Source organism: Perna viridis, chromosome 9 (assembly GCF_037379345.1).
Source record: "Perna viridis isolate PV_CMFRI_1.1 ecotype Kerala chromosome 9, ASM3737934v1, whole genome shotgun sequence".
NCBI classification, from domain to species: domain Eukaryota; kingdom Metazoa; phylum Mollusca; class Bivalvia; order Mytilida; family Mytilidae; genus Perna; species Perna viridis.
Window position 1 is genome coordinate 16,379,001 of NC_142453.1, and position 62,151 is coordinate 16,441,151.

Sequence of the window (62,151 nt, forward strand, 5' to 3'; positions counted from 1 at the left end):
CGTAGGAAAGTCAACTTAAGGGGTACCCTGCACTACACTTTTTGTCAACTTTGACACATGAAAGGTTCTCCGAAACGCGCAATGTAAAGTTCATATGTATTAGTACCTAATTTTCCAAAAAGTAATTTGAAATGCATTAGAAGTACGTGCATAAACACAATACTGTCAAAACTTTTATCACATAAATTATATGTAGTAAAATGGTATAGTTCATTTTGGGCTTGTTATGTTTTATGGTTTTTAGGTATTTGGGATTTTTCCGGGCTTTCTTATTGTTCGCTAGCTTGATCGGGCTTATTGTTCGCTGGCCTATTATTGGCTAGCTTGATCTTGGTACATACATGTATACATGTCTTATTGTAATCATGTCTGCTTTTTCTCCATTTTAGGTGTATATATTTTTCTTTCAATTCCGCCCTACTTTCTTACTATATAAGTATATCAGAAGCATTGGCTGGTAATGACTGCTAGATACAAGGTTTCCATTATTTGGATTCCCAGGTTATACATGTATGTGGAAGAAGACAATTAGTTCAAACAAGGGCGAATACAGGATTTTAGATTTTTTTTTTTGGGGGGGGGGCGCACTGTTAATTTTTTAGGTTAAATTTCTTAAATATTCTTCTAGAGTGGGTGCAATATAGATTTCTTTTGTGTTAGCGAGAAATTAAAGTTTCAACCTAAAACCGCCTAAATCCTATCGTGACAACCCATGCTTTGCAAATTTAGGGGGCGCACACCCGCCACGCACCCGCCTGAATCCGCCTCTGTGAAACATATATTGTAGTTTTAAAACGTGTCATATAACATGATTGGCGTGAATTATGAAGTGTTCTGAAACGATGTCAATTTCCGGAACTCGATGAAGTACTATCTCTATATGGTGTAAATATGAATTACGTTTTTTTTTTTGGACAGAGTTGTGACCTGCTGTTAAATGTAGGTTGATTAATGAATTGTAGTTAGATTTCCTGTGGCAGATGGTATTAACATGTATAATGCTTTTCAATACGAGAACGATTGACCAATCGAAAAGACACTTTTTTTTGTCCTAGTCCGACACGCTGAACTGAATCGCTATTTTGCCAGCTAATAGTAGCAACAGCCCATGGTGCACATGAACCCCACTAGGACACATTATTCTGACTCCAAGCCAACCATGCTGCAGTCGTTACTATATCCTCTAAATACTGTGTATTTACAAAGAAGCAGTGACTTCCAATTTCAGGTCATTGGTGTTACTCGACAGACACGGCCTCCCACACTTGAGTTGATTATTCTGCTCCAAATCTATCGTGTCGGTGTTTCGTGTGAAAACACGTACATGTGTACATGTAACTTACATGTATGTACATTTTCCATTATGTATCATTATTCAACTTACGTCTACCATTGAATTTTAAAATCATCAACAAAAGTAGCCTTGAAAAGGTTATATATAATAAACTAGAGGCTCTCAGGGGGTTTAAATGGCTCACATTTCTTGATAAAGCAACATTCTATTGAATTATTTTTTTTGTAAAAGCGGCCAGGTTTTTTTTTTCTTCGATAAAATTTCCTAACGCTCATACCTAAGGAAAATTCATGTTTATTTAACTTTCATTTAATTATGTCCTGTTGTTTCTGAGGAGAACATTTTATAGCAGCAACAACACTGCAAATAGCGAAAAAACGTTGAAAAAGCTTAAGGACAATAACACCAACATGGCTTAAGAGATTTACGCAAGAAGACTAACCACATATATCTCAAAAACTGTTACCCAAATGTTGACTAGGTTAAAGTGTTCAGCATGATGAGATCTATCCGTGGTCAAATATTCATGTAAATGTTAAGCCACGATGGAGTCATTGCCAGACAGAATTTAATGAAAATAATTGCTTGCTCAATAGATATTAAGAATTACTATCCTACTTGAAGGAAAAAAGACATGGCCGCTTTTACATATAAAATAATGTTGATTATCGAGCCAGTTGAGCGACTTATTCTCTTTAGAGAAAACGGCAAATGTTTTTCAACGGATCAAAAATCCCTACAGCTGTTTAGGCAGAATACCTTAAGAATCATTTATACCGAGTTTGTTTCTAATTGGACCAGTAGTGTTTTGAAAAATTGTTAACGACGCCAACCCATGACTATAAGGGCCAGGTGAAGCAAAAAGCAGGCGCGGATCCAAGGACTGGTGTACCGGGCGTACGCCCCCTTCAATGAGTAAGAAAAAAAATTTCCGACCACAAGTTTCACCCCATAATATTTTTTGCCTTGCTTTGCACGGCATTTAATTCAATTTACGCCCCCTAAACTCAAATTCTGGATCCGCCCCTGAAAAGGACGATTAAAAATGTCAATCGTAGTTAAAAGAGGGAATATTCCTTTATAAGCAGGTTTTATAAAAGAAGGTTAATTTTTATTTTCATCGCATATGACTAATAAATTGCAGGTTAATTTAAAAGATTGTATTTACATTCGAAATAATGACAATGTTTTAAAAAATACATAAATGTTTACATTTCAACTAATAGTTCAAACTTTCAAAGTTTTATAGGATAAAAACTCGATAACCTATACGGGAGTTACCCTCATCCCACGATTTGTTTCAAACATGTTTATTTTAAGAAGTGTCCTCATCGAATTATCTGCGCAAATTCTTGTTTCTTGAGATTGTAAAAGAAATTCCTTTGATATTTTCTATGGACTACTATTTTTGTATTCTTGACAATCCGGAAACTAAAAGTTTACATGTTTCAGAAATGTGTATTTCGGTACACGTGACTTACAAAATATCGATGCGTCAGTAATGAGATTATTCGAACACGTAAAAATTCAAGAGCGTTTATTCAGAACTTCACATTTTTTATTTCATTTCATTTGAAGTGACTACTTAAAGTTTACATACATGTATTGTATTTATCAAATACAAAACGTGTGTGCTAATATTAAGTAGTCTAATTTAAGTTTAAAAATTTAATTTTTGACACCACTTACATTTACAAAGCCGATCTAAGATAACAACTATCAACAATCTGTTCAAATTTGTCTTACTTAAAATTGATCTAGATCTATTCAGCATTTGGGGTTTTTACGGTCTTGACTATCCTTACGTATCTCGCACGACCGCCTCTTACGGTGATTCTGTTAGTAATGCCAGTTAGTAGTAGAAGGTAGCGATGCTCAGCCTTCGGGATACCTGACCGAAGAGCTCAGTCAGCATATGTCTTACTAGTGGCTGCGCTGCTGTGTTGACGCTCTGGCCTACTCCCAGACCCCACGTGGGTTCGAGAGCGTTTCCCGACTCTAACTGTTTGGGAGTATGTCAGCGTGAAGAGTGTTTTTTACTCTTTGACCTTAAGGACGCTTTTCTATGGAATCTGCTTCTTGATTGGCAAAACATTGATAACTTAGTGGCGTTCAAAAAAACGGTATCGAAACTTGAAATAGCATTCAAAAACCGTATCAATAATTTGAATTGAATGCCATGTGTTATTTTCTTGAAAGAAATGTAGAAATTTAGAAGTAAAATTTTACTGTGTCGGCTATCTGTTTTTTTTTTTAATAGTACCTGTTTTTGTTTTTGTTTATGCTTATCATATGCCTTTAGCACGTACAGTCTGTTTCAATCATTCCTGTATGAATTTGGCGGATGAAAGGCTATCATTATAATTCATTGTGAAATTATTTCGACCGTGTTTTTGACGATTTTCAAGCCCCACTGACAGGATGTGTTTGTCTTAACTTGCGAGGTGATTCTTGTGCATGACAAGTTATTTCACATGCGGTTCATCAATTTTATAAACACAGGGAATATTCGATATGATTAATTTGAAATAGATAGCACTATTATCATAATTAAATAATTGGAAATATGATAAATGAAGATGAATCAAATTAATGTTCATAGATTTATTAACAATAAAAGAATAATGCATAAAAGCTAAAAAAAATATCAAGACACACATGCACTTATCAATAAACACAAAGTTATTCTAAAAATACAACTATTTTAATATCATGAATTTGCAAAAAAAACAATAAAGAGACAGTACAAAAACATTAAAACATTACATAACAATATGATAGAATTTGTATCTATTAGTTTATCACAGCTGCATGATTTTACCAGCACTAATAGGGAATCCACATTTGATTTAAATAAAAAAAACATTTAAATTTGTAAAACTTTGGCGAGGTTAATGCACATTTGTCATACATGTGACTTCAATGTGAACAAAAATCACATGCATGCAGGCAGCATTCAGGTTTAAATCTAAATATATTTCATATAACGAGTTGATGATAATTTATTGATTCACAAGGACGACTAGATTTTAATATGGAGTTGAATAAGTTATGATTTCGATGAATATTGCACATTTCCCATATGAGTATTAATTACAAAAAAGAAAAAAAAAAAAAAAAAAAAAAAAAAAAAAAACCTGAAGCAAAACATACGTTCAATATAACTCCTCTACCATTAGATATTCTTTAAAACGTTTTACCTCCATAAAGTATACTACCCACTCAAAATTTAGTTCAGGTCAGAATTTTACACTGATTTTAAACATCATCAAGCAATTATAAGCCGATGATGTCATTGCAAAACAAAAGCAACAAAAATGTTAGTAAAATAAAACAATAAAAACGACAAAAGCATTATCAAAATCCTTGCTAGTTTTGTTTGTTTGTATTTTTTTTCATTTTTCACAACCATCACGGTGAATGTGTCCATAGGACAATACACACTTGGGTTCCAGTGACTCCGGAACGTTGCTTAGGATAATTGGTCACTTACATCGTTGGGGGTCCATCGTCTGCTGGGGGGGATACCGGATTACCATTCACAACTTCCCGCTGCTGAGCACACACAAAAGCAATTGTTACGTAAGTGTCTGTTTCCTCGTACTCGTATTTTCCATTCTGACATCCAGTTCTCTTTAACGTTTTGATTTTGTGTTGCACTCGTTCACAGTTTTGGTCACCATTTGACCCGATGCACTTTTGACATTTTGAGTTTGCTGTGTACAATTCTCGTGGATATACCTCAGCATTGTATGGAGTTTTCTGTAAGTACCATGGGCATGAATTACGCACCATTAAGGGAAAGTCTCCTTTTAAAAATGTTGAAGGGCAACTACTTTGGGTTTTATCAACACCATGGAATACCAAAGTTTGAAAATCAATTTCTAATGTGACTTTATTCCAGCCTTCTGTGAAAAATAATGTTCTATAGTCGTTGCCACCATTTATACTTAAAAACTTTGAGTGCAAATCTGAAGGTTCTTGGCAGGTTGGGGCGCCAGCAACTTCAGCTATGAAGCATGTCATCAGCAGTACAAAAGATTTAATCATCTGTAAATTAAAAATGAAACACAAAATAAGACAAATGATACATGTACTACGCCATTTACTATTTATATAATTAATATATTTTTGTTTACTTGAATAACTCTAATGAAATTTAACCAAATCAACTGAACTGACAAAGTCAAAAACATCCCCATAACTGAATTAATGATAAAAAAAACAATTTGCATAATCAAATGAGGGAATAGTCATATATTTCTAACATAAAACATAAAAAGCAGAAATTAAAAATTGGTATAAAAATAATATAATTTGCATATGTTGAACATGTATCAATCTAAGTTACATGCAGGATTAATCTATGAATTAAACTGCTGTAAGATTATAAATGATCACTAAATATCAATGCTAGAACGCTATACCCATAATAGTAGCTAAAATTCATTTTAAAGATATTTAATATTTTCTGTGGCTTTGTGTACACGGACATAGTGAACCACTAATAGTCATATATGATATGATATGACTGCAGGCGATTTTGTATCTTACTTTTTGGAGTTGCATTTTTTCGCTAGTTGAATTTCAATTCTTTCTTGCAAGTATCTGTCTGTTTCTTCAGTAGTTAAACTTGTTAATGATGCTACTGACGAAGATTATGCTCGCTTTTATTTACATGTATTTGAATAAGGATATCTATTTTTAGAAAATGTACAATAAACGGAAGCTGAAGTAGGTTGGTTAATATAAGAACGTATATGTGGAAACAATGTGTTATCGTCTTTAACACAACACGGAAGAAAGGAAGTTACTGGTTTTATCAAAGTTTTAAAATACCCGTTGTATATATTTCGGTACTTTTAGAGGGGAAATAAATTTATTGATTTTTTCTGATAAATTACGTGTAATCGTCTCTACGTCACTTGTTTATTGATAAATTTGATAAATAATTTTTTAAACTTTAATATTAAGTAATGTGTTTATGTATGAAATACGATGTTTAAATTTCAACTTATTATAAGTAATTTTTGTGTGTCATAACATTTTGAGTTTTGTGTATGTGGTGACTTTAATGATAAGTTATATACGAATTGAATATAGGTAATATTTGAGTATTCAGAATCAGACTAGCAAATTAATGTCAGCGCAAATTTTGGTGTGGGGTCCACTTAAAGTTCATAATGTAGTTTTTTTAATTTTGTATAAAAAATCTGTAAGTTTATATTAGAGAAATATTTAAATATGACTATATCACACATTTTCTTTCATTCTAAACTTTCATTGATTCATAGATTATCTTAAGTAGCAGCAAATATTTATAAACACCCTCGTTTGTTCCTTGTAAAAAATTCCAAATATCTGAAAGGATTTTAGTGTAAACATTTTGTTTCTTGATAATGAAATAAAATGAATCACTACTAATAGGGTAAAATTATATATTATATGTAATGTTTATGTTGAACACGACTATGTTGTGTTAGCAAAACGTACAGTATTTTGTAAAAGATACATGTACATGAAAGTAGGTTGTAGTATAAATATATAATAAGGTTATTGTCTGATGGAAAAAGAGTTCTGTATATTGAAAAAAAAACAAAAAAAAACACACACACACACACAGTATGAAGAAAAAATAGGCACAGAAAAAAATTGGTGAGTATTATATATAATCACCTATTTATTAACTTAATGTCAGAAAAAGCGTACAAACAAGAACAGATATAGAAATCAAATATACATTAAAACACTGAATTACCGCTAGTGATACAGCTCTTGGATAGTATAAACTTCTCACTTACACAATATACCATATACCCCCTTTCCCATTCCCCGTTGTCCCCATCCCCATTCCCCTTAGAAAAATCCCCACCCCCATTGAATCCCCATTGCATATTTCTTATCAAATATTTACATTATCAAATTAAAGTTTATATTAACAAAGTCTTCAACATTTAAACTGATATCTTGAATTTAATTAAATATAGTTTTCATGTCAATAAATACTTTAAAAACTAATTTCCCCATCCTCCCCACTCAAAATCCCCATCCCTCCATACAATATCCCCACCCACTATCCCCATTCCCCCATATACCATAGAATGGGAAGTTTTACTATATTGGCAATCGTGTTAATTTCTTTATATTTCGACTAAAGCAACATGATAAATAATGATGGTGCTAATTTACTTGGTTTGTAAATTTGTCTGTACTTGTATGAATTTGTGTATTTGAGAACTTGTAATACCTATAATTTTACAACGAGATTTTTTACATTTCGATTGAAAATTGATAGAGAGTATACCTTGAATAATAACACTAACAGTATAGAATTGAAACGTGCAATTTCCACATTACATGTGATACTTTTACATATGGATCCATATCAGAGTTAGGCCGTCCGTTATGGTCATTAGCAATTAGTGCGGAACTTCTAATGATGAAATACATACAATGTACAATGCAGCTCAGAAGTTATATTTATGGCAAAACAAAAATATATATATATCTGAAATGCAGTTCCAAATTTGCATTATTTTCATTTTTCGAAATAGTTAATCTAATCTAAGGTAAACAATATCTATAAAGTTTTAGTTTTTCTTGCAATGATATATAGAACAATTTGTCCGTGTGTCTGTAAATGCTGTGTGTCAGTTGCAATCTTCTTAGAGTGAAAAAACAGTTACTTTGTTTTCTTTTGTCTTCACTTCTTTTGAACTCTGTAAAGGCATAGTTAAGATGAACATCCTATTGTGTTTTGCTCTATCCATTACAGTGAATCCTGTCTAAACAATACCCTTACTAAATGATTAGCCTATCCAAACCAAACCCTGGCTAAATCATTAGCCTGTCTAAATTAAACACTGGCTAAATAATTAGTCTGTCTAGACCAAACCCTGACTAAATCAATAACCTGTCTAAACCAACAATATGTCTAAACCAAACCTTGGCTAAATCATAAGTCTGTCTATACCAAACCCTGGCTAAATCATTAGCCTGTCTATACCAAGCCCTGGCTAAATCGTTAGCCTGTCTAAACCAAACCTTGACTAAATCTTTAGCCAGTCTCAAGCAATCCCAGACTAAATCATTAGCCTGTCTCAACCAATCCCAGACTAAATCATTAGCCTATCTAAACCGAACCCTAACTAAATCATGGCACGCAACTTCGAAACAGTTTTTTTTTTGTCGAACGTCACTATGCTATCATTATTTGGCTAATCGGGAAACAAAATTGCAATCAGGTGACTTGCGTTTCCATGGAAGAGCGTCTTTAAGGTCAAAGGGTAAAAAGCAAAAATATACCGACTGCGTCGGAAAAACAAATACATCAAAGTATGAAGCAAAATCTAACACTTATAAGTTCCACTAGTGTATCCCATAGGGTTTTATTAGTATCATGTATCAGACACCGTAGAGGAAAGTGTAAATATGAATTGCTACATTTATGTTTGTTTAATAACTTATTTTTAATTCATATTTAAGTCTTTGAAGCTGTTTCAACCGATATTCTTGTTCATAATGATTAAAACGCCCTTCAAATTCCATTTTTATTCACCATCTAAGTCGAAATTACATTGCATACAATGCTAAAATCAGTCATTATCTTTATATTCTAATATGACAGCATGTGAGCGTATATAATTGGTTACAAAGTTGTTTGTGCTAGGAAGTGTCTTCATACCCACCTTTAATATATTTTGATTAAAAATAAATGATAAGAAATACGGATTTTACAAACAAAAAACTTAAAATAGTTTGATTTCTTCACATAAAACCGTCTGCAGAATATCTAATTTTGGAATGTCTTTAACCAATTATATGATACTATTATTTGTAATCATCCTGTGGTTACGTAGTAATTGTTTAATTACACGAGTGTATTAGACAACATCCAATCAGGTCATACACCGCACAGAGAAGTATTACCAAATTAAATAATTTGTGGCGAAGGATGATTTATCGTAAGTAGTTATGAGTACTACGTTATCGGTTGAATTATGTGTTCACAGTAGTTTGTTTATATATTTTATGTCAAAAGGAACGACGAGTCGATTTATCAGGGTTTAACAGACGTGGATCTTTCTTTTTGTGGCTTTGTGTTTTAAATTTGCGGCTTTAATAGTGTCGGCTTTTTTTTCCTTAAAATAACGCTTAAGCTTTTTGCCAACGTTTCTAAATTTCCTTCAGTTTATCGGCTTGACCTTTGAACCCTCCAGATAATCCAATCATAGTATGATGTCTATGCCCATTTACACTGTTCACAGACAACCTGACAAGACGTACAGTAACTGATGCAGTTGTTCCCAGGATGTAATTCTTAAAATCAATCCTTTCCATGTTAAGGGTGGCTTTGAGCTGAAAAGTATCATCCCATTGGTGTCGTTGTCTCTTCAACACATTCATCATATCCATTCTCGTTATATGCTCTGAATTTTTCGATATGCTATGTTCATTTTTCAGGTTTGGACGATAATATTTGACCAATCAGACCATTGCATTGAGCCGCATGTTTTACTCTGCCAGATCACAGACACAACGACAAAAATAGTGAGACATGACACTCCACTTAGACACATTAAAGCGACTCTCATTCTTTTTGTGGTCACTTAATATTTCTTATATGGCCCACGCGTGGTGTAGTCAGTACTGGTTTGAAAGATTTTAACATTACTTGGTCGTGAATCGCATGCGTCCCTTACTCTGGGCGAGCGTGCTACCGAAAGACGGCCTAGGTGGTTGATAGCATTGTACTTATGACTTATACACAGGAATGTTGTAATTTGTGTTTTCATAATGTTAGAATCACCTTGAAAAATATATGAAATCATGTAGATATCATATGAAAATAACAGGTTTTCTTAGTATTTCTTAAGAGTGTGATGTTGTGTGATTTGGAAAACATATTTGTTTGTTGTACAAATGTAATATTTAATGTATATCATATTTTATATTTCTCCTTTAAAGATATTTTTTCAGTAAATGTTTCGGAGGAACTACTTTAAATATTCAATGTTAAAAGTATTCATTTTTTGTTCATATCTATTTTACCGATATTTTCGTTTTCTCTCCTCAATGGAATAAATGGAATATTTTGATGATGTTATAAATTCAAGCATTACTTTTGGCTGATAAAATAACATATGAATTGTCATTAATGGATTATGACAATCATGAAGGGATCCTGCTTATCACAAATAATTCGGAAAGGTTAAAAAAATGATGGTTTTACTACAAATCCAAATCTGTTTGCGTGAGAAGTGATAGTAACATTTTAAAAACCTAGGCATTTAATCGTTTAAGGATTGCTTGATTATTTCCCCGGAAGAAATCCTTCACAAATAAAACTATATCAAAGGTTTGTCCGTTGTAATACGAATGTAGATCCTGTTAGATATGAGAGATGAAAGTTTTTTAAAGCTCTTGAAAAGTTTCCCATTTACACCATATACCATACCCCAATCCCAATTCCCGATTGTCCCACCCCCATTCCCCATTGAAAATCCCTAATTCCATATAATACCTATTGCATATTTTGTATCAAATATGTATATTATCATTTTTTTTAATTCTTTAACATTGACACATTTTTTAGTGAAATTCAATACATTGTTGATATCAATAAATACTAAAAATTCTAATTTTTCTATCCTATCTATTCACAATTCCCATTTTCCCATATACAATCCCTATTAACCCACCCCATTCACCATCCCCATTCACCATAGAATGGAAAGTTTTTCCCATAAAGTATTGAGTTGGATACCTCTAAAAGGGAAACCAAGAGAACACTATGTTTAGAACGTTTAAACAAGAATCAATCCAGGGATATGGACCAGACAACGAAAGCAAACACACAAAACCAAAAACGTGAAATAAGTAAATAACATTGACCATAAAATTGCATTGACCACATATTCATATTATTTAATCATTCGAAAAAGATTTTTCACTGGTACAGTTTAGATGCAGATATTTTTATACATGTAACACATGTATGCTACAGAAGAAAATAGTTCTGTCATAAAACTCTTTTATATATTTTCCTTTATATAACGGTTGTGATTTATCATTCGGAATGCATAATTGCTCTTTGATAGAAAATGTATATGTGAATAGTAGGTTTTAGTCAAGCTTCACAGAATCAGACATCTGTTTTTCCAGAATTTATCGATGTGTAAAATCGACCAATTCACTCACAAAACAAATAAAAATCCGAACAATGAATGAAATAAAGCAGATAATACAGTGTTTAAGCATTTGAACGGCTCGAAGCGATGTCGTTTACGATTTGTATATAGAAATTACATTGTTGTAGAAATGTTCATCGCTGAGGTCGTAAAAGGTAAAACAAAACAAATAATAATGAACAAAAAGGCATATGCAAATTACATTGGAATTATATCTTTTTAACAAAATGAGTGTTTAACAATGTTTAATATGTGTTATGTTAATGAACATCACACTATTTATGTCTCTTATATTGTAGCATGTGAGTTATATAAAAGTGGCAAGATGTATTGTCCTTTCTGTATTTTTTTTTGTTTTGTTTTGCTGTCCTTATTATATAATATTATTTATCTGTCTTAACAAATATTTTGCTTATGAGGAAACACTTCGATTATGTATCTATTCGTCAATCACTTAAAAATATTCGATTTATTCGCCAACTTGCTCCAAACTCCATCTTTCTTTATCATTACAGTTGTTAGTCATTCAGTGAATTCATTAAAATTTCCTTGGATTAGGATTCACTAGAATTTGTACTAATAAGCATTTTCCATTTTAGATTTAATTTATTCCAATGTACACTTACATCACAAATAAAAGTCATTGTAACGAACCGATGTGGAAGTTTTCGCATTCTGAAATACTAGATGAAAGTTTATATCACTTGGTGATATATGACACATACATGTATCTATCCAATGTAAGTGCTTCATATCATCTTAAAGTTATTCAAACTAAACTAGAAAAAATGTGATAAGCTCATTTCTTAATACCCTCGCTTTCTTTCTTGGAAACGATATAGAAAACTTCGAAAGTCATTAGTTTGAATTAACAAAAGAGAAGGTACACAAAACATCATGCTATAAAGAATGTGTGATGGTTTCATTGAGTTCTGTCAAATGGCTTAGATTGAAAAGATGTCCCCTCCCTGGTAGATCAATAGCAAAGTCCATGTTAAGCACCAGGAAATCCAATAATATTATTCAGATAAGACAGCAAAACACTAGGAGACAATTGCATTTTGTTTAAATGTCTGTGTGAAATTTCAATTGCATTCCATTCAGCGCATCGAGAGGAGTTAAGTATTAGATTTAAGGACCAACGGATAGACTATCAGACGAACGGACGGGTGGAAGCATGATCACTATATACCTTCCGCTTTTCAAGAGGGGCATACCAATATTTAATAGGTAAAACTATACGAAAAGATTGTTCGTAGATACAAAGTAAAATATACTTGTAATCATGAAGCATTAAATTGTATCTAAATAATGTACATTGCAAGAAAATATAGTTTCATTTCATTTTCCTTAATAAATATTTTCAAATATGATGCTACGTATCTACTTTTTACGAATTTGTCAATAGGTATATAAAAATTCATATATTGGCGACTTTACTACTAACAACACTATCGTAAAAGGTGACCAATGAATAGACACAACGGAAATACACGCATTTTCCATAAGACCAACGGATCGTTTTATATAAATCAAATTACAAGTTTAAAAAGTCATGGTGCAGATGGATACACCATAACAATCCACGAGTTCATGATGACGACATTAAAACCTCTGTAGTAACATATATAAATATAAGAATGTTTCATTTAATAAACAAAATATTTAGATAATTGCGTTTATATTTATCTTGAGAATTTCCATAAAAGGAGAACGTGATTGAAATCTCATTCAGATGAGAATAATGAATTATTTCTTGTGATTCATCAAACCTAAAAGAAGCTTTCCAAATCATTTTTTAAATGTTACTATTGACGAGTACATGGAACAAATTCGGGTTTCTGGAAATGGACTTCATTCGTTCGATTTTTCACAGTTTTTGATTTTGTTGTTGTTGTTGTTTTGTTTTATTTTGTTTACTTTTTGTTCAACATTGCATGTGATTGATTGCTTATTTAAGTAAAATGTATAGGTTGTCTCCCGGTCCATATATACTGTATGTTAATGCTTTCTTTCTATCGAGTTTAACTATCGAATTTTCATTAGAAAGTTGCTATCTCTTTACTGATGAAAGCAAAGTGAAGATTGCTTGTGTAAGTAAACACTTCAAATCTGACAAGCATTTATTTAGCATTGTCATAAAGGTATGATATTAAAATTGTCTTGCAGCAAATTTAAATTGACTTATACATAGTCACATAAATGTGAAATTGGAATTTTCCTGCAAACTTTAAGAAAGATTTAGCACTGACCTGATAAAGAAAAGTGGAAATTACCCAGCAAGCAATTGAAAAGTGATTTTTAAGATTGATCATAGAACGATTCGTAATAGTTCTAGATTTGAATTATTCTTTTAAAATTGTGGCCCTTGTTCAATTAGTTACTGTAATTCTATCAAAGAACAATTTTCACAAGTCTTGCTCAAGACATATATTTTAATATTTCAACTCTGACAAATCCCGACAATTATCATTCCCCATATATCAGTAGGAAAAATTAAATTAAATTTGTCTCATAAATATGCTCAAATGCAAACAACATCAATAAAATACACATCAACTTGAATCATTCTAATCTGCTGTCTAAAGTGGTACGTATGGCACTGAATTAAAATTAAATTGAATATTTTCATAAAAGGGCCAATGCTGCGATCTTTAAATTATCTCACAGTGTCAATAGATAAAGTTTACTTCCGTGAGGCTTGTTTGTCGTGAGATATCTCCTTACACATATAAAACTACCGAACATAGAATGACCTATATTTTGTTATATGATAATTGATTTTGTCCGGAAACTGAAACTTTGTTTTAATTGTCAGCTAATAATACAAACACTTATAGTTTTGAATGTTTGCTTTCGTGCTATGTTGGTTTGCTGAATTGTGTAGGAAAATATAAGCCTATGCTTTGAAAGTTAAAACGTTTATTTGTTTTAACTACATCTATCTGCATCTTTAAGAAATTTGAAATAGTCAGCGTTTTTCCTCTTTATTTGTAAATAACTATATATATTAATAATAAGTAACATTTTAATAAGAAGAGTTTTTTTTATCTATTTACAGATATTTTCATGTAAAATCCATGTAAGACCTTTGTTTTCATTCGTAAAATGATGAAGACTTTTACTCAGTTTGCTAAAGACTCATGATTGACATTGAAAAGTACTTATAACCCCAGAATTTCCCCCTTTCCGTGTAATAGGAAGGTCATACATAATTCAAGATTTAATAATACAAATGGATATCGAGGCCGTCAACTGGTATTTAGCCATATCAATGCTTCATCCCTTAATACATATACATATACTATAAATAGATTTCAGTCATGGCTGCTGATATATCTATGGGGTGATGTGTCGCAAACTTGGTTTTTTATTGAAATACGGTGGCGAATAGTTTATTTTAGATTGTATTGTCATGCGCCTGAAACTTTTCAAGTAAAAATGACATTAGACAGCATAAGTATAATAACTGTATAATAACTGTGGTTATTTCTTAAGATTTATAATGGGTTTTTCCATTATTCTTTAGAATTATGGTACATTTTAACGTTAAAAAATTACAGTTCCAAGTCTTGATATAAACTTAAGGTGAATGATGCAAATTTAACAGTTGATGAAAATATCCGCCATACCATACATAAACAATAAACTTCTTTAAAAATTGTATATGCCTTTATCACAAAGCAAATCTTACGTTGAATTTAATTCGGATTTTCAGACTAATTTCTACTGCATTCATCGAATCCTGAAATCACAAATTACTTTTTGTGGTGGTTGATCAATACAGGCATGGAAAATTTAAATAACACACTTGTTAACTAATAAAACGGAAACACTTCCGCATTCTTACGGGTATAATCTTATCCACCTGTATATAACTTACTTGTAACCTTGAACTACTTATGTGACAATAAAGATTACTTAACTTTAAATGTACCTTACTTGAGAACATTTATCAATTTAACATGCGATTGGGTTACTCAATTCAACCATTTTTACAGTAACATAAATATGAATTCAAGTACATGATAAACAGGCCAAGTTGATATTATCCTATAGAAATTACGTCGTAAAATAGGATTATGTGTCTCTATAGAAGTGTATCGCAGATTAAGAGCTTATACAATTTATAATTTGATAAAAAAAAATTAAAAAAAAACAGAATTAAAAATTAAAAAATATATAGTACGAAAGATTACATAATCGTTAAAATGAAATAAAGAAAACACATATTACTAAATAAATGAGTTTTTTGTTATAAAAATGTTTGTATGGCAGTTTGTTGTTTTTGTTTTTGTTTTTCTTTCTTTTCTACGAGATATGAGTATCCTTTATCTTTGGTATTCCGTCTACCTGTTATCGAAAACGGAACTTCCTAGAGGTGGATATTTTGAAATCAAAGTTGAAAATTAAACCGCATGATGTAATTACGAACAAATGAATCTATCATAAAAAACATGCATATGCTTATTTTTTATGTTAGTATATTTGCGTAAAATCAGTTAAAGGTATTTAGGCTTAAAATCATTTGCATAAAGCCTTTTTTTTTATTGTAGTTCCTTTACTGTGAAGAATGGCTCTCTTGGTGTTTTTTTCAGCGAAACATTACCAGACACACATTCTATAAGATATTCATCAAAAATAATGTTCCGAAATGGAAAAATGAAAGTTTTAAAAGGCGAGGAAAATGTCCTTCTTGATTATTTTTACATCTAAAAATTTACGCTTTTTAATAATTAAAAAAAACCTGGAAGTGCAAATGCTTGAACGGTCAAAATTTTGACCTTTACATGTTTTTAGTAACATAATTAAGAAACTCGCCATAGAGTAATAATAAAACTAGGTGTTTGTGTTGCAGGTATTATTAGGCAGATATATAATTGGAAATGAATTTTCATGAGGACTTATATTCCTGGATTTGTTCTACACACGAAAAAAACGAAATTAAATCCGAAATGAAAATTTCTGCTTTTACAATATTTTTAAAGAGTTTATTCACGTACGATAATTAATTCAATTATATACATTCTATAATATATAATTACAAACATATAAGTTAGAAAAGAGAGTATACAGTAAACAAAGATAGCTACTTCTTGATGTAATGTACATTTCAACTAAATATGATAGTACAATATTAATACGATAATTATAATTGGAAAGAGTGAATAACCAATTGATTATACTATTTATTATATTGATTTACTCCGTTATTCATTACTATTTTCAACATGAAATTTAAATTTTGTGAACGGCGGATTTATATTCATGTTGTGACGTTTTGGCGGGAGAAATTCCGAATGTGAAATTACCGAATTCGTTCCACAGTATTAATATTCGAAATTTGTTCGGTAAATTACTGATATCTATATAATAAACAGTGTCACTTTGTGCCTCTCATATATAAGATAACGTCTGCACAAACCGTACATAGTTTTGTGTAGGGAAAGAAAGGAACGAAGGTTAACCAATCGAATTAAAGACAAAAACATTAATATTTTGACATACTCTGTGCAAAAGGTTTAACGACGACGTATATGCGTGTTGCTTGTCCAATTAAAACTTTGCTTTGATAACAACAGTTTCAACTTACCATCGACTTGGGTGTTTCCTTTTTCCCTTCAACTGCATTTTTTTTTTTTTTGTGGTTCCATTCTAACTCCTGCACAACTTTTCTTATCAAACCTCTGAATTTGTGGGTCATTATTGGACCAAAATCGTTTAATCATATTCAAAAGATCCATTTGAAAACTTATTGTCGGATCTACGATCTCACATCAAGTGTTAATTGACTACAAATGATTGCTTTATCGTACACGTGCGAGGTCCCGTACTGCCATACTAATTTATACTCAATTGTCTCTGGTGTAATCGTAATGTTAATCGTATAGGTTTGACTCTCTTTGATTATCTAGAACACAAATAGACATGTATGAAAGGTAGATAATGAATTGCTGATGCACATCGTTACCTATCATTCATTAATTAAGGGTAAGTCCTATACAAAGGCTAATGAGGAGTGACCATCTGGTTTCATTAGAAAGTGCACCAAAACGTGCACTGAATGATCTTTCACATATTTGTAATGCAAGGATTCATTTTTGTATTTGTCGTTTTCATTATCATTGGTTCTTATTACAAAAAGAGTCCATAGTTTTTATCAACTGATTTATGACCTTGTGTAGGAGAGTTTGGAGTTAGAAAAAAAATTGATTTTTTAAAAGAGTAATCAAATGAATGTAATCCAGGGACAAAGACCAGACATGGCAAAAAGACATACACAACAAAAACATAAAGTAACTAAAATCATATATACAAAATAACAAAAGCAAATGAGCAACTCGGACACCAAAAACTTGTAGTATGAACCAGGGGCACCGGTAGGGTAAGCGTCCTCTGCTTTTCTAGAAACACCCGCCGAACTGTTCATAAATAGTCAAGTTCGAGGTAGACAAACGAGGAAAGGAAAACCATGACCCATTGAATAAATCAGTTTTCATGGTGTAGATGGATACACCATAACGATCCACGAGTTCATGATTACGACCACAAAACTTCTGTAGTGATGACTTCAATCTTGTAGCAACATAACCTTTATAAAGGATATAAAACGTCTTGAAAATGCCACGCATTAAAAGGGATACAATGGGTTTTTTTTTCTAGACTCGGATAAATGGTACCGGTGTATCCTTCACCTTACAGACCAATGTTAGAAAACGTACTATGGTAATTTGTCATGTGAGTTCTCCTTCAGCTTGTTATTGATCTTAACCATAACTCCATTAATCTATGATATGATTAAGATTTTAAAATGTTTGCTTAAGGAGGTAGACCTAGGGTAAGGGACATAACTCTTGAAATGAGTTATGGTTGCGATCAAGAATAGGCTGAAGGAGAATTGGTTGCCATGGACTTTGTAAAAAACTTGCTAAATGTTAATATAACGCAGAAATTTAATCACCAACCGCGCTAAAACAAAAAAAGCCTTCAAAAATTTATTTATCCTTTAATACTACAAAATGTATTGTCATGAAATTGTTAAATAATGTTATTTTAGAACGATATGACGACAATTATTATAACAACTGATTTGAACATGTCATGGGAAAAGACTATTTAGTCCTCGTTCCAAAATTCAGAAAAAAATACAAAACAAGTTCACATAGAAAAAGTGGAACATAAAAGATGCTGAATTAGAACAGTGTATCCAAATACTAAATAAGATAGGTGTAATTAAACACTAACCCATTTTATCATTGAAAATAGAAAAAAAATGGGAGAACTTCTTGGAACTGTGCGTTAAGTAAAACATGTCTTGCTCATAAAAAGGGACAAAAAATTGAATATTTTATTGTTGAATAATCGATTGTCGAAAAATGGAGTCTTTCTTTAACTGAGTATCACCTTAAAACGTTTCAATGTCAGATTATTTCTTCATAGTGGATACTAAAACATCAACGTCATCGTTTATCTTCCACAAATGCATTTTTTTTTCTTTTTTCAGCTAAAATTTTTGATTTCACAGTTTATATAGTTTAATATCAAATACTTCCTTAACAAATAATTGATAACTTTAAAACGAGTATGTATAATAAATATAAAAGCTTTCTCGGATATTTTGCTTATATAACATGGATTGATCTTATACAGTCAAGTTATATTCACTTTCAGCATGACTGAATTAATCAAGCGCTCACAAACTCATTGTATCACTCGGTTGTCCGAATCAAAGATAAACAATTATCGGACTGTGAGCTAGTTATGCACGGTGTACGGCATTATCATTATAGAAATAAAAAATGAAAACAATATTAGGAGAAATTTGTCGGTGTATGGGAGAACAACTCATTCACAAACTAGGAAAATTTGTATGTCATTTATTGAGTTCATAAGACACAAACCCTTAAAAACAGTTTTTGATACCTATAATTCAGAGTATTTTGTAATGAAGCGATTTGTTTTATTTAAATGAAGGGGTCGATATTATTTTACTGTGATATGAATTAATACACAACAACCGTTCTTCAAGGAAGCGTAAAAAGGAAGCATTAACCAAAATCGACTTTACAGTCATGTTTTTTTAAGCACAAAATAAGTATCAGTGTTATTCTTGATGGGATTATTGATTTGAAAAAGTTAATAACCAAAAGATATGATCACGTGTGCCGAAGAACATCAGGATTTATCAAGTGTGTGGAAATAGTTACGTGTACAAGTTAAATCTAAATTTGACCTTGGCACGAGTAAGTATATTTTTTTTTCAAATATTCACGATAACCAATTAATTATTCTAATTATTATATAAATTTTCGCCATTATTCAATAAGTATTTTTAATTCAAATTATTTGATCTGCGGATTGACATTTTGTCACGAGAAAGTACCGAATTCATCCACAATATGTATTTATTATTATCGAATTTTTTACACAGTAAAACAAATACGTATTTTTACAATACTTCTTTTACACAGAAGTAACCAAGACAACTCCTTTTCACATCTAAGACACGACACCATGAAATAATACAAATTAACTGAATAAATTTCAGAAACTAACCACATTTTTATCTCGAGAGGAATATATTGAGGATTTGGATGAATTTGTGTATGACAAAGGTTGAACAAATAAGATGTAAATGACGTTGATTCATACTCTTTATTCCTATAATTAAATCTTTGAAGGTGCAACGCCTTGTGAAATATTTATCAATATGGGTATAAAAAAATCATTGAATGTATTTACAATTGAAGATAGTAAGGGTCTAATGCTTGCTAAAATCGAATCGACTGGGTTACTATGAATAGTGAAACCAGTCTAAAGCTAACCTTGAATAAACCGAAAACTGTCGAAATCAGATATTTGTATTGCCCAGTGATATTAATTATTTTTTAACATGAGTAAACACCTCTCTAACCCAAACTGAGGTCAATTGAGGTACGGCTAAGACAGGACTCACTGCATTATGACACACAACAAAAATATATATGTGTAATATTATACCATGGAAGGGAACTAAACGTGAAAATCTTTTTATGGTAGAGGCATGCTCGAGTGAATTAGTCAGCTCTTACAGTAGTGAGCTCATGTTCATTATTCCACATTATTCAGCACTAAAATGATACTGGTATATTACATTATTCGAAAGCATTCATAAGAAATGAACTAACGAATAAAATACGAAATAATATCATAAAAGTATGAAAGTGAGAATACAGAGCAATATATATAATGTGCAGTACAGCAAATCAATATGGCTTTTCACTGTTTTTTAAAGGTTATGTACATCAAAACAATATTCTAAGTGCTATGTCGTTTTTGATAAACTGTAAGTCTTCTTTCCGTTTTTTTCCAATTTGTGAATAATAACAGGGTTTTTAAATATGAATATAATTTATACTCTACTTCCTACAACTTTGGAGAATGTGTGTCAGAAATCCTAGATTTGATTGTTTTCAGCATTTAAATGTTCAATTGTTACGTCGGGAGGCAATTAGATAATTTGACCTAAATTTATTTTTTTATTTATTGTTTTATTGTGAAATAAGTGCATCTTCCATTCTTATCTGACATTTGGAATTAGGTAGAAGAAGCAGAAAATTTACCGATGGGGAAATCCGTAAACAGAAAGATAACAGTTATAGGAACTTTTACATTCAGGACAACAATATATCGGTTGCACTGCAATTCCTTGTGTGAAAAATTATTGTATATAGGTGTACGCATACGAAATGAGACAGACAACTCAGAAAGTGACTAAAATTGCTAAAAGTAAAAATAGCTTAGGACATTGCGATAAATTATAGTTATCTCAATTTTTGTCATAAGAAGTAAAAATGAAATGAATGAAAGCTAATCTCAAGTGTGCCTGTATTTCACCAAACTAGAAATCAGGAATAATAAACCCGTTTGATCCAATATGATGTGTCAGTGTCAATATTGCTATTAATTGCTATACTCTGTCCGAATCAGATACATTCTATTGTAACTTTGAACATGTTTTTTCTGCGTCTCTTGTTACTTTTACCCTACCGGTGCAACTGGTCCATGCTCCCAGTTTTTAGTGGAGTCCGAGTTGCTCATTTACGTTTGTTACTTTGTATGTATGAATTTAGTTACATCATGTTCTTTGTTGTGTTCTTTGTCTGTTTTCCATGTCTGGTCTTTGTCCTTGGATTTCATTCTTTTGATTACCACTGGAACCTTGGTTCCCTTGTTTACCCTTTTAAGACAATAAACGGTCAATTCATCTTCAAAATACTATATACCCACATTGTCTAATTCGAGCGATTGTTCTGATAAAAATTTATAAGTTTTCTTGATTTTTACAGATTCCAGCACCTAAAATGAAAACCTTTTCTGTGATCTCATGGGAACGAGATTGCTTTGGCTGTAGGATGTCATATGATTGACTATGAGGTAGTTACATTTACTCCTGCAAACATGCTCCATATAGAAGGTAGATTTGAGTCTAGCTGTTTTGTTTGGATTTATAATAATGCCTACATGCTGCTCCTATGGTCTAGCTGAAAAATATCAAACTATAATTTTAGAACTTAAATAAAGCAGATGTTATCGATTATCAAACATCCTTGTCCTGAAATACATTCCATGTATGCCATAGGTTGTAAAGCCTTAATCAATAAATCAATCTAACTATGCCAAAAAATAGTATTTGTATATGTCATCTTTTGAGTGCCCAGTAATTGATTTTTATCAATTGACACCGTCATCACGTCACCAAATTAAACAAAAAGAATAAAAGCGTCACAACGTGTAATGTTTTCTAAAGCACACAGGGATACAGTACTTGTATAGGATTAACATCCAATTTTATTGGTCATTGGGAATGGCTATTTAATGTATTGTCATTGAGATTTTGAAAGTCGATTGTAAAAAAAACTTAGTTGTTCAAAGTTATTAAATTTAGTTAAATCTAAAGCTTTTGTGTGGATGAATTTACTGAATTAAAATGAAAATTGAAAATTAAGAAAAATGCAATGGGGATTTTATGGGGAATGGGGAATTCTAAATGACACATGGATTGGGACCAGTGGACAACCGGAGATGATAAAGGTGTTGATCAAAGTTCATTCCATTGAAGAGCTGTAGTAAGTGACATCATACGAATATATTATAGATAAACTCAATTATCATAAAGTACGGTGACCGCAAAGTACCATGTTTGTCATCACTTTTCTGAATTATTGACAATGATTGAAGCTACTGGTAAACTAATGATCCTAAAGATTACAAAAATCCCTAAGAATTGTGATAAGTTGGGAACGAACAAAGCGCTGTATTCAATCAATTAAGAATTTTTGCATCATTTAATTCACCTTTCAGAAATCATTATCATTATTATATGATAGTTTGTATTTGGTTGTCGATCAGTTTAAAAAGAACCAGATTTGTTAACACTTTAGTATTGTTTTTACTTTAAAACGGAAAGGAAGAAAATACCAAAAAGGTCACTTTGTTATGATCGAAAATAAACAGATAAACAATTACATGTATTTGATTTGTATGTTGCTCCTTGTATTCTGCTTATTAATGGGTTATTCTGCTTATTAATGGGTATGTACACAGAAAGAGCTGAAAAAAATCTTTATGTTTGTAAATTAGATATAGATTACCAATAACACAAATAATCATCCACCAATAAGAAACAGCCTCTATATTTTGATTCATAAAACTGCGAAAAGAATAACTCACCTGAAAGAGATCTTGTCTTAGGGTTTTTTTTTTAAACTACCATTATATGCAAAGCTTACTTACTGGCATAAGCGATGCTTGAGATGTACACCGACAAGTTTGCTAACTGAAAGAAATTATATTTTTTTACAACACTAAAATGACATAAATCCATACATTAACTGAATAACAAATCAGCAGCCAGACAAAAATTCACATTTAAGGAGGTAGACCTAGGGTAAGTTATATAACTCATGAAATCAGTGATATGTTTGTATTATATTCAATTTCACCAAAGCCTTTCAAGCTTTTGTTTGAAGTAGAAGAAAATGAATCCAAGTTAATTAGATGCTTACATAGGATTGATGTAAAATGCTGAATACAAACGTTTGAATGATATTTAAGAGTTATGTCCCTTACCTAAGGTCTACTGCCTTAAAGTATGCACAAGGAGTACCGGAATAGCAAAAGCAACCTTTTTTTGTCCAAATGAATGGTAATATCAAAATTAACGAACTGATAAAAGTCAGGCAGTAGTCAAAAGGAGAAGTCTAAAAGGAAACTTCGTACAACAAAGTAAAACATTAGGGCAAAACCCGAAAAGTTGGAAAACCACTGCAATTGTCCTAACTTTGTACAAATCTGAGTACATGGTGTATTTTTTAATATTCATAACAAACAAATTACTGTCATCGTGTATTTGTCATTTCTTTATGCAAAATTAGCTTAATGCTTAATTTCTTCATTTAGAACTACAAAGCCCCTAATTTGTCTTCTCTAATAAAAATAATGATTTCTAATAATATCCTTGTTCTTTCTAATGTATGTCCAAAACTGATTAATTCTATTTTGCGCAATGAAGCTAGCTTTTTAATGTTATAAAGTAATGTTACAAGTTTACGGTATTTGAATATTTATATTATCTATGATATATGAATATTTATTTTTTTGAAAAAATCGAACTTTTGGATTGCCATTTAATTTAAGCGATATGCAGTTATTTCTAAATGATTTATCATAAAATAACTATTTTACTAGACAAATGGAATGTGAACATTATTTTTTATAGTAATATTTACATAACATACTTTTATGAAGTTACTTTGTAAAATCCATTCCAGTACTTTGTGATGCCATTACATTCCAAACATTTGTTTATTGAGAAATTACTGGATTTTCTTTAATATGCGACTGACTGCAACTTGCAATAATAAACTCACATTGTAGAATTTTAACTTAATTCATCCTTGATATTTATTCTAATCGCAAATAAAATTAAAATAACACTAAAAAGGCACTAATTTCAGAATTTACTTTATGTGATTGCGCAATCTTTCTCCCAAAAATATAGTTTCCTTTTTTTTTTTTTAAATTACATTTTTGCTAATGAAATATCGTCTTGAAAAAATGCGTTTCGACCATCTTCTTTGACATAAGTATCAAATGAAGAAGCCACTGTTTCGGAATCCATATTTTTCCACAGGATATTGTATAGGAGTCATTAAGTCTCTTAATACCAAACTATTCACTGTTAACATTAAAATTAAAACGATCTTGAACATTTAATAGAACGTTTTATACATTGATAATCTATTCCCTTTAATGCAATAATGACTTCCTGATTTACATGGGTTGAATAGTTAGTTCATTGATTGATTTCATTCAATTGATAAGAGCTTTAGATGTTTTAGTATGAAAAAATATCATATATAAACAATCTTCTCTTAATTTAGTTTTTAACTATTTTGCGTGATAAAAGTATTTTCGGTTATTGGTTAATTCGTAAACGACAAAATTTTAAAACCATCCCCTAATTTATTAAGTATTTCTATATACGCGGAAAGGGCATGTTATACCTTAGTATGAATTGATTAAAGCGATGTACAGAAACCTACGATGCTTTGCCAAGCGTTTTCAGCGGCTCAATCTTGATTGTATTGCCAAATAAATACACTGCTTTTTCCGTTATACTGCAAAATGGTATAAAGAAATCAATTACGATTTGAGCTAGTAATTCAACGTTTAAGGTTCATAATGCTTTCATTCTGGTTTCTGTACAATGATATAAGAAAAACGAGTTATGCTCTATCAGTGTGTATCAATTCTACATTTACGATCAATGCATTTGGAATGCCTTTGAGTGACTGTTCCATACAAATATTTGTATTCCGTACAAAAGTACAACTCTACCTAAATACCAGGCAGATTTTTTACACTATAACCAGTCAAAATATGTTTCAAGGTAAGAGCAGATCCAAGGACATGAACATAGGGAAAGTTGTTTTTAAGGAGGTAGACCTAGGGTAAGGGACATAAATCAGTGATATGTTTGTATCACATCCATATTTCACCAAAGCTTTTCAAGCTTTCATTTGAAACAGAATGAAATCAGTCCAAGTTACTTTGATGCTTACAGAACGATTGATAAAAAATGCTGAATACAAACGTTCCAATGATTTGTGAGAGTTGTGTACGTTACCCTAGGTCCATCTCCTTAAGACCTAACATATGTATTCATGCAGTTTCATTGATTATCATTAGATATGAGGAATCACCCATGCATGGTTTTAAGGAAACTCCATATTTAAAAAGATTTCATAACATTAATTTAATAGCAAAAAAAAAATTTAACCACAAGCTGCTTGATTTGCATTTCCTTGTTTTATACAAATGTACATTCTACAGAGGTAAGTAATACAATGAAGACTTACAGTTGTGTGAATCAAATTGTGTAAAAATGTATTGATTGATGTATCATAGACAAATTATGCAATCCTTACTAATGACAGTGGTAATATGGTTTATTTCATCAGGAATTCGAATATTATGTAATTCTTCCTTAAAAACATGTGCTATCATTATGGTCAATAAAAACTATATATTTCCTGGTTGTAATTATTCAAGGATTTCACTTTTTTATTCTTCGATGTTTCTATTTCTATTTCTTTATATTAGCAAAGTTTTACCTTTGTATTATCACACTATAATGCACCTCTTATTTTTGTAATGAAGTTAGATTTCAAATTAATATATGGTTATCTTTGAATAGAAAGGCATAGCGTAAACATGCTGAAGCTATTCAATGTTTTATTTAGCGGTTAACGGATAAACAAAAATGTTAAAATACATAATCCATAGAGTTGTTGGGTATCAAATCTCACGGAAACTTCCTCCTTTCCAAATTAATTTTTACATTTTGTGAATTTCATATCTGAAATGATGTATTTAAATAGTGATATTAAACAAAGAAATTTATCCTTTGAAGGTTATTAATAACTTTCAAAAATCCTTAAATCTAATTAAATGACATTTGGGAAATTTGTTATAGATGCGGAACAATTTTGTATCAATTATTGCATGCTTTGTCATACAAAGTTTATGTTATTGTTGTTGCTGTTATTTTGTGTTTTTTCTGTATCAATCTGACACTACTATATCACCCCAAGGGCCGAGGGTTGATAAAGCTTGTGATACAGATTTTAACATGTCATGTTAATCATATCATATATTTTAAACATACTTCACGTATGGTCTGTGAAGTGATACGATATAAGGTATGCGATATAGGTCTGGAGGTGTGTTATAGGGTTTGCGATATAGGTGTATGTAGATGTGTGATACAGGGTATGCGATGTAGGTGTATGTGGAGTTGTGATTTAGGGTATGCGATATAGGTCTGGAGGTGTGATATAGAGTATGCAAGATAGGGTAGATGATATAGGGTTTAAATATACATTTATACTGCATATACAAGAGTTACATTTTAATCAAAATATATGATATAAAAGAATATCTTATTATCTTAAGAGACAAACTTAAGATCGCATATTTTATATTCATACTAGTTTGATTAGATAAACTATTAGAACATGAACTTTATGAATAGCTTTCTAACATTACGTTGAAGGGCAGAAACTCCGTAATAACAGTTCAAATTAACACATATATCATATTATATATTTTGTTTAAATTTTACCGTTTTTATAACACGAAACCCTTCGTTAAATATTTGACGAAATATATATAGTGAGTATTTCCTTATAATAGGCTTTCAAACAAATTAAAACGGCTCATGATCGTATGCATTACTTCAAGAAAAAAATAATAAATTTATCACGTAAATCTATTCAATATCAAACTATCAGTAGTTCATCTATTCGTAATCATAGTAATGTGAGGATTTGTGTTAGTTCTATGATTTTTATGGTTATTCTTACAGAACACAATGATTCCAACGTAGCCGCCGGTGGTTTTCGGCAAATATCCCTGCAAACGTCAGCTAAACCTAAAACTCTTCATCCTAATTTGTTAAAATGGTCCAGTCATTTCATATCAATTTTGGTCCCGAACAATGTGTGTTAAAAAGACATTTTTACAGTTTAAGCATTCATGAAATAAAATATGATATAATGCTTAAACTTCCATCAAAGAAATGGTATTTTCCAAACTATATATGTAAATTTCGTATTATTTTTTATTCGATTATTTATTTATCGTTTTAGTTTTACAAAAACATAGACAGCATATAAATGGTTTTCGAGATAGGTATTGTATTTTGTTTAAGTAAATGTATTATCAATTGAGTTTTTTTCGGGGGTAAGCATGGATGAAAAACATCTAATTCAAAAATGTATATTCAACATCAGTAACTATTAAGTGTAAGTATTTGTAAGAATCAGGCATAATGGGAACAATCAGAAACATGCATGTCAAAACCCCACCGAACTTGCAATGTAATATCACTCAAGGATACTTTCTCTATTTGCAAAGACCATTATTTGATCTCTGTATCACTGCGCAGAAGGTTTTCAATACAACCTAGAAAAATTAGGTTTTTGGCAGAGTAATATGCCCTTGAAATGTTCATTTTCTGTGCATTTAAATGAAATTTTAACTCAATGGTATGGCAAATCTTGTCTGTTTTCTTTTATTATGATGGAGTGAATTATCAAATTAAACTATCAAAATGGTGTTTTTTTTTCATACCATGTTTCACCTACTGTCAGATTCTTACAGGACTGAAACGTAAGTATTAAATGCATATTAGTTCCGAAAATACCGGTACTATTTTAAGCCGTAAAGCCAGTAGATAGAGTTATTAAAAATTTTAAAATTTTTACAGGTAAAAATGTATATTATTATGTTTTAGACCAGTAAAAATGTAGTGAAAAATTTAGATAAATCTGAACATTTTATGTAATCGGTTTAAGTTTTATGATTTAACATTTTGGATCTGCTTTATGATTGTATTTATTGCAATAATGCACTATTATTCAACTGCGTTGAAAGTACTTCCTATTATCATTAATGGTTATTCTTCTAATGACTATAAACTGTTTAGGACGAACCCTGCACAATCCGAAACTCAATTTAAACTAAACATTTATATGAGTCTACTTTTTAAAAGATCACTGGTTGGACGCAGAATGTATCATGTTTATCTACAAGTGACTTGAAAGAGTATTCAGGGAAACCAAGGTTCTAGCGGAAAATTAAAAATATGTAATCCAGGGATAAAGACCAGATATGGAAAACAGACAAACACAAAGAAAAATTATGACACGTTAAACAAATCACTTTTCACATTGCAGTTGGATACATCGGAACGACCCACGAGTTCATGATGATGACCATAAAACTTTTGTAGTGATGACTTCAATCTTGTAACAGCACAACCCATGTAAATCGTGGTGCAATATTGCCAAGGACAGTCTTAATGAAAGAATTGTTTTTTCTTTGAAGGAAATGTATTTCCCCTAGGTTAATCTAAGTTAACTGTGAAGAAAGCTGGCAATTGAACGATGGTTCTTGTTATATAAGCATAAATAAACAGCATCAATGGAGCATGGGTCGAGTATGTTTTACATTTTATCTTAAAAATGTATCTGCTTCAACGAAAATATCACATGAATTAAAATGTAGCATGAAGAAGTAAGCAAATATAATTTTAGTAGACGGAATCAGATGGTGCTGAAAAGTCACAACATAAAATTGGAATCTTATTCACTTTTATTTTGTATGGTTTTTATGGAATGTAAACACTGAGTTAACGACGTACAACATCGACAATTTCTGAATATTGTACAACATTAAATGTATGTTGAACAAAAAATTATTTCAATATTTTTAGGATCATTGCCAAAAACTGAACGGAAAGCTTGCTGAGCCGATTACAGACCGCGCCGTTAGATTTGTGGAAAAAAACTTGCTCGTGAAATTCATAAAAGTAAGTCTACGTGAACAAGACAAAAAGGATTTATATACTCAGTTGCATATTGAACTAAATCATATTATTTGCAATTTTTCATTTTTGACATATTATTATATGCATCGAAATATTGAGAATTCGCCTGCCCGTCGGCACATAATTGATGTCGGGATACGACGTCTCTCTATACGCCATTGTTTTTTTTCTCATGAAATATGTATCAGTAAATAATTTAGGTTATCCAATTTGATCCCTAATCTCTCTTACAATTGTTTTTATTTGAAGCAGATTTTTGTGAAAGGGCACCAAGCATGTACTACGCCCATTGGGAGTAATCAAGGGAACCAAGATTCTAAGGAGATCAAAAGAATGTAATCCAGATCCAGGGACAAAGACAAGACATGGAAAACAGACAACTACAACAAAGAACATAAATAAACTAAAATAATGCATACAAAGTAACGAAAGTAAATGAGCAAATTGGACTCCCCTTAAAACTGGAAACATGTACCAGGTTCACCGGTAGGGTATGCGTCCTCTACTTTTCTAAAAAGCAAAACAAAATACGCTTTCATGATAATTTCTGGTCAGGCTAAGCTAATATTTTTATGAGATAAATGCAACACTTTTCAGAAATTTAGGTAATCACTTAAGGAAGTGAAATGTTATGATCATCAAGCGAAAGTACTTATTGATCCTGTTCATAAAAAAAAACAATTAGAAAACAAATTAGAGTGTCTATAGTGTCAACAAATTTATATTTCACTTACTTTACGAAATTTTCATTGTAGGCGTTTGGCTTGAAGGAACAGATTCGGCGAATGTCTTTGCATGGTCGTCTACTGGCAATAATATCACAATGTCATCAGATGTGTGGAAAAGGGGAGAACCGAATAACGATAAGCAGAATCATAATTGTTTGGAACTTAGAAAGGGTTTTGACTTTAAATGGAACGACTTGTTTTGCAACGAAAGTAATGCGTTTGTTTGTGAAAAACAAGCTTGTAAGTGACGTAACGTATCGTTTAAAGAAAGGTTCAAATATGTGTTATAAAATATATAAATCGACAAAATTATCAAATGGTAAGTAGAAAGGGGGTGGTTCGAAAACCCAAAACTTATGGCCTTAAAGTGACAGGAAATAAATAAGATGTAGAACCATAATGCATAAAACCAAATAAAATGTATTACACATGAACACCGGAGGTAAGATCAAAAAAAGGACATCACACAACGAAAACACTAGCCGAATACTCTCCAATAAAAAAAACTTGGAGTAACATCGGGTGCTCTGGAAGGATAAGTATGCCCCGCAACGCCAGCGGCATTCGTTATACGGTCAGTACAGTCTGGTAACAATTTATGCAGCTCCCAGACATGGGTCACGAAATGAGTCATTCCAACATAGTAACATGAAAAAATGATAGTAAATTATGCGGAAATACAGGAAATTATCAAAAATAAATAAAATAAAATTAAGATGACAAAAATATTACCATAAAATATACGACATTATCAGAAAAATACTTATGAATGCCGGATTTTGATCTTGAACTTGATATCACATTAATCGTGCAATACAAAATACCATCTTGGCTGAATATTTTCTTAAAAGATTGTAAATCACTATGTTATTTTGATGCAATCAAATAACAACATGATGTCTCCAAATAAGAGATAAATATAGTGTTATGAAAAATTGCAATATTCATTGTACATGAATTTGCGTATGAATATTTGTGTACCTCGAATGCAGGACTTTTTTTCACAACATAGTATAAAATTCTGTATAGCCAAAAACTCAAAGTAAAATGCCATACGAAAAAAAAACATCTATGGCATTGTAACAAGATCATAGTCATTATTATATTGAAGCGCGCTATGTTTAAAAAAATAAATCAATATAAGACATCCATTTCCGATAATAGACATAATACATCTTGTCTCTTTAGAAATGGGCATACAACCTACAATAAAATTTCGATAAACATGCAAATATCTGGGTAATTTCAACTCACTCTAACGATAGCGCTTTACTTAATCATTGTAAAAGAAAACCGTAGTGAATCATTTAAGAACGATTGAAAAGCCATACTCTTTTCAACCTTGTTGATAGTGTAAATGCATCCTGTAATAGCCAGCACAGCACAAGCTGTGGTGACGCTGCAACGAGAGATCTACGGCAATATATTTAGGTAATATGCGCGGGTATTTTAGCGGATTACAGAAGACCATATTTTCGTACGGAAATTATATGTCCCGGAGATAATGTATTATCCATAATTATTTTCAAAACTAATACGTTTTCTTAAACGTCTAAAAATCTAACTTAAATAGCAAAAGAGGATTGTACGTACATACAATGTTTACATAATGAGAACGCCACATTGCAATTATTATCGTTCCTTTTACTTACGCCCCAAACTCAGTTCTGAAGACAAGCAATTCAAAATTTCAAAAGTTACTGTGAATGGACTAATGCATGTTTTTTTTTTTTTTTTTCAAAACACAGATAGAGATATATTTCAATAACTGTGTTAATGACAATGATATATTTGGAATAAATATGAAAAGTCAATAAGCGTTCATTGCGAGTTAAGCACTGCTCATGCATGACATATGTAATTTTCAATGAAGCCTGTTACCTGTCAAAAGAAATACTGTGCCCGCTTATAGGCAATGCCAACTTCATATTGATATATGCGATAACCAATAAAAGTGATGAATGAAGTTTGAAAATGAAGACAAGCATTGATTGGTTGGATAGTTACAGAACTCATTTTCAAGTAATGGTAAAAGTAAAATGCTTTCTTGCAGGATTTTAAAAAAAATGTAATTAATTGCAGCACAAACGAGTATAAAACTTAGCAATTTTAAAGTGCATATTAACTTTTGATTTGACCATCAACAATGAGTATTTTCATCATTCTATCATCCCTGTTGCTTGAAATGATATATGTACACCGAAGTTTTTTTGTGACACTTTCCTTAATTTTTTATTTGTGTCATCATTCACTCTGGCCGAATTCAGAATTCAATATTTTTATGTTGCTACAAGATTGAAGTCATCATTACAAAAGTTTTATATCGACAACATGAACTCTTGGATCGCTACGGTGCGTTATTTTGCGCCATGAAAACTGATTTGTTCAACGTGTCATAGTTTTCCTTTACCCTTTCGTCTACCCCGGACTTGACGTTTCCTGAGCAACTCGTCGGGTATTTCTAGAAAGACAAAAGACGCTTACTCTACTAGTGCACTTGGTCCATGTTACCAGTTTTTAGTGGAGTCCGAGTTGCTCATTTGCATTGTTACTTTATATGTATAATTTTAGTTACTTTATACTGTGAGATGTGTATGTCTGTTTTCCATGTCTGGTCTTGATCGCTAGATTACATTCTTTTGATTACTGCTATATTCTTGGTTCCCTTGAATACTCTCTCTAAACAAAATGCGTTCCTTGCAAGTTAACAAATGAAACGAATGACAATAGTGTTTCCTGTCATCTTTATTACAGCACAATCGATTATGTGACAAGAATAGATTAGATCAAGCAAAAAATGTTGGACTTATTATAAATTTATAAGAAGTTATGATTCTTTCGAAGCGTTTTAACGTTTCATCAGTCTCGTATTTATATAGCAAACAGTGTAGAAACGATCGATTGTATCCTCCTTTAAGTAGCACTCCACATAAGAATCGTGCAAAATGTGATTCATGGTTGGAAAGTCTACATATTTTTTTTATTTTTGATATTTTGTTTAAAATGTCAAAGTGAACTGAAATCAACGTGTGCTTTTTCATATAAATCATATTCATGGGAGTTACAAATTGTATAAAATGCACTTTAGATTTCAAAGTAAATATAAATGCCAACAAATACAATATAATCTATTTGATTTTCAATATTGATTATTTCCTAAGATCAGACAGATATGAGTGAATAGTTACACATCTCACAATATACAACCATAAAACAACTCAGTAACAAAAATAAAAATATGTGGCCTATTTTGGAGTGTATCATATTTTTCAGATTTTGCATGATTCTTACAAAGACTACTTCTTAAATAATTATATCTTTATACTATATATGTTTAATATATATATATAGTTTAACTTTACATGATCAATTCTGTAAACATTAAAAAAACCTATGAATTTCTATTTTTGTCTGTTTGATTTAATTAATTCTCTCCAAGATAAAGGAGAAGGATAACATCACACTATATATGATAAAATCAGTGCAATGTTGTTTATCTTTCTGGACATTTTCTCAATTTAGTTAATGTTCTTTAAATATGACCAAAAAAAAACTGTTAAAGTAGACATTGTCGTGTAAAATAATTTATCAAGAAATATGTGCAAAATTTATCCTCTTCGTTGATTTTTGGGGATGTTAAGGCATCTAGTTGCGAAATATTTTACCCAATACAATGCAATACTTCGCTGAAACAACATCCAGCAAAAGCTGCCACGTTTACATTATACAGATTTAAATTGACTGTAATTACTTTAGAACTAGTGTCTTTTAAATAAAAAGTTAATGCATTAATCAGATTTATATTGGCATTCCCTGTGCAACTTTTGGCATTTATTTTACCACATTATTGTGATGATTATATTGGTTAATATTCTTTGCTATACATAATTATAGATCAAACAAATGCAACGGGTGTGGAAGTTAAAAGTGGAAGTAACATAACTCTTTCCTGTCCTACGGAAAATGCTTTGACAGTTGACATACTTTATGTCTATTGGAAAAGAGTAACACGTGAAAATGAGACGGAATTTCCTGGTTATATCTCGGAAGGCAGTCTGACCCATCCAGGTCTACGAATCGAGTATATACATAAATCGGATGCTGGCACTTATGTTTGTCATTCAAATGCGACCACTGGACTACGAACGTATGAATATGAAATAACAGTAAATGAAGGTATGGTTTTTTTCAAAGAAAAATGACCAACTTATTACCATGTGGTGCAAATAAAACTTATAAACGTATATGTTGCGTTCGCTCTAAAAAACTGAAAATGTCTTTTTGCTACATATACTGATATACGTTATGGCCGCTACAATCAATATTTCCGTTTAATCATGCAAGCCTTATTTTCAACTGACATGTATTTTGATTTGGGTAAAAAGGACTTTATAGAATTATTGATTCAACCTGGTTTGAAAATTTTGACTGACCATTTATTAATGTCAGTGGTGTTTCCAGGGAATCAGGTAGATGACCCCCCCCCAAACACACACACACACACCTTTCGTTAGAGAAATTGTGTCTACTTTGCTTAATTGAGCCAAACAGAGCACAATCTAGCCTGAAACCCATATTTTTAATTTATGGAAAAGTCATATTATTATATATAAATTTCTAGATCCGTCAATTACAGTCATTGGTTTTTTTTACGTGATACAATGTACATCTAATGGTAGTGTCTCATTTTGTTAATGTCTCATTTTTTTCTTTTTTAGTTGATTCTTCATGTAATTATCCTTGTATATGTAAGTGCGCTGAAACAGAAATGTCAACACCAACACTTCTATCACCTTCTAAGAATCTTATGTTCAACGAGTTAGTCAAGGAGTTACAGCCTGTACTTTCAAAACTCCAGAAAGAACTTAAGGTGAATAAAACAAAACTTTCGTTGCAAATCAGAAAGAGAACATCGGCTTACGACAACAGAAAATAGTCACAAACCATTGGTTTTCTGGGAATTGCTTTCATCTGTTTTGCCTTTGGGATGGTTATCTTGTTTGATGTGTTGTCATTTTAACATTTCCCTGGTATAATTCATATTTAATGCATTTATTTTGTTACGGTTTAACAGATTAACATAACATGATTTAATTGTTGTGCGTATGTGCTTGTGAAATTTTATGTAATGTATAAACTGTATTTCAGTTTCTTCCAAGTGTCAGTATCCATCAGAATGCAATGGCTGAAACATGGTATGAAATATTCCACAATTTTGAAATATTAATTTGACTATTTCCACTATCAAAATAGTGAAGAACAGACATGAATTTCAATGTCACTTTTGGTAAACTGAGATAGCTTCATTGAAATACCCTGAAAATGAACATTTCAAGGCAGTTTATATAAACATAAGGCAGGGATTAATTCATGCAAAAAACCACACAATATCAATTTCAATTTTCTTTGACCTTCAGGAAAAGTACTGACCACATAACTAGTATTAGTTTGTCATTTCACTGTTGAACTTTTGATAGAAAAAAACTACTTAAAATTTGTTGTCTTTGCAAGCGTTGTTCTTAATATTTTTGCTGATTTAAGTGGAAGATGAAAGCACCGTTTTCTCCAACATACAGATCTGAATTAGACTATATAAAGGACGTATACCTATAGAGTACAAGTTCCAAGAAATGATCTGAAGTACGAGTTACCATTATCAGTGTCTGAATTTCATATTGATTGGTGCATTAAAGACATTTAATTCATTGTTTATTTCTTTTGTTTTTTTATTCAAATAAAACGAAATATATGAAAAAGTATGTATTTATTTATTTTCGGATTTTCCTTCTTCATTATTAAAGGAGAAGACCATGTTATTGTGCAAGTCATAAATATCGAAACTAATCTGTAAAATATTCATGAAAATTTAATTGAAATAAATTAATTTCCTTTTCTTAATTAATAAATCGAGATTTATAATTAGGAAATTTGAATTTCCAGCGCCTATGGGCGCCACCATTTGCACCAGTATTTGTTAGGAAAATATTATGGCTACTTCCGGCAAATGTTCGTGTTGCTGGTAAAAAAAAACTTTTAGAACATTTCTCTTTTATCATTCGTGCAATCGTAAGCTTGACAAGTCATCGTGTTTTGGTCATTAGATAAACATGATCGTAGAAATATTTACGGAATATTCTTTGTTTACATATTATTGGCAGTACTTGTATCAGTACCAAACCGACGTCACAAGCCAATCGGAGGCTACCGGTAAAAATCAATAAAATCTGGCTATGATCTTCCTTCAGGTAGGAGAGTTCTGCAAGATGGCTATCCACTTATATTTCAAGGATTTCGAACTTTGCATAGCCTTGAGCATTTTATCAAAGCGCATTTAGCATTAAAGCTTATTTATTTTTGTTTACGTGGGTATGATTTATCATAAGAGACCAACTTAATGTAAAGGTGGTTTTTCCCTTAAATTATTTGACCGAAAATACAAACTTGCAGTCAGACTAATTTCAATTCACGAAAGATAACTCTTGAAAACAGGTATCAAATTATATATACTTAATATATAAGAAGATTAAGTATATTATTAGCCATAACTGTTCTCTACTTCGATGATGCTCACGTTTTTTCATTTTATTTCCAAGACTACTTTATACTTTATCTTAAGCATTTAATTCACGATACTGCTACCGTATAGCTATTATATGGATCATAGATATCAGTCCAATTGGCAACAGGGTACAAAAGACTCTTCTCAGAAAAAAAATGAACACATTTTTAATTAAAATGAAACTGGATAGTCTTCACATTATTTGGTCTGATCATATACGGACAACGTAAAAAATTGCAACATTTAAAAAGAAGACGCAAATATCTTTTTTTATGAATATTACTGTTTTAATCTAAAGATTTTATACATGTCATAAACTTGAAGGACATTTCACCCAAGGAAATCTATTTCATTTGATAAACATTTGAAACAAACTGTATTCAAAAAGGGGTACTTATAGATTAAAATGACATCAACTACGAAATTGAATTCAACACTGTAGACAAATGGGATATTTCCCTTACTAGAATGCATAATGGTATTTTCTATTATAGCTGAAAACAAAACATGAAGTTTGAGACGTTTTTTGTTAAAATTAACCCGTAAAGATAAAAACCCGCGTCATTTCTGATGCTATTAATTTCATGATATGGCATAACTTATATATAAAAAAAAATGGAAAAGAATGACAAGACATTGAGTTTCATCCAGGATTAGTATGTTGATAAAATGGCAAAGCCACATTTCAAAAGTCTTCTGTTGTCAAAAGAATTTATTTTTTTAACCTGATAGCATTTTTTCAGTGTTGTATATGGTCTGTGTGTTTGAATGCCATCTTACGTTAATGTTAAATGTGCAAATCAAATCACTGGTATAAATGTGCACAAAAATCTCATCTAAGCATCTGATTACTTTGATTGATTTAATTCTGTTCAAATGAATGCATGACAGGATTTTATGATAATGAATAGGATACAAACATATAACTGATTTCAAGAGGTATGACCTAGGTCTGTCTCTTAAAGAGGATAAATGTTTAAAAAATCAATATTAAAGTACAGTTCTCAGTATATTTATTTATCAAGGTCAGTGAAAACATCTATATGAACTTGACAAGTTGTTTTTTTTTTTAGCAAAAAATGGTTCGATGAATTTGTTGATAGCACAAGAGTCCTCGTGGGAACTCACCAGTAGTTAAACTTTTTATAGGGAGCTTGAGTTGAGTCTTGCTAAAAATAAAAAGAATATCAAGATACAAAAAAGCATATGATTATGAAAATTATGTGGTGACTATTTTCTAGATTTGAAATAACGGAAATTATGATACATGATACTTTTCTTATTGGCGGCTCCAGTGAGGGATGCTGCGAAGGACCAAACATTTTAAGCATGTATGAAAACATTTGGCAATACATTTTTCAAGCTATATAATATCTATATTGTAAGTCCTCTATGATTTGAATTGTTATTATATCTGCAATGGCGTACATAATGATTTGTTTTTACGAAGTATTCATATTGCAGACTTTAAATATACCCATTATAATAGTTACTTACATGTATCTTTTGTTACCTGCCAGTAAGCAAACCAGGCACTTAAATATAAAATGATATTTTTACCTGAAATGTGATCAACTAAACACTATTAATATATGTACGTTTGAAAGATAAAATTGAGTCATAAAACAATGCTTGAAAGCTATACCTTTTGCACTCTTCAAACTTTCTCTTGTTCATCAAAATGAGGCAACGGTTTCTCGATGTCAAATATCAAATATTTGTTAAACCTATGTAAATATCACATTTTTATTTTATCTAAGTATTTATGGTACAGCATCACCAACTACTTGTAGGCCTTTTCTCTACAACTTTCTAAATGTTTTAGATTTTTTTAGTTACCATCAGTGATCGTCACAATTAGTAAATGCTGTATAATTCACCAAATTATTGGTATGAAATGATTATATTACGACATCAAATTGTATTACCATGTGATCCTGAGAAAAAAAATGAATTTCGACCCTGAAACGATTATTTCTAGAAAATAGAAAATTGTTTACTACCTAACTAAACAATACTTTCAATTTAGTATGATGTAAATCTTGATTATTTATTAAAATAAAATAACTACTTTTCAGACATCAAACAATAGTCTGTAATTACGTCTGTCTTATACAATATCGTAAGGTAAGACTTCAAAAGCGTTATTTTGAAAGATGTCAAATATGGTATGCAACCTCAACCTCAGTGCTTTGCTTGAAATTACGTCTGAGACATCTCGGTAAGACACTTGGAGATCGGTTGGATAATCTGTATTTTGTAAGCCTCTTATATTTCTGGTTATCGATATTACTCTTATCTTAGATGTGAAAAAATTAAAAAGCAAGTACGACATAACAAATAAACAATATTTAAAGTGCCATTGAATAATTTCATTGGTCTAAATTAGTCCTAATGTAATGCATAACTAACTTGATTAAAATAAAGGTAAAAAAATGATTTTAAAAAATCGACTTTGACGTTTTTATTTCTGATGCAATGACATTGTCATAACAGATATAACTTGTATTTACTGAGTTTGTGGTGGCAAATTCATTTTGAATCTAATTATGTTCATCCTTTACTTGTTTACTGCTTAATTCTACAAAAAGCAGGGGGTCTTTTGATATAATGCGTTTATTTTGATATCTGACAAATGATTTGTACCTATAACTATTGAAAACGTCAAAATTTAATTAACCGTGCATCTATCTTTTAGTTGGCATTTTCTTGATAAATATATAGTTGGCATTTTCTTAATAATATATGAAATATGTATATTTAGATTCAAAGAATGATAAAAGAAAAAGAAATAGTGAAACGCAACAAATGCAATAATACGAAGAAGGAAACATACGCTAACATTTTTTTAAACTCAGAAAAAATATAACTGCTTTTGCCATTGTAGTTTTCTATGATTAGAAAAGAATGTATCTGAACTTGAGGTGTTGATCGTTTTTTTAATTAAAGAAAAGAAATATAGGTTAAGTATATAAGTTTCTCTCTTTGTTTTTGTTTTGTTTTGTTTCGTTTTTTTTTTTTTTTTTTGTTTAGTTTTTTGTTTAGTTTTTTTTTATTCTTCACAGTAATCCTCAATTCTTAAAACCAAAACGTGTTATTTTTTTATGTTTGTTGGTTTTTTATGTGTTTGATTGTTTTTTTATGTGTTTGTTTGTTTATTTGCTTTATATTTGTTTGTTTTTGTTTTTTTTATTGTTGTGTTTCTGGTCATGTTTGATCTGTTAAGGACACTTGCTTTCGCTCAAAACTTGACACTACACATACATAACTGCTTTGAACGGTTTTTACAGGTCGTCAACAACTGACGCGATTGGTTTTTGTAGATAGCAAGTAATCAGCTAACGAATTAATAGACGGACCCATCTTCATTCAATATTTGACAGAACTTATAGAATGTAAATATGCAATTATCTATCCGTGCTTGTGAAACAATAAATGCGTAAATGTCTAACTACGACCAAAAACGAAAATACAAATGTCATAAAAAAGTATTTTACGTTTTTTTTCATTAACTGAGCCATTGCTTATTTACGTTGTAGAGACTTCGTAGAGACTTTGTTGTTTCTATACTTGCTGGTGTATTTAGTTCGTCTCACCAATATGGTAAAAACTCGTATTTCTGATCTACGGGATATTTGTCAATAAAGCTCACGGTACAAATGTTATGTCGTTAAACTGTCTTTGATATTGCCTTTGATGTTTTACAAATACGGAAACATTTTACTCATCTTTGTAATGTTTTTTTTTTATTTTTTCTTTGTGCTAAGAGTTTTTCAAAAATAATTTGGTTATATTCGATTACATTTGATTTAATTCTATAACTTAATATGATCTATAACTATAACTTAATATGATCTATATCTCTATAACTGTGCCTAAAATATTTTGATTTACATGTTCTATAGCCTTTTTTGATCAACTGCTTTTTAAAGAAAGTTTTAGATAGCATTTGTTTGCTTTTACAAATAAGTTAACTGAACTAATCTATGTAGCTCTAAGATGATAACTAAAGCTTTCTTGGCTTTTACGTACATTAATGAATAAAACACTACCATTACTACCTACATTTGCACACCATGAAAACTGAAAAATGATACGAAGTCAGTTACAAATATAATATTTCAAATATTGTCCATACTAATTCAAGGTATTACTTAGTATTTGTGGATAGATATTGTATTAGTAATACATTTTAAACATCATTCAAATAGTGTGTTCTAGTATTTTTGCATTTAGAGAAAATTTTATTTGTTATGTTCTTTTTTAAAAAGCTAAAATGTTATTTCATAGTTACATGTATTCAGTGTTACTTACAATGTACTCACTAAAGTAAGCTCTGGATAACTAATTAAAAACATTCCCGGCAACATGAAGGATACCATGTTTTCGAAATCAAACTGAAGAGTATGGAGAGTATAATGACACAAAACCACATTAATTACCAACATCCCATGCGATGTTTCAGTGAAGTTTATTTTATTCACCTGTTTTTCAACTGTAGTTGTTACCTTCATGGTTTTCACATTTCATTTCCATACGAAACACAGTTTAAAACATTGAATATTTGTTGTTTTTTCTTGTACATTGCTATCCGATGGTTGTCTTGTCTTATCCATTTACTGTCGATCCATCATTTACTGTCAATCCATTCATGTATATCATTTCAGACTTTGTGTGGTACTTTAAAAGCAAAACTGGCTGAACCTAACACGAGAGACGCTATTGAGTTCATGAAAACACCTGTACGGAATGAGACCACAGGTAAGATCCTTAACTGCACCATGACTTTCAATAATGATGCAATTTAATATTTCTGAATTTATAGAACCATTTTATCAGACTGTTTACATTTGAGAGCTGGTTATCATACAAAAATATCTCATCAACTATGAACTGAAGAAATTTTACTTATCAAATACTTATTACTGATAATATTGTGTTGATGACAATTTTGATGAAAATATAGTTTTTTTTAGCCTGTCCAAAACTTCTGGCCTCTGTATGTCTTGTTTCGTTTTCATCTTTGCTTTATTTTTGTGTAACTTGAGTATATAGGGACAACTGTTTCGCACTATCTGTGCATAATGATATTTTGGGGGCACCTGCAGACTTGGGCTGACTTTTTATCCAGGTGGGGTTGTTGTCTCTATGACTTTTCACCATACATATTCTTTTTTTAGTTATGTCAATTTTCTATTTTATCTTTATACATTCCAGTAATGGTTAAACACAAGTGAAAGAAGATTTTTGCTGTAATGTCTTTTTAATTGAGGTGTGTAAGCAAAATCATTTGGAATGATAGATAAATACTAGGGCTATGCAGGTCAATCTTGAAAAGAACTGACTGAGAATTGAATGTTCCTTTTTTAAAGTTTCAAGCACATATCTCAATGAAATGCACTTTCGTTTCATGCAAAAATGTGCGACCGGTCAACACTTTAACACGCCAATGAAACATAAAAATAATGAAAGAAAAAAGTTATACTTGTAATTACATTTGATATGTTCCTCACATTTTACTTTAATTTTATTTTTAGAAATACTCGGCAAATATGCAATGAAAGTAGATCGAATATTGTTACCATGGCCTATATACATGTAAATTGCTGAAGTGTGCTCCATATGCAAGGTATTACACATTTAATGTTTGCAAAAAATTAACTTAATAATTTTGTTTAGACCTGTGGCTTGGAGGAACGGATCTAAATAAAGAAGGTGTGTTTATGTGGTCATCCGTGAATAAAAATGTGTTGTTTTCTGATTGGTGTAGCTATCAACCCGATAATTCATACAATGAAGACTGTATTCAAATCTGGAAACGCGATGCTAAATGGAACGATGGTAAATGTGAAAAGACTATATGAATTTTGTGTGTGAAAAACAAGCACGTAAGTTAAATATGTTTTAAATTAAAACGTTTATATTTGAACAGTCAAATTGAAAAACCGTATATTTACAATAAATATGGCAAGTCAACGGTTTGATATAATTTTTTGTTAGGGCGTCCGAAAAGTTACATTGTTGTGAAGTTTAAAATGTCATTTTTCTTTTAAAATATTGTTGCAGTTTATAGACAATGTAAGTGCACTGACTTGACAAAAACAATAACAGACCATTGCATTTTCTGTGATTTTCATTCACTTTTTTGTCAAGTCAGCGCACCTGTTACTTTGTATTGTCCTAATATCCTAATATTATGATGGTTTCAGATGAATAGTGTTTTGCAAAGATGCATGTTCCCTTTTTTCTAGTATTGAATGAATTGTTCAAAGAGTGGCAAAATTTCTGAGCGTAAAATAAGAATGATATTTTACCTTGCCAAAATACATGGTTTGTTCACTTTTCTTAGAATGATAGTAAAGAATATACAAAAAAAAAACATTACAATTGTCCCTTCATGTGACATGACATGATTATTATCTGAAAACACGGATTGCTCAGTGAAAGAATGACATGTCCATTCATGTAGTAAGAATACCTGTATATAATTTAAATCCAATGAAACTATTACATCGGAACCTAAATTATGATATAACCTACCTTTCTTTATCCTAAAAGACCTTAGATATAAATATACAAGAACAGTCGACAATTAGACAAACACCCAGAATAAGGTCGCCCTCGAAAATAACAGCTGGAAATTTCAATCAGTGGAAATAAGACAAGCAAAGAAAGTATTTGACCGTAAATGAGAGAAAGCATATTTAGTTTTAATTCTAACATGGAGAACAGTAACTATATTGCAAATTGAAACATAGTCATCAATGCACTTTCTATTTCTACGTAATGGTTTTATATAAGTTTTATAACTTTCCCGGGTCTTTTTAATTTGCAAGGAACACAACTGGTTTATTTCTTAAGTCACAAAGACAGTTTTATTGTTATTGTAAGCAATGTATTTTTTGTGGTGTTATAGATTAAGTAAATGTCAAGACAAACCTAGCTTATTTATATAGAAACAAAGTTTCAAGGGTTTAAGGTGAGGTTTACACTTGAAGTATGCCTATATAGCGGATCTTTAACAAAATCGAGAATACATTCTGCTAATCAACTAAATCTTATTTCCAATTTGTATTCCTCTTCCAGATCAAACGACGATTTATAAGGTACATGTTGAAAGAGGAGATAATTTTACACTTCTATGTCCCATGAACACCTTGCGGGTTGATGTTACTGAAAGTGCTTGGGAGTACCCATCACATAATCACACCGGGCACCAAAATATGGGTCATATCACGGCAGGCAATTAAATTCACCCAAGTCTGGAAATCAGTTCTATATGGACAAAGAATGCTGGTACTTACGTTTGCAACTCAAATGCCACCACAGGTCTACGAATGTACAAAGATAACGTCTATGTCACTGAAGGTAAAATGTTATATTCTTAATATCGTTTGAACTACGATAATGCTATTTAAGGAGAAATAATTAGGGTAAGAGACATAACTCTTACAAATCATTCGAATATTTGTATTCAGCATTTTACATCAATCTTATGTAAAGCTTAGCATCAAAGTAACTTGATAGGCTTCTGATACAAACGTATCCCTTATTTTAAGAGTTATTCCCCTTTCCCTAGGTCTATCCCTTTAAAAGAAAATTGAGATACTGTATTTACATCATTTACGATTACAAAATCAGCTTTCAGGCGTTTAATGCGCATTTTAACATTGCTTTTAATTTTGGTCAGTATCAAAAATATTTACGATCCCTTGGGTCCTGTGTCATCCTTTTTAACGGTTTCCGATTTTTAAAGTTATCGATACTATCTCGTTGAGAGAAATGCAGTGACAACTCCTGTCTAAACTAACCTTTTCCTGTTTAAGTTTTATCCTTTGGTTAAAATATTTTGGTTTCTGTTCTTTTGTTGGTGCCATTGACCCTTTTTAGCAAACTATTTTCATGTCTAAATAATATATATTAATTGAGAGTCATGTAGTCATTACGTGTTATTATGAAGAGAAAAGACAGCATTATATAATTATGTAATCCAATATATGTATAAGTCAATTATTTTGTAACTAACCAGTGAGAGTTTTATGTTCGATTATCAGGGATTTTTCTAATATTTTCCGTTCATGCAAATGATATGGTTCATAGAAATGAAACGAAATCGGCTATCCGTTAAGTAAAGCTGTTGGTTATATTAGCCACCGAAGAGATTTATTGATTTTATGTTATTATGTAGATCATTTGATCAACTTTTTTTTATTGTTATATTCTATTTTCTTTTTGCCTTTAATTCGACTCGTAGTAACTGTGCAAGCAGGTGCGAGAAAGAACAAAAAAACAAAAAACAACAATTCAATTGAAGTACGAAAACCTAACGTACAGGGAGTTAGTTAAAGAATTACAACATATACTGCTCAAGTTAAAGGACGAACCTAATGTAACAAAAACACAATTATCCTCGCAGATCAGGAGAAGGACATCAGCTCCAGATAGCCGGAAGTCATCAAAAACAGTTGGTTATTTCGAAATTGCTTTCATCTACCTAGTAATCGGACTAATCGTACTGTTTGATATAGTATCTTTCTTGTGGTTCATTTTTGAACTGCAGATAAAACATATTTAAGATGACATTGATGTAAACAAATAAATACTTGTACCTTAGATAAATCTTTAAGGAAGAAAACCATTTAAAAAACTAGAGAACTGTTTTCCTGTTTGGTTAGAGAGATTGTTTTGAATAAAAATAAAGTTGTTAATTCATTTAAAAAAAGACATCGCAAAAAGAGAACAAATGAAGAAACACAACGTACATCATACACTTTCCGTCCTTTTTGTCGTACTATGATTGCAATTTTTTAGAACGGAAACTACAAAACAAATATATAAACTTACAAAATAATGTTAAGTCAAAATACAGTATAGTATGGTAGTACGAAATTAAGACTCAGTACCATCAGGGCCATTAGGAAATTATGCCTGCAATTGAATAGTCATGAATAGAATTATCATTTAATGCCAAGAATAGAAATGGAATAAGGGGGAAACTGTTAAAGAAAAAAGACAAATCGCCAAACAAGCAGTTGACCTTGCACGATCCAACGATATGGTATAAAGTCTTTTTCACAATTATTGCAGTGTTATTTAATTTGCAGAGAAAACTTTTACTGACATTTTGTTTTTAAACCATTACGTGTACTAGAGAAAACCGAACAACGGACATAACATTACTCGTACTTACTTGACATTACCATTGTTTTCATACGTCAAAAAGTAATTTAAATTAATTTGATTTATCTGGCTTTACCCAGAAATAAAATTGTCATTCTAGCATGCCAGTTTGGTTAAAACTATTTCCCTTTTCTAAGCTTGTATACTTGTGTTAAATGACTAGTTATTTGTATATACTGTTTAAAACTTTGAAAAAATGTTGATTTATAGAATTAAATAAAAGTAAAGATTGTGATTTTAAATTTACCATGAAAAATGCAGTCTATTTGTCAAATTGAAAAAAAAACATCACGTTTGTCGTAAAGTTTGGTCAATAGTTTTCCTTTACCATCGATTTATAAATATAGGTCAAGGCATGAGGCTGACTTCACAGTGTCTGTAGTATCTTTTATATCAAGTCCTTTTAAGGTTAGAGGCGATATATCAAGTTCCAAAAATTAGGATTGTTTAAAAATAATACGTCATCTATATAGCGGAAACTGAGATTAAAAGATCTAACTAAATGATATTCTTTCTTTTGGATCAGATCAGCTAGGAATAGGTCAGCAAATAGAGAAGCACAACTTGTTCCCATTGGAATGCCGACCGTTTGTTGAAAAAAACCACACTGGACGAATATGTTGTCGATTAAAAACATCTTCTTCTGTATATTTGGAAAAAAGATGATTTGGAATTATTTCTTAAAAAGTATGAGTAATCTCTACCACGAACTATATGTTTGTATCTAGGTGTACTATCTTTTTTGGGGAAAATGTATAATGTTTTTTAGTCGGAATTTTAACTGAATATGGGGAATAGACGTATTCTGATAAAAGTCTTGAACTGATTGTTCTTGGTAGAGAGACCTAAAGAGGATAGCATATATTTATGGTTTTCCACAATCTCTTCTTTGGAGAGTGTGGTAGCAGTATAGATCTTATCACTGCTATTATTTTCTACGTCTACCTCTGATAATAAACATTGGATGTAAAACGTTTTGTAGACAAAATCAATGTTGTTTGGGGCTTTGTCTGCTGGTACGACAACATATTTCACATGTATAGTAGACAATCGTTTTGTTACCTCGGGGTCTTTGAAAACTGATGTAGCATTGGCACTCATTGACCTACTTAAAACTTTCATTCGTTTCAAGATTGAAGACCTGACGGCTTTGTACCACTCTGATAAAAAAATCAATGTCTTCTTGTTCTCGTTTTACCTATTTTCTTGCATAGTCCTCAACGACATCCATAATAACTTTAAAGTTCCATTTCCAATTTTTTCCACTTTAACTCATACTTATATTTAAACTGTTGTAAAGAAATGTAAATCAACATACTCATGTACTGATCAATTAATAACGTTTGTTTGAATTTGTACGTATGAAATAATCGGCGAAATGTAAAAATTGGGATAACTTGAAATAAAAGGAAAATATCGGAATCGACATCAAACGTATCTGAAAATAGCTTCTTGTTGTAGATTGCTGAATTAAACTCTTTCATTTCTAATCACCATTCTGATCACGAATGACATCATATCATACAAAAAATTACATTGCATCTTACATTGGCCATTCGCAATTTTGCCCAAAGCTCAGGTGCGTTATCTAATTACGTAGAACTCCTAGACGAGTGAATAGAAAACTACCCGTCATCCTGCGATATAATTGAAGTACAAAATCTGATTGGCGTTTCCTGTCTCAATTTCAAATTGGCGACTGTCTGTCAAATCATTCAAACGTATCGAGAGAATTACCCAAAGGGGCGGGCTACGGGGCACAATGAAATCCTTGATAAACATATTTTAATGCATACGTTTACACACAAAAATATGCTATCTTTATCTTAAATTACAATTGATAAGGGGGCGGGGCCCAAGTTGCCATAGGACCCGCCTGTGGTTAAAATCAATCCTACTCTTAAATAAATGTCCTTTTTTCTAGTTTTAACTTATTCTCAATTTTTAAGCTATAGCCCAATTGCTACAATATATCGCAGAGACACTTTATACAGATTATTACAAATAACAATTACACAAGACGGTTTCCAAAATACCTATGATACCGACTAAGCAAAGTTTGTTTATTCCCGACGTCGTAATAAAATTGTTTTCAATTAACTTAGCAGTAAATTTTAGTTCGTTTGAATTGGTGTTTTTTAACAGAAAGTAACATTGATTGTTGTGAGATTTTATATACAGTGACAGAAATGGGCCATTGATAGGTCTAGTTTTAATTAGGTTGCTATCCAATGATCATGCAGCCATTTCCACAAACGTGACGTGTCCAATTCGATTGCAAACAACTTTTTGATGTACAAACATCGTACAAACTTTTTACGTTTGTTTTATGAATTTGTTGGAGCTTAAAACAGATTTATCCTTGACATCTTCACCAAATACATTTGTGACAAGTGCAATGCATGGGTCATATTCATCATTTAGCATAAACCAGCAAACAAATAAATAAAAAGAAATCAAATCGTTAAGGCCAATACTTATTATTACAACAACAGAAACAACAGAAAACTGAAACGACCACAAGGGGCCGATTTAGAAATATTAAAAATTGTGTCGCTGTGAGTACTTTAGTTTTGTACTTAACCTAGGTTGCTCTGTGGATACATGTCAGGCGCGTTGGAATTGTAAATGCCCGTTAAGAATCCTTTTGCTCCATTTACATATTTTAGAGGTATCATTTGCCCCACCATTTGTAAATTTGTTTTAATTGCGTCAGGATGGAAAACTTATTTGCGCAGGTAAACATGTACACATTGGAATTAATATATTCGTCTTTAAATAATAAATAAACAAAAAACTAGAACACAAATATATTGGTTCTGGTTGAATACAATTTCCGTTAAACTAAACCCTACCTACGAGAAGCTTATGACCGGGAAGGAATGTTCCAACCGTTTGGCACCGCTGAATTTGTCCGGAACAAGCTTAAGAGTCCCCATCTCACTTTGTTTATTTACAACATAACTATAACGGCAATGAACTCTAATGAACTATTAGTTTTGTGTGACGTATAATCGGACACCTTAATGAAAATGGACTTGTTTGTGGAGCCGTGCACATGTTTGAGTTCTGCATATTTACAACGGATGGGCCCAGAAACCGACAAAAAATATGAATTTTAATCAAATTAATGAATCGGACAAAATATTAGTTATCGGGAAAACATTAGGATCGAAACATTGCCCCCCCCCCCAAATTGCATGTGCCTGTGCAAGAAAAGGTCTGACAATGGACAATGATATCATTGTTGTCAGTTTCTACAAGTTAACTATGGTTGCATCGGCCTCATCGATATAATAATATCATGAGATGTAAAAATAATGTAATTAAAATGACTGAATTTTAAGTTCTTAGCTGATATAATATTCAATATTTTTGTAAACAATTCGTTAGCTCATAAGATATCTTCTCATGTTTATATTTTCAACCACAACATTCGATTTGCTTGTTTGACACATGTACAAGTACACTGACGGCAGTCATTATTAGCGAGAACTTAAGCATCGAGTTTCAATTTAGCACACTGTAATATCCGTAACCGAAGCATTGATTTTAATACCTAATACATGCATATAAGAATATAAAATAACTATAAAACTATAAATCCCCTTTCCCGAAATTAAACACCTCTATCTCGACTACGACAACCGCACTGCACATAGGGTCGTAACCCGATTTTCTGATCGCACCCTGTCCACCCCCGGCTACGGCCTTTCACAACTATTATTTTTTCACTCATTTTATTTCTTTTTAGATAAAAAGAGGGAAAAATTCTATGTTTACGGCTTATACAGTGCTATATACACGATTCAAATTATATGTACCTTAGTACATGTACAGGTTCATGTATGGCGTATAAGATGATAATTCCAGGTTTTTGTACCACAAGCGTGTTTTGTGTTTGTTTTTGTTATTTTGGTTTTTTTTTAATTTCGTGCTTTAGCTTTATTTGGGCAGAAATGAGCAAATGATAGCAAAGGTACGATTAACAAAATTTCTGGATCGGACCCCTTTTAGTCTTTATTCTGCTAATGAGTTCAAACTGATTCGTAAGAAGATTGATTGATTGATTGTTTGGGTTTATCGTCCGAGCAGCATTATTTCAGCTATATTCAGACGATGAACATGATATAGATGAAAAAATGAACAGGAAGTGATGATGAAATGAAAAATGAAGTGGGACACAAGGATAATAGGGTCGACAAGTTTTGATTGCCACAAGAAAAAGGGAGGGATGGGTAGGGTCGGGCAATTTAGCCTCCTGAAGTGGTGCCCTATGGTTCCTACTCCGGAAGAACACCACAGTAGGGTTCTTTACCGTGCGAGGAAAGTGGCATAATTCAAAACACGGTGCACCACTATGGTTTGCGGTCAGGTTTTCCGTATTATAGCCTGACAACCCCAGCATGTAACACGCCAGGGGTACCCCATTCCACCACCTGGGGCACACAACCCAGTTGCTCTGTGGATTTTGAGCACTATTTAGTCGCCTTTTACGACAAGCTTAGCGCATCTGCAGGCCTATTCTTTTGACACCCGGACCTGAACGGGACGATCCGTAAGAAGAATGACAGTGTTTACTTGTTAATGCATCAACTGCAAAATATATACATCTTCTGATGAGCATGATATTGAAAGTGGTTAAACATAATTTAACAAAAGTTTGCACGAACACAATAAACTATTTCCAGTTGGTCAACGACTTATGTGAGAATGTAAAAAGAAGTTTTGCTTGGTGTGCAAATAACGCACCTCAGGGCCCGTCGACCGGCCATATTGAAGATTTTTAAGTAACGTAACCGAATTTCTGATTTGGATTGATTTGCTGTTATTGCATGTAGATCAATAAATCAAAAAGTTCTGTATGTTATGAATGTAATTTGGTTGTTATACCTTTGTCTATAGCCAAGGTTTTACAACCTTTCAGTGTACATGTATATAGTATTCATGATTTGTGCATCTTGAATTCCTATTACATTTTCTGAGGATTTTTATTGAAACTTATAAGGATCTATTATCAAATAATGTATTTATGCATTTACTACTTAAGTAATTTTCATCTGATGGAATTTTAAACATCTGTATTTCGATAAAACCATTTTGCATCTATTTTCTTAGGTTGATCCGAATGATTTTGATTTCATTTGCTTAACTAGATTTGGCATTGTACTAAGATTGGGGGTACTCATCTTGGGGAAACCCAATGCATACATAAAATCGTTTACATTTGTACTTCTTATCTGCAAACAAACGATTTAAAGTATACGTGTACAAAGGGAAAACGACGTACTCCAAATATAAATAATTTTAGTTTACGGTGACACTCATCTAATGAAGCAAATGTCAGTTATAAATATGTCAAAATTCAATCACAGATAAACTGTATGCATTTTTTAGAACGAAAAAAATATTTGAAATTAAATATCTCTTGACTAAGATTTCATCGATTCTTGTTTTATAAATAAGCTTAGGAATGCGATATCACATGCCCAAAAAGGTGGGTTGAATAAAATGTATCTCCAAGCAGAACTATGGTGACAATATTCTAGTATAGTTTCCGTACAGTCTTTGTTCGTTTTGTAGCTTAGTCCCCTTTATTAGTTTTAGTATTTGAATATAATTCTTCTGATATTCTATAAAAACAAATCAGACGTAAGCACATTCGTTTGTAGTATTATAGAAGCATAAGTCAAGTAATGAGACATTCAATAATTTTAGAAATGGTTTAATGAATTAAATATGGTCTTTAAACTTGAAAGATCGTGGCAGAGTCTATGTCTTTAAACATATATATTGCTGGCATTTTTTAGATAATTGTTTACCTACTAAACTAATCTTTCAACATTTATTTTTGTTATGATAATTGTCGATTATTTCCCCCTGGAATTTAGGGATCCGAGTAAAATCACCTGTGTAACATGTACCAATACTAGTAGATGCAAATTCAATGTACAGTGAGTTCAGTCTTTCAACATTATAAATTGTATAGTTAGGGATGAGGTGTACAAAGGAATGATTGGCAGGAAGGTAAAAATTGAAGTTAGAAAGCATCTGAAGCGCTTCTTAACAATGTCAACATATAACAATTCAACAATTAGAAAATACAATAGGTAATCAAGCAGTATATTGAACAGCCTTATAGGTTAGTTGCTTTTCTAGTAGTAAAGCGTGATATGACGATAAAACGGGACTGTTAAAAGATGAAGAGTTATGGTCATATTGTGATTGGATTATAACCTATCAGATCATTAAGTAGCTGTTTATTTATTGAAAATGTATTTTTGAGTTTAGCAGACAGACGTCACGTGACCAGTCAAAATAAAAAAGCCATTGTGAATTTTATTGTTTCCCCGCAGGACTTGAGAACATAAGAAATAATACAAACGCAAGGTCTAATTTTATTTAGACTGTCACTTGACCGTTTGTTTCAGAATACTTTTTAACATTGTCACGAAAATGACAAAGGTAATGATATATAAAGAACCTACTTTTTATGACCAACTTAATACAAAACAAGTTTTAGTCTAATCGACCTGCCCAGTATGATAACGCTACACCAACCAAAGATCTTCACATAATATAGTAGATATCAAACGGGTTACAGTGGCCCTACGAGTACAATTTAGGGAACCGCAGCAAACACTTCAAATCATAGTAATTAAAGGCGGACCAGGGAAGGGGGTTCAGAATTGGCCCACACCCTATTTGAACTAATAAGTTTGCTTTTTTTATCTTTATTGAATAATTAAGTTTGCTTAAATCAAATTTAAGGCCGTACATGAGCTATTTAATATGTGTTACCAAAATAATTCCTTGCATTGAATATAATTGAACTATGTGTGATTGTTGCAGAAAAGTGCAAAATATTAAGCGTTTGACAAAAAAGATTATGACAGTTAACTTAAATTCCACACGCACATCCATTTAAAAAGATTTGTCTGTATAATTGAAAATAATCCTTTATACTGCGCCACCAATTCTAGTCATAAAGCAACTTACTAGGGGAGATATATTGTCGTGGTCAAACGTTAAATGTTTTCCCTGAACAAAGAGAGATAAATCGAAATTTACCAAACGACTTTTTCTCATAAGAAATGTTATGTCAAGTAGTGTCCTGTTTTGTTCGTCGTCCGATTTTCTATAATATAAAAAGAAGTTGTCATATAAGAATATATTGTTGCATTAGTCTGAACTCGAATCTATCGATATGATCCGACTATTGAAGTTTCTGTTTTGCATTCAACCCATTAAGGTAACTCCGTTTTTTTAATCGTCAAAAAGAAAATGGATGTTGCTTCATAAAAAAATCCCACTAATTTGACTTTATGCAAAACGACAAGTTGATAAAAACACCAACGATGTCCGGCAATATGAATGTATTCATGCCTTGTTGATTTTAATGAACTTTTTTTTTTATAAAACTGCACTTCTGCCTTAAATCAGGTTAATAGATAAATTGTTTCATCATTCTGAATTTTTCTAATTTTACAATATTGTTTTTTGTTGTTGGTCATTTCCATTTAACAAGTAATATTTATATTTGATATAAAGATTGTACTAACACTTGAAATATAAAGGTCGAAATATATAGTCTATTGAAAATGTTTGTACATAATACCTCGTTTATGCGATATAGACACACACAAGAAATAACATTAAGTAGCCAAAATAATACATACAAAGTAACAAAAGTAAATTAGCAGCTCGGACTCCACTGAATACTGAGATATTCTATTGCTTACTGCGACGCTCCCTGAGCATTTCTTTTAAATGTTATATGTACATATAGCAGTAATTAAATATCTATGTTCAGTGTATCTAAGTCCGGATTATGCATTTTCTTTTGTTCAATGTGTGTGATGTTCATTATTTCATGTCCTTTGATGTGTATCTACTTTATTTGTCTAGTCGTTATCCCTGGATTACGTTTTTTGAATCGTCGTTTGATTATTCCTGATCCTCTTGATTTCCCTTTTTGTAGATCTAGGTTGATCACTAGAATATTTTTTTTATTTAGTTAGTCACTTGATTGACCATCCCGTACAATATGAAACTATTCACAAAGTTTAACCAATATGATGTAGTATTTAACTTGCGATTCAAAAATAAACTCTTGCCAATAATGACCTTATATATCTCGACACTTCCCGTTAAGGGATACAAACTTCAATTGTGTATACGTGCAATATCATGAAATATTAAAGAGGATTTCCTGTTTCATATAGTAAGTATTTTTTTACCCATGCACTCTGCGTTTCGAGCTATTAAAAAGTTATTTTATTCATCCCGTATAATGGATATGATTCTTTTTTATCATTTGTGACAATTTGTGTTACATCAGACATTAACATATTGCCATGAAACCTGGGTTCATTGTTGTCGTTGGAATTAAAATGTTACGATGTCGATGATTATTCATGTATTACTAATGTGCTTTCAAAGAAAATATTTAAATCTAAGTTAAACTTACACTAGAACATTATTGGTTTAACAAACTAAGAAGTATTCGTCCTAAAAAAAACTGTCTTTAACAACATTTTACGTTTTAATATTACGAAGAGTTTAGAACATAGTCGGATAAATTTTGATAAACTTAAAGAAGAAAGTTGAAGATTTATTTAAGAGTTCATTTATGTTTAAATAAAGCGACCTAACCATGTATGGAAATAAATAAAACTTAATAAATTGTGATAAAAATGTTTCCGTTTTACATGTTTGATAGTCGATACACCCATCCTCCATCCATCTGTTACTAAAGGTCTTAGATATTGAAAAGTATTTAAAAAAATCATCACTGCCCTTTAAGAATCGTTATTGATAGAACTTCATTGCAAGGAATAAATCCACCATAAACTTTATATATACCTTTAGTGTATACATTTCATTTTTTGAAAATAAAATTTGAGGGTCATCAGAATTGTCTATTCCCTATAGACAAAAAATATTAGGGATTTGTGACGAAAATAAGACATGTGCGGCATTACCGCGCTTTATGGGCGACGTCATTTTTCTCAGCTCTAAACTTGGATTTCAACGTCAAACTTAACTTTGCGCTTGGAATTAATTTGCGCAGTGGTTTTTTTTAGATTCAGTCATTTTGAATGTTTTTGCATACATAAGGACACGATAGGTATATTGCTGAACAGAAAACTGAAAGAAATTGTTCCATGGTCATTTATATTATTTTTAAAGTTTTGACATATTCTTTCATAATATTCCTTCTTGTTAAAGCAATACAATTAAGTTTTTATTATACAACTAATCAGCTTTAACATATTAAAATCAAGGTACAGCAAGGAATCTGTCAAAAAATTATAAAAAAAAAACAATTGAACATTCAATTTAATTTTAGGTTTTATTACCGGAATTTGGATGGCTTGTGAACAATCATTTTAGTTCAAACAATCAGAATGGTAAACTAAATCAACTGATTTTCGTTTAAGGAGTTAGGCCTAGGATAAGAGACATAGCTCTTGAAATCAGTGATACACATGTATGTTTGTATAATTTTCAATTCACAAGAACCTGTCAAGCCTTCCTTTGGAGCAGAATGAAATCAGTCCAAGTTACTTTGATGCTTACACGAGATTGATGTAAAATTCAGAATACAGACGTTCTAATGATTTGTAAGAGTTGTGTCCACCTCCCTAAAACAGATATCTATTGTAATTTGAAGTATATGTATTGTGCAATTGGTAGACTATAATAGATAAAGTTGTTCAATTGATGTTTTTGTCGAGAAACCAAGGGAATCAAAACTTCTTTAAAGGATTACACTCTAAATGGTGTACGCCATAGTTTTCTATTCTTTGCTACCTGTGATTTATAAAAATATCGAAAATATGTAATTATAACAGATTAAACAATATTTTGAAACACATATGATTGATATTTCCTGGGCCCATAATGTTCGTTCATGTTAGCGATTTGGTTTAACATAGGATTTCTTTATTTCTTTTAATTCACTTTTTTTTGCATAATTTCAATGAATAAGTAGTGCTGTGGTTCCAGGAAGGAATACAGTTTATTTTCTAATTTGATCCAGTTTAATGTTATCTAATTTTTACATAACAACACTTAAGAAATCCAGACATATGACATACGGTCGTCTCATCTCACTTTTTAAATTATAATAACTAATATATAAAATAAGCAAAGAATGCAGTAAAAGTTAAAGAGATCATACCGAGTAGGTGCGACAATAAAGGTAAGTTTAGAGACTAGGATGGGGTCAGTTTGGAGTCTAGTGTGGGGTCTCCTTATGACACCAAGTCTAATTTGTTTCTTTTTTTCTTTTTCGAAAAGGAGTAGGAAATGCATGTCTGACGCTTCAGTTTATTTGTCCGACCTAGGACCCATGAGTGTATTATTCATGTCATGTAATGAACACAACTTTACCGCAAATAATTACATAACCTGTCAATTTGTGCAAATGTGCCAAGTTGAACTGAAATGTGGAAACAAGTCATGATTTAAATATCGAGTTTCATCAAAACACATGCATTATATACACAATCATTAAAATGTTTCCTCTTGTAAAATTATTTCATAGTTCTATTTGATATTTTAATATTAATATCAAATTGATATTTTAGTATTAAATGAAACTAAGGACTTTAATTCTTTCTTTTTCTGTGATGATTACAAATTATCGACAATATTGGTCCCTCTGCTCACAACGATCAGTACACATATTTCTATAACCGCCATCACTCGATGTAACCGTTTTGATTATTTATATAATCGCAATAACTAGAACCCCTCTCATCCTATGTTATTCATTAGTTCTCAGCTAAGTGCGGGAACAGTGTGATGCAATCAAAAATGCGTTTCTCGCCGTATTTCGTCAATGGCATTCACCTACTCCACCTTTAACTTCACGACAAACTTTTCAATGCAAAATTATTTAAATTTCCTTAATAGACACTCAGTATAACACAGGTTGTTCCTTTTTTTGTTTTAACGGATTCCTAGGTGAAGACTGGTTAACTAATATTCTGTATCTATTTCATTGAAATTTGGTAACTGATAACTTCAGTGTGCTTTAATTGACCGAGAAGTCTCGCACTACATTTAATATAATGTTTTACGAAATCTAAAAGGCTTCTTTTATAAGGAGAGGATAGTAATCTTTATACAATGAGAAGGATGTTTGCTATTTATTAGGTAAGAAAAATATTGAGTGTTATGCTTCGAAGGATTTTTTTTTATTATAAATCATTTAAACAAAGCCCTATAAATGCCCACAGTGTTCTTGTCACAGTAGATATTACTATTAGCTTTATATAGTTCTTCATGAAAAAGCATGCAAATGCAAAGTTTAAAAAATCACGCTAGTGCACCTATCTAGTTTACAGTTTCCATCAATGATTCTTGAAGACCAGCTGAAACTGTGTGAACGAGAACCAAAATGCATATAAGTTATTCGCACAAGCTTCTATTATATCATAGCGTACAATCAAAGTATAAAAAAAATGTTGCGATGATGCCAGTTTTATCAGTAAAATAGAAACTAAAATTTCTACCTTGCATTGAATAACCGAAACGATGAATTTGACGGGAAATCAAGAAATTAAGAATGTGATTGGCAATCAAAGAGAGCATAATCCGAAGATAACGATTAGACAAGGATAATAGACACAAACAACCAAACATGAACTTACTAAAATTAGCCTTACAAAAGCAAATAAGCAATTAAACCGGCTCAACTAAAAACTGGGATCATGGCCAGGTGCACCGTTCGGGTTAGTTTCCACTATACCTATAGAAACATTCGTCGGTTACTCATAAAATGTATGGTCTTCCAGGGCTAGGATAGACGTTAGAGGATAGGTAAATTATGACAGTCTGCAGAGCGTTTTTCCTTGGGCAGGTGGGTACATTCTAGAAATCCACGAGTTTAGTATGACTACCATAAACTTCTGTAGTGATGACTTCAATATTGCAGTACCAAATATGCTTTATCTGCTGAAATATTAGAAATTATTGATTAACTTATAGATATGTATAAATGTAAATTCTTTGGTAACCTATTCTAGGAACTTAATACAGTTAAACCTTCTTAACCGAACTCTGCATAATAAAAAATCAGAGACTTTTTTTTAATCCCTTCATATTTTGAAATGTATTTTGAAAATTGGTATTCCGATTACATGTAAATCAACTAATGACTAACGTCCAAAAGAGTTTGATTTAGACCTAGGTATCACTATTTTACAATTAGTGTATAATTTAATTTCAGAAGTAACACCGTTTCTGATTGAACTTCAGTTTTCAAACAATGGTGTTCATTTTATACTGATTATGATCGGACCAGGTCGGTGAGGACAGAAACACTATACCAAATTATGGTGTAATATGATAAATATACATTCTAAATAATGTAATCCTACTATTTGATTGTTTAAGAATCATTTGACATGCTTCAAAGGTATGAAAATATTGACATGCGTTTATACAATATGCAGCTTCCCCTAGTAGTCTTATTATTACAAAGAACAACTTGTTGAAAATGTACTGCGAACAGAGTTTTGTGTTTCGGTGTTAAATTTACACTGCTAAACTGCGTTGGTATCGCTAAATCTGAAATAAACTTAATGCTACCACACCATAGTCATTTATCAAAACCAACGATTTCTCTTTTAATTTTACTAGTTTTGTTTATAGTAAGATATAATAATGTTATTGCTGATTGGGTGTTTCCTCTCTAATATAGCTAAAAGTAAATAAGAAATTTTATATGGCTAAACAGTTTAACTTTTACTTTAAATTTACTGAAATAAGTTTCAGTTTTTTTTTGTAAGTAAATCTACACATCTCAAAACAAACAATTGCAGTGGTTTCAAAACACCGTCCTTATGAAGGGTAATAAAATTGACGATGTCAAAAAATATAGGTAGGCAGTAGTCAAAATGAATAGATTATACGAAAAGTCCGTATTACAAATGGCAATATCAGGGCAAAAATCGGATAGTTGAAATGTCTCAGTACTTAATGGAAGTAACACCCGACAGAAATTGTGTTAAAAATTAGATATAGCAGTTTTTATTAGTACTTTTAATACACTTGCTCCTGAATGAAAAATAATTTCCTGTCAATTTTGTTGAAATCCAGGCAGGCAGTACTTAAAATCATACATTGATTAATTTGTGTAACAATAAATGTTTTCTTTTTGAAAGTCTTCCATCATACAACTTTGTTTTTAAATTTACGTTTTCTTATTACACAGTCATGTACATAGGTATATTTTAGAATAACATTTAACCATGGATAAAACATTTGTAAAACATCCCATAAAATAATATCCTAATTTCTTATTTAAAGATAGCTTAGATACTAATTAATATCTAAAAATATCCTGGATACCATGTGACATCAAGTAATATCCTAATGATAAACACCTACTATTGTGAACTCTTTTTGAATAGAAACCAAGCCTTACTTTTTACATACTACAGTATCAGGAACCCTAATGGAAACATTTTTAGACATATGAAACTTTATTCATGATAAGATTGTGTACATTATTGTACGTGGAAAAATTAACAGCCTTGTAAAACATTTAACTTTTTAAAATACTCTCTAATACACAGAATATTATTGGACGTTACATATTTTCTTTCTTACTATACAGTATTTTTATTGTCAAAAAATAAATTTTCAATAACTAAGTATTTTGAACTATGTTAATATTAATTTACACACCTAACAGGAAGTGCTGTGTCGATATCAATAAATCGGGATTGTTTAACATAATGGTTTAAAGTTTGGGAACTCAAAAACAATTATCTTCTATTACATGTGTACTTCTATATGGATATTCTAATCAAGCCTTCTTTGTGTATATAGTTACGTTGTTTCTTAACCAGTCTTTGTACCCTACTAATTATTATTTTTGTTGCTATTTACGTTTATATTTTTGAAAAAAAACCATTAAAATCAGGGAACTTTAACTTTCTTACTTCAATTATCCGTTTCTCTTTACTTTTTTCACGTGTGACACTAGCAATCAGTCAGAAAATACTATGGATTGTCCAATAAAAGATTTGTTAAGTGATAAGGTATTATGGAGTTTAGACTTTTATGCATGTCCCTGGAACTCAATATTTCATACTAGGTAGGTATTTCACATGAGTACTTCTACACATCTATTATTTAAGGAGGTAGACCTAGGGCAAGGGAAACAATTCTTAAAATCAGTGGTATGTTTGTATCATATTCAATTTCACCAATGCCTATCAAGCTTTCATATGAAACAGAATGAAATCAATCCAAGTTATTTTGATTCTTACATGAGATTGATGTTAAATGCTGAATACAAACGTTCGAATGATTATTAAGAGTTGTGTTCCTTACACGGAAAACTGTTAGGAACGCTCATGTACTTAATACCCAACCCCAATCCCCAAATGTACAGTGGGAATATGTTATACGCATAATTCTATACAAATTATATTCCATTCAGTAGTGCAGTAAACGTAATGGATAAGAGAAAGGTACCCCGTTTCCCATTATACATAAATGAATAAGTTCGTGTTATGGTACGTTTTAAAAATCCAATTAAAATTTGAAATAAAAGGTAAACAAAAGTCCTTAGATACTGAAATTATCAACAGTTTACAATTTCGTCAAAACCACTTTGAGGAGGGAAAAGGATGTTGTTTATGTTTTTAACATATCGCTTTTAATATTATAACTAAATTACTAAAACACAAACTTCCTGATATTTTTTTTTATTTGCGTGACTTGAATAGTTAGTTCATTGGTAAGTTTCACGATTTAATTTATTTGTTAACATCTATAGACATTTTAATATAAAATTATATTATTTGGAAAACAAAATAATCGCCCATTCTAAATTATTCGTTCAGGGAAAGTTTTTTCGGTCATTGGTTGATTGGAAAAACACAAAATTTTAGACAATACTGTCTTTAATAAGGTAATTCTACATCCAAAAAAAATCTTTTTATATCGTATAATTTCCTAATAAAACTATATACGGAACATTGCGAGGCTGGGCTGTTTTTTTTTTCAAATGAATTTATTGTTTATTCTTCAATATTACAAAGAATATTAAAAAATCAAGTATTATAAGACGATAATATCATGGCTGCTTAACAATAGTGTCACAATAACACGTTATTTCTAGTCAGTATTTGATTATAAATCACTTGTACATTTACGGTCAATGCATTTTGCGACAAGAATAGTTTCAAACAAATATTCATTTTTCATACAAACAGTAACCAATCAAAATTATTAATTTGGTAAACAAATCTTGTAACCCGAAATATTGACTTTACCTAATCTGAGATTCAAATATAACGTTATTCACGTAAAATATACATACTAAGTTAATGTGTGATATTTTTGGTGACGTTGAAGAGTAATCAAAGGAACCAAGGTTATAGCGGTAATCAAAAGAATGTAATCCAGGGACAAAGACCAGACATGGAAAACAGACATACACAACAAATAACATAAAGTAATTAAAATCATACGTACAAAGTAACAAAAGCAAATGAGTAACTCTTGAAAATTGACAAGAAAAACGTAATAGTTATAAAAGGATTTTACAAAGTCTTTCAAAGATTCGATATATGTTGTTCTCTTAATCCAACTATGCTGTACCTGTGTTTAAACAAATTACTTAACAAATCTAGTCATTTATATTTCAAATTTGTAGAGTGCTAACGTTGCAATGGAAAAACATATGGTGGAAATGCAAAGTCTTATCAATATGTGATAATCGTGGCAAAAGGATAAACGAAAATGTTGACATACATAATTCATAAGTTATATCGTGTCAAATCTCACGGAAACTTCCTCATTCCGAAATTGATTTTCCCGTATAAATAATTTCAATATCAAATTATCTATTTGAATATGTAGCTTGAACAAAAAACAGTTAATCTAATGCAATTACCCAAAACTGAAAAAAAAATCTTCTGGTCTAATTGAAGACTAATTGAAATATTAAAATATATGTAGTTATAGATACAGATCGGTTTTCAAAACCAAATCACTTGCTCCAAATGACTTTCCAAAGTATATGACAGTATGTTTAAGGATATGAACACGTCATATCATTTAAAATTAATATATCTATTATAATATATAGCTATGTAATTCACACTCGCATTGACACAAAAAAAACGTGACTTTTGTCATAACACGGAACTTTTCGTAGAATACAATGTATTTGACGTATTTATCGAATGTAAAAAACAATTAATTCAAAAAAGCAACAAACATATTAAAACAAC

At 31.2% G+C, this 62,151-nt stretch overlaps 1 protein-coding gene and 5 long non-coding RNA genes across 7 annotated transcripts in view; 4 read left to right on the forward strand and 2 right to left on the reverse strand.

Annotated features, from left to right (window-relative positions):
* The window catches only part of LOC148606966 (uncharacterized), a 13,392-nt gene extending 2,737 nt beyond the window's left edge, over positions 1-10,655 (forward strand). The window contains exon 2 of the long non-coding RNA XR_015915207.1: positions 9,758-10,655. This is a non-coding gene — a long non-coding RNA (uncharacterized LOC148606966). The remainder of the gene's footprint in view (positions 1-9,757) is intronic.
* Positions 3,890-5,939, reverse strand: LOC148606967 (uncharacterized). Its single transcript, XM_088545400.1, has 2 exons — positions 5,849-5,939; positions 3,890-5,344 (listed from the first exon to the last, which is right to left on the reverse strand). Exons 1-2 carry the CDS (start codon positions 5,861-5,863, stop codon positions 4,784-4,786), a joined length of 576 nt encoding a protein of 191 aa, XP_088401526.1. The 5' UTR covers positions 5,864-5,939; the 3' UTR covers positions 3,890-4,783.
* A 7,852-nt stretch (positions 10,656-18,507) lies between the features above and the next one.
* On the reverse strand, positions 18,508-25,021 carry LOC148606968 (uncharacterized). The gene is made up of 3 exons (XR_015915208.1): positions 24,264-25,021; positions 23,260-23,302; positions 18,508-22,007 (listed from the first exon to the last, which is right to left on the reverse strand). It is a non-coding gene; the product is annotated as an uncharacterized LOC148606968 (long non-coding RNA).
* A 3,582-nt stretch (positions 25,022-28,603) lies between these two features.
* Positions 28,604-31,095, forward strand: LOC148606969 (uncharacterized). The gene is made up of 3 exons (XR_015915457.1): positions 28,604-29,029; positions 29,306-29,401; positions 30,175-31,095. It is a non-coding gene; the product is annotated as an uncharacterized LOC148606969 (long non-coding RNA).
* Positions 31,096-33,587: 2,492 nt separating this feature from the next.
* Positions 33,588-35,822, forward strand: LOC148606970 (uncharacterized). The gene is made up of 3 exons (XR_015915458.1): positions 33,588-34,323; positions 34,866-35,017; positions 35,296-35,822. It is a non-coding gene; the product is annotated as an uncharacterized LOC148606970 (long non-coding RNA).
* A 4,000-nt stretch (positions 35,823-39,822) lies between these two features.
* LOC148606971 (uncharacterized) lies at positions 39,823-45,377 on the forward strand. Of its 2 annotated transcripts, XR_015915459.1 has the most exons (6): positions 39,823-40,101; positions 41,374-41,467; positions 41,924-41,978; positions 42,386-42,594; positions 43,793-44,074; positions 44,961-45,377. It is a non-coding gene; the product is annotated as an uncharacterized LOC148606971 (long non-coding RNA). The 2 variants fall into 2 exon arrangements; XR_015915460.1 differs by lacking the exon at positions 41,924-41,978.
* The last annotated feature ends 16,774 nt before the right edge of the window (positions 45,378-62,151 follow it).